The sequence below is a fragment of the Dendrobium catenatum genome, unplaced genomic scaffold (genome assembly GCF_001605985.2).
Source record: "Dendrobium catenatum unplaced genomic scaffold, ASM160598v2 fragScaff_scaffold_932, whole genome shotgun sequence".
In the NCBI taxonomy this organism is placed as follows: Eukaryota; Viridiplantae; Streptophyta; class Magnoliopsida; order Asparagales; family Orchidaceae; genus Dendrobium; species Dendrobium catenatum.
Window position 1 is genome coordinate 397349 of NW_021319394.1, and position 68789 is coordinate 466137.

A 68789-nucleotide genomic window follows, 5' to 3' on the forward strand; every position below is an offset into this window, starting at 1 on the left:
AACTAATCTTAATGAAGATTATATAATTTTAACGTTAATTCTGATATAAACTTTTATTAAAATATTTTGCTCTAATTTTTAATGATAAATTTTAAAATATACGATTTAAAATTTTAATCTAAAAATATAATTATATATTTTAATTAATGAGTCATGAGTATTTTTATATATTATATTATTATTATTATTATTAGGTATTTAATTGAGGAAAAAAAACTTTTCCAGGCATCAATTCTCAATATATTTAAACTATTACAAAATACAATTAAATTATTCTAATTTAATTAAATTATAATTATTTTTATTGAATATTTCTTCTAATAATTTAATTTTATAAAGAAGACGCATGTAGTAAAATTCGCCCTATGTCAAATATATGAGGAAATATTCTAAGATTTTTTTTTACATATAATTAATAAATTCTAAATTTTATCGAATATAATTAATATTATTTGGAATTTAATAAATTATTATTATTAAAATAATAAAAATGTACACCTTATTTAAAAGGTGTCAATCGCATAACCAGTCCAGGATTTCTTGTTGAAATCAGAATCAGTATAGTTGTCTTCCTATTCTACCACTACATTTGGCCGGCTTAAGCTTCTTAATTTTTATTATTGTTAAGAAAATAAGAATTAGTATTGTTGTGTCTTGGAGTATTCGCGGCGGTAGAGAAAATATATAGTTTAACGTCTTAGCATTATACGAAGATCCAACACACAATCAGATAAGAGAGAGGGTGTAACATTCATAAGAGACACCAGAGTTTTTACGTGGAAACCCTTGAAAAGGGAAAAAAAATCACGGGGCTTGACCCCGTTTGAATGAATCCACTAGTATTTGCAGTCGATTACAAATGAGGCCCTTCTTTGGGAGAAGGCTGATGGTACAAATGTACATCATATAAAGCGCATTACATAGTGGGAGTTACAATAATATACATGTTTGTTTAGTTGGAAAGGGCATATTTGGCACGAGACGGGGGTCCGAAGGACCGTAGTTGGTAGGAGATTGGTGTCAGGAAGACTATTGTCTGGCGATGTAGGTCGGAAGGACCGTAGTAGGCGACAGAGGTCGTGAGGACCGTATTCGGCAGGAGATCGGGGTCTGAAAGACCGTTGTCTGGTGATGGAGGTCGGAAGGACGGTAGTAGGCGACGGAGGTCGGGAGGACTGTAGTCGGCAGGAGATAGGAGTTTGGAAGACCTTAGTTGGCAGGAGACCGGGGCTGAAAGACCGTTGTCTGGTGATGGAGGTTGGAGTGACCATAGTAGGCGACGGAGGTTGGGAGGATCGTAGTCTGCAGGAGATAGGAGTCTGGAAGACCGTAGTTGGCAGGAGATCGGGGTCTGAAAGACCATTGTCTGGTGATGGAGGTCGGAGTGACCATAGTAGGCGATGGAGGTCGAGAGGACCGTAGTCGGCATGAGATAGGAGTCTGAAAGACTAGTAGAAAGATGGTACTTCGGTAGAACTCCGGGCGTTAGGTGATGGCTTGGGGGAGCTCGAGGCCTCAAGTGACAGTTCGGCGGAAGTCCGAGCTTCATGTAGTGGCCTGGTGGAGCATAGAGTCTCAAGTGGTGGTACGACGGAAGTCCGGGCCTCAGATAGTGGTCCAGTGAAAGTTCGGGCCTCAGATGGTGGTCCGGCAAAAGTCCGGGCCTCAGGTGGTGTCAAGCGGAGCAATGACGTCAGGCGATGGTCCGGCGGAGGTGAGGGCCTTAAGTGGTGGTCTGGCAGAGCAACGACATCAAATGGTGGTTCGGCAGAGGTGAGGGCCTCAAGTGGTGGTTCGGCTCCGGCGGAGGTGAGGGCCTTAAGTGGTGGTCCAACGGAACTCTGTCAGTGGTCGAGGAGGCAAGGAAGCAAGAGCGATCTCTGATCTCTCTCTTTTTTTCTTAGGCTTCGGGGTCCTTCTTAAGAGGAGAGGGAGCTCTATTTATAGATTTTTGGAGTGGCATGACCCGGAAATAGGTGAGAGATCAAGGGTAAATGGGGAGTGGTCGGATGAACGGTCGATGTTGAATCCCTTGATCATGCACCGTTCTTTAGACATTTGAAGACATTAATGATGTCAGAATTCGGCGATCTTGGGCTTGTTGGATTTGTCTCATCGAGCCGCTCGATTCGAGTATAAGCTTGTTATGTTTGGAAACCGTTTGGTAATCTAAATTATGGTTTGAATCTTCCAACAGCACTTCGGGTCCTTGATTTGGACGCATTTGGGTTCGGATTGAGTCAAATTTGGTGTCGTTGGGTTTGTATTTCAGAGACGCTCAGTTCGACTATAAGTTTGCTAAAATCGGAGTTCAGATGGTCTCCGAATTAATTTTTGAAGTTTCCAATTTAATTTTGCATCGAAATTCACGCCCGATTAAGATAATTTTTTGACGACGTTCAAGTATAAATTGGCACCAGAGGATAAAAAAATCTATGTGAAATTGCTTCTATCTACAATATGATATGCTAAAGTGTAGGAGAACAGAGTTTGATACATACAATCCACAATAATGATTTACATTGTTTTTTTTTTTTTAATGAATGTATGTTGTATTTCTTTAAGTTGTTATATTTCAATGTAAATTGATAAGGAATCCAAATCTGATAATTTGGAAAGAAAATTATTATATTTGATACGTCGTCAAAAATTGTTTTGATCGAACGGGAATCTTGATTCATATTTGAATTGGAACATTTCAAAATTAAAATTAGGATCATATAAACTTTTAATTTTAGCAAACTTATTACAGACCGAATATCTCAATGAGAGGAATCTAACGATGCCAAAAGTGATCTAATTCGGAGTCATAATGAGTCCAGATTGAATATTTAAAGTGTAATTGGAAAGTTCAATATATCAAGTGGATAACCAAATGATACCCAAATATTGCATGATTATAGTCGATTCAAGCGTCTCGATGATAATATTCCAACAAGCCCAAGATTATTTAATCTAACATCATTAAAAATGGTATATAATCGAGAGAATAAATATAGGCCATTCAATATAGTGTTTTAAATTTTGGTTATATTCACTTGACATGCCTTTATCTCTCTCTCATTGGTCCAGATTTAGTTGTGCTTTCTTTAATTTAGATTTTTGTATAGCTTGTATTGCCATTTGTGTGTAGCTTTGTGTAGCCATTGATGTTTATAAATAAGTATAATAGAATGTAATAGATAGGCAAGCCAATAAAAGAAATTTAGTTCCTTTTTCATTCCAACAATTGTGCTCTTCCCTCTCTCACTCACATTGAAGAAAAAATGCTTCTTCCTCATCCAAGATTCTATTAGTGGCATCAGAGCTTGGTGGAGGTGGAGGAGGACTCTTGTCCAAAGAAAGAAAGAAAGAAAGAAAGAGAACCAGGATGGACGGCTATGCAGGCTTGGGGGATCAGGCAGACAAAGTGTCTGGGTCAAATGCACGGGTCATAGGAGCACGCGGAAGGGACGTGTGCGAAGCTGATACTGGCCGCGTGAGGCAGAATGGAATGCACATGGGCAGGAATGTGTGGAGTGCTCGAGCAAGGAGTACGTGGGAGAGGGTTCAAGCGTGTAGTAGGAGGTGGTCAGGCCGACAAAGTACAATGTTCGGGCACGTCAGACCACATGATTTACACGAGCAAAAGGGGTGCGACTGGGTTCCAGAGCGCGAAGAATGCGTGGGTCTTGGATTGTAAGAAGGTTGTTACCCGCATGGAAGCGGGTAGGAATTTAGGCCTGGGGAAGGTGTTCGGTAGTGTCGCGCGAGCAGCGCGTAAGGCGCAAATGTTAGAGTTTTGGGAGAAGGGGTGAAGATGACGGGCGTTATTTCGAATCGCGAGTTGATTCGCATGAACAAAGGTAGGGTTGCAGTTTTGTAGCTCAGATAAGGTCCTTACAGTCAAATTTGGGCGGCACAAAATTTTTGCTATGAATGAAGATTGTACAAAAATCTCAGAAGATTAAAACCTCAAAATATTTTGAGAAAGCAAAATTAAAATATTTCAAATATTGACTCAAGGACATAAAAGACTAAATTTCTTCTGGGAGTTGGATTTTCTAAATCTAAATTACTCTAACATAAAGATAGAGAGTTCATAACTTTCAATAAATTGATTACAAATATCAATCAAGATTGTACAAGAAGAAATATACACTTCTTAATTAAGCCACATACAACACTACTATATTTACATGAAGCCAACATATAATAAATCTACAAACTCCTACACTGACTTCCATTGAGTACTCTTGTTTCTCTTAAAGTTTAATACAATAATGTAAATTTTATTTCATCTACAACACATCTCCAAAAGATTCAAATGACTTTAACAACAACACTGTTACTCTGTATCACCAATTTTAACCCTAAATGTAGAATTGTAGATATAAAGTTAAAAGTCAAGCTCCAAGAATTAGAGTTCTTTCATTAACAACCTTTTTGCAGCTTCAATGTTGTAAACAAACTTTAATAGTAATTGTCTTTTCATTTGAAGAGAATCTCAGCTTCAAAATGTAGGGGAAATTTTGTTAGATCATAATCTCCCACAATGACTTAGACAAATCTCCTTCAAGAGGAAGATCATAACTTAGATGTCACTCACAACTATGCCTATAGGGCATTTTTGTACCATTGACAGAGAGAATAGTAGAGCTTAGAAAATGAGAATAACTCACCTATATAAGACATCATCAAACTTCTTTAAAAATGTAAAACTAGAGATTATAAAAAAGAAATTGAAATATCTGAATTTTTCCAATAATTTCATAGGATAATTCATTGCTTTTGATGGAGAAACACTAGAGAATGTAAGGGGCATACACACTACCTCTCAAGAATAATATTTTATTGAAGCCTATAAAAAATAAATTACATGTGTGAGGGGGTTATACCTGAAGGGGTAGAGTGGAAGTTAGAAAAATCGTAAAATTTGAAAAAATAAAAAAATCTTTTTTAAAAATGCCAAAAATTATTAATTAATTTTTTTTTTTTGTCAATACTATCAGGCTAAAATAGATGACTTTATAAAAAGGCAACTATATTAGGAGCCGCTTGCAAAAAAAAGGTGTGAGGTGGTGCCAACATCGATAGTGGTTGGTCAGCCACATGATTATATATTGATTATTGCAATTATATATTTGATTATTGCAATTATTCCAAGCAACGTGATTGTTCTTCTTTTTTGATTTTTTACGTAAAATATTTTGTATCTTATAACTTCTATATGTTTGCTTAATCTTTATAAAAGCTAGGATATTAATTTCCTAGCATGTAATAATATAGATGTTAAAATTATGATGAAACTATAAAGAAAATGTAGATTGAATACTATCTTTTGATTTAATTGACAAAAACCCTCTTATATTAGTTTTTTATTTTTATTTTTATTTTTTTTAAGCCCTCTTATATTAGTTGCTTCAACCTCAAGGTCCTTTTTGTGCTTGAAACTTGACATTTTTAGAGCCGTTGGAATCATTTGTCTCGCGACTATTTTAAACTATTTTGAGCTTATTTAACTTTTAATTAATTTTTGGAGTCAAAATTAGATATAAATTCATTTATTTTTTAATATTATGTCTGATCCTCATTCATTCCTCTTCATAAATTTTTTATGCAAAGAAACCATCACTCAATTACAGTCAAACACTACGGTTAATGCCTTGAAAAAAATTGTTCAATTGAATTGTTAATGGAGCAGGAATCGATCCATAGAAGGCATCAGCGACGAGATTCTCCAGCGATCGTCGGAGCGGCACAATCGCAACAGGTCCGACTTCCACCTCGCCGGCGACTCCACTTCTCCCGCCGCCAGCCAACACGCCTCTCTCCCGTTTGGCCAACCCGACGCTGACTCCTATCCGATACGCCGCCTCCCACCAAAGCTTCCTCCGAACCCTAGATCCCGCTTCCTTGAAAAAAACCACGAAGTCCCCTCACGCCGCACCTTCCGCAGTTCCTCTCCTTCCCCTCGCTCTCCGTCGCCTCTTTCGCCGGAGAATGCTCTCCACCAGCCTCCGCCGCTTTCTCCGCCGCGAAACCTGCTCAAATCTTCCCACCGGAGGACGGTCTCCTCTTCCACTTGCTCTCTTGACAAGGACTCTACAATACGGAGATCTGTTTCAAGCAGCCGGAAGCTGGCGGTGGAGGGAAAGCGGGGGGAAGACGTGAAGATGATCAACGCGTTCCTGCGCCGGCAGAGGGCAACGATCGGTATGGCTTCGGACGGTGAAGTGTCCGTTAAGGCCAAGATCGTCCTGTCGTCGTACACGCCTGGTTGTGATGCTTTTCCCTTGAAGTTTTATTTTATGAAGCTCTTTTTCGCTGATCTTGACCGTTGGTATTACCTTGTCTTCTGATATAGACACCAGCTCAATGGTGGCGGCTATTTGCTACGCGTGGTTGCTGGAGAATACGAGGAAGAGGGAGAAGAGTAAGATTAAGGATGAGGTTGTGGTGCCGGTGATCAACATGAGGAGGGCAAGAATGTGGGAGCATAAGCAAGCAGCTTGGCTTTTTCATCACATTGGAATCGATGCTTCTGCTTTAATCTTCTCGGATGAGGTCCTACAATTTTATTTCAATTTCCTCAGTTTTAAAGTAATCTTGGCCAATCATTTATGTGTGTTGGGTGTAGGGGTGACACGACCCTGAAAATCGGACTCAAATCCGACCTGAAAATTCCAGGTTAGGGTCAACCCGGACCCGGCCCGTACCCGGACCCGAAACGGGCCGGGTTCGGGTTCAACAATTCAACCTGTTTAAAAAGTTCGGTTGGATCCAAGTTGACCATTTGACCCGAAATTGACCCAAAAACCCTAGATTGACCCATATTTGGCCCAAAAATTAGCAATTTTTTCACAGTCCCGGGTCATTCGGGTCGTGCCGGGTTGACCAGGACACGAAGCGGGTCGGGTTCGAGTCTGAAAAACCGACCCGTTTGCAAAAACGATTTCGGTTCTGGTTGACCCGAATAGTGTCGGGTGTGTTTCAGATTCGACCCGAACCCGACCCGTGTCCAGAAATTTACACCCCTAATTGGGTGTATAATCTGGGATGGCACTACTGTGCATTTTATATTATTTGCATCAGACATTAAACTTGTTGAATCTTCTATTTAATGCAACCAGCTAGATTTGGAGGGCCTGTTAATGGGCAAGCAGCTAAGTTTACTTATTGTGGGACAAGATGTTTTGCAGACAAATGGCGAGGTAATTATTAGTTCTTATTTTTTAAGAGAATTGACATGCTATATCTTTGTTCTTATTTAGTTATCATTCAATTGTTCCTTTCAGGTTGGATCTCTGTGTACAATTCTGACTGATAACTACTGTGAAGATGCGTATGATCTACTTCAGACTTCCAATTTAAGAAGACTTCTTGTATGTGATCTTAAAACTTTGTTATTTTGCATCTCGGTCATAGATCCCTGACTAATAGTTTTATTGCTTGTAGCTTGCTGGAATTTTATTAGATACTCAAAATCTGAGTAGTCTTGCCAAGTCATCAACAAATAGAGATGCTGAAGCTGTGCAATTGCTCTTGGTTGGTTCTTCTCCTGATTACAGAGATTTTTTCTTCAAGCAAGGTGCACCTTTTTCCTGACAAATTGATTGCACTTACAATCTTTCTCTTGCAAATTTTATAATATGATTTCTGCATTGCTATCAGTGATGAAAGAACATGGAGAAGAATATTTTCTTGAATCTATGAGGCAACATTATGGGAAACTTCCTGTTGAAGGTAAGAGTTATCAGAAGTAACTTGAGAAATGAAGTTAATCATTAGAATATTCTTTTTAGATTTCATTCTTCACTTCATTTAGCTGTATCGCATCAAAGGTTCAAATCTCTGCAAAAAACAAAAAACTTTCAGGATTCACAAAAATCTCTATGCTCAAATCTATATGTTAGTGAATGATTTTATATATGAGCCAACTAAGCTCCATTGGTTATAAATTCGCAATCCAAGCTTATCAAGATCTTGAGCTCAAGCTTTGGCCGCTCAAATTGCTCATTTATTATTCATGGTCAAAGCAATGCATGTCATAGCCCAATAACAGTTTTGAAAGCTGGCTTCTTTGAATATGCATGTTTCCCTATAAATTCCTTTTTTCAGAAGATTCCATAAACATCTGTTGTCTGTCTCCCTAATTTTCCGCCCTGACTTTATCCTCCATTTCCTTGTCTCTTACCTCTTCCATTACCGCTGCATCTAATTAATTCCATTTATATATGCATCTATTCATTTACCCATGTGATTCTGCATATGTATGCATAGAACTTGATACATCACCAAAAATCAATTTGATCGTGCATGAATCTCGATTCATATTCATGTTGAAAAATTCCAAAAATAATTTCAGGATCATTTGAACTCCAATTTCAGCAAAATTATAGTCAAACTGAATGTCTCGAAGAGACGAACCCAACAACACGAAAATGGATCCATCCAAGCCCAAATGGGTCCAAATCGGGGGCCTGAAGCTTTTTTGGAAGGTTCAAAGCCTAAATTAAATGACCAAATGATATACAAATATGACATGCTTATAGTTGAATCAAGCAGCTCGGCGAGACGAATCCAACGAGCCCAAGATCGCTGAATTCCAACATTATTAAGGCACTTAAACACTTGAAAAATGCTATATAATCAAGGGGATCAATATTGGTTGTCCAATAGAGCACTCAAAATCTGCTCCAGATCTTCTCTATATTTATGGGGCGTGTCACTCTCAAAAAATATATAAATAGACCTCCATTCTTTATATGAAAGAGGATATTTTTGGCTGGAGATTGGAGAGAGCTATGAGGTTTCAAGAGCTCCAACAGCACCGCGGTAAACCTCCGTTGACCGTCGCCAGACCACCGGCGACCGACACTGGACTTCCACTAGGCCACCGACCACCGCTAGACTTCCACTCGGTTGCTGACCACCGCCAGACTTCAACCATACCATCGTCGGACATTCGCCCGACCATCATCGGACCACCGCCCCGCCGCCGACCGTCGCCAGATTTCCCCTTAGCCTTGGACTGCATTCGGACTTCCCCCCAACCATCGTCGGACCCTCTCCCAACTGCTGACCGCCGACCGCCTCCATACTTCCCCTTGGCCGCAGACAGCCGCCGGACTTCCGCCCGACCATTATTGGACCACTGCTCAGCCACCGACCGCTGTTGGACTACCATTCAACTGTCAACTGCCACCAGACCATAGCCCAGTCGATGACCGCTGTCAGACCACAACCTCGTTGACAACCGCCGGCGGACCACCACCTGGTTGTTGATCAGCGTAGTACTACCGATGGTCCCTCCATCCACCGTCGGTGGCAGCCGACTACGGTCCCTCCGACCACTGTTGCCCGCCGACTACGGTCCCTCCGACCACCTTCGCTCGCCGACTTCCGCCACCTACCGACTACGACCCCTCGGACCTTCGAAATGTCGCCCATCGACTTCCGCCACCTACCGACTACAATCCCTTGGACTACTATTGCTCGCCGATTATGGTCTTTTAGACCACCATCGCCCGACGACTATGGTTCGTCCGACCGCCATCGACCATCTACTACAGTCCCTTCGACCACCGTCACTCACCGTCTATGGTCCCTCCGACCACCACCGCCCGTCGACTACGGTCCCTCCAATCTTCATCGTCCGCTGACCACGCTCCATCTAACCATCGTCACCCGCCGACTACAGTCCCTCTGATCTCCATTACCCAAATACAGTCCTACCAACCAAATGAATAGGCCAATGTTCTCTTGAGAATGATTCTCTTATCATTGGATTATTCCAATCCCACTATATGATGTGCTCTATATGATACTTTGAGACAATGCCTTCCCCTTACGGAAGGGCGCCATTTATAATTGACTGCGAACACTAATGAAATCATATTAACTGGATCAGTCCTTGTAGTTTTTCTCCTTTTTAGGATTTTCCACGTAAAAATCTTTGTGTCTCTTATGACTCTCATACACCTTCTCTCTTATCTGTCTGTGTGTGTTGGATCTTCGTATAATTCTATGATGCTAAACTCCATATTTCTCTACCGCCACGAATTTTTCAGGAAGCAACATATCAATGAATCAAAAACTAATCTAAACTGTATCTTATTTTGGCTCGAATCAAATTCATATCAAAGTTAAAAGGTCATTTTGCACTCATTAATTCAAAATCAGATCGAGCCAACATACTATAAGCTTGGCTTGAGACCGTCTAGAATGACTTTAAGATTGGATCAACTTGAGATCGAATCATTAATAGACACAATCTTCAATCACATATGACAATGAAAATAAGTCCCTCACTACTTGTTGAGATGTGTGATGCTGTGCCTAAACACATGATCTGCCTTTTCAGCTAACGGATTAGGGAATTTCCTGAGAGAAAACATAGCCTTTTTCCTCATATCATGGATCGTCTTTACTTTCCACCAACAAAATATTAACTTTATTTATTTATTTATTTATTTTTGAGAAACTTATGATTGTTCTTGAAATGAGAGATCATATAATATGAGACCGCCTATTATATTTGCTATGGCGGTGTTATCTAACCAAGCTGTGACATTTTTTTGAACATTGCCATCTTACAGTGAAGCAGAAGCCCTCAACAGCTCCAACTTCAGGACCAGCAGCAGTGCAACCAACTCCAGCTCTAGCTCCTGCTCCATCTAAGCCTACAGAAAAACCATCCTGCACTAAGAACAAATTCAGTGTAGGAAGATTCTTTAATTTTTTTTCATAATTTATCAAATTCCTTGTTCATAGAGCAAGCTATTTGTCATCTTTCCATTTCTGCCATTTTTCAGGCAATGCAGTGAGTATGACCGCTTGTATCCTGTTGCGCCGTGAAAAGAATAAATTTAGGCTTCATTTATGCCAGTTTTTTTACTGTTTTTTAAATCAATTTTTTAATATAAAAATTTCTTGAACTAGACGGATTTTTTTGTATTAAAAAAATGTTTTAGAAAGCAATAAAAAAACTGTTCCAAATGAAACCTTAGATGTCAAGATATCATGCGCTGGAAAATGAGACGAGGAAGTGTATTAATCTTATAAGAAGAGCATCACATGTTTTTTATTTTCTTTCAGTGTAATTTCCTTAGAGATAAACTAAAAGGGTTTTTTTTTTTTTCGGTTATGTAGATCATCTCTTATGCTAACAATTTTGATATACTAAAGATCTGAATTTCTGAGCCGGTTTTTTTTTTTTTTTTGGTTCAGCTGAAAATCTTTGCTTTCTTATGGGTCCTTAATTTGTTTAGGACGAGTGCTGTGTAAATGGAGAAATTTGGCTATGCTGGCTGATGAAGCCATCCGATTTAGCAATTTGAACCTAATTGATATTAATTAGTGTATAGCATAAGCCTAAATTTTGACAATTTTGATTTGTTTTATTCTGACTAAAGATCATTCATCTCTGTTTTTTTATAGTTGGGTGTGTGGAGCAGAATTATTTTTTTATTAAATAAGAAAAATACCATATTATCCTACTCAATCTCAAAGACAATGATTGTATGTTGCATAATTTTTAATGGTATTGTTGAATCTAAATTTATTTGTTAGCTATTAAAAGCTCATTAAGAAGATCATTAAATAGGGTTATAAACAAACCGAGCATTTGACTAGATGCTCGTGGCTTGGCTCAATAAAGCTCATTTAATCATTTATGTTCGTTTGATTAGATAAACGAATGAGCCCGAACACTTTTGATATGTGCTCGATATATTAATAAATGAATTTGAACATCATGTCATTCGGCTTGTTGTTAAATATTATTAGATTTTTTTAATTCTCAGTCATTTAAATTATTAAAAAAATCTCGCCCAAGAAGAAAAAATTTCCCATCAAAATCCCACACCGTGCGGGGATATTTCATTTTCTTCTATAGAACAAGAAAATTGAAGAGGGCGGCATTTGCCCTGTTGCTCGCTATTTAATTTAATGTATTTTATTTTGTTTTAACCAGTCAGTTAAAGAGGTGTTTAAAAGACTAAACAATTGAACATGGTTTATTTAAACAAGATTGAGCTCGAATAGAAGTTAAAAAATCTTGATTCTTGTTAAACCAAGCTCGAATAGGGTCCTGACAAATGAGCTTGAACTTAAACATGTTGAGGCTCAACTTGCAGCCCTATGTGTTAGGCTTGCTCCTCACCTTTTACTTATAGGTTCAAATTACGAGTTAATGTTGCAAAAGTTAATGATTGAATGCTAGTGAGTAGCTTTAAAGCCAATGCGAGTAGGTTTAACCGATCTTTTGGTCGAGCACGCTCTGAATTGAGTCCAAGATGGCAAGTTCATAATGGCTTTGGCAACTCAAATTCATAAGCAATGCGGTGAATTTATGTCAAATCTAACTAGTTCATGCCCTTGACGAGTTCATGCTCGAGCCAAATGAGTTTTTGATGTTCTTTCTACTGACTTATCAAGTCGCAGGGACCTGAATTAACTTAACTTAAACATTATATTTATGTAGTTGAATATACTCAACGTGTACCCATCGATACTTAGCTTGGTTGGTCGGCGAGTACGATTCGAAACCTCCAATCCCGTGCTCGATTCCCCTCAAGAGGCGGTGCCTCTTAAGTGGGGCTCAATCAAGTGCAGGCTAGGTGGTTTCTACGGTGAGTGCCTCTTATAGGTCAGCCAAGGATTAGTCATGCTGCCAAGCATCCTTTAGAGGTAGCAGCGGGGTATAAAAAAAAAAAAGCTCAATGGTGTAAATACAAAAAAATAATAATAAGAAGCATTTTAGATTAGGATTAAGATAATACAAGTCTTGCTTTAAAAATGAATGCGACCCATTGGTTTTAGTTCCCCGCATCATCTTTTCAACTTTTCTAGCCTGATTCACACTTACTCTCCGTAGGAAACGAGGCGTCACTTTAGCTTCTATATATTCCTTTGCCAGTTCCTCGCTTATGGTCCTTTAAGCTCTCCCAAAGAACGGCTCTGCCTCTCCCATGTTCTCAGTTTTGTCGATCAAGAAGGTATAAAATGGAAGGAGAAACAATCTCAGTAGGGCCATGGGGTTCAGAGGAAGGAGGAACTCCTTTCTGCCACAAGAGTGATGGCAAACTTCAAAAGGTTGCCTTGATCTACGAAGGGGGCTTCAAGTCCCTTTGTGTCAAGTATTCAACGTCAAGCACAACTGAATGCATGAATTCTAATCAACTTATAAAGGTAATATCTTCTTCTCTTAATTTTGCTTCTTGGAGGGAAGTGAGATTCAGGAAGCAGAGAAGTTTACTCATAACATGTCTGAATTTCCTGACAGAATGAACAGGAAATCGTTTTCGAAGGCCCAACAAATTCGAACATTATAAAGAACGCTGATTTCAGCCAAGGAATCGAATACTGGAGGAGGAACTGGGATCATTGTCAGGCTGAAGTTGTCTCTAGTACAGGAGAAGTTGGTTGTCATTATAACTATGCGATTGTAACCCGGCGTAGTGAGTTCTGGCATAGCATAGAACAGGATATCACTGGAGAAGTGTATGTAGGTGCCATTTATGATGTTTCTGCACATGTCTCAGTTAAGGGAGGTGATGGGAAAAAATTTCAGATGACTGCTACTGTTAGGATAGATAACTTTGACAGTACCACGTTTTTTCTGCATCTTGGAAGGTATTAGTTGTTCAACAATAATATCATCATGATCATTTGGTTCTATTTGTTTTCAAACTATGAATTTACATCTTCTATGTCATCTTTTCTTTACTGGTAAGTGTTGATATATTTAAATTGTCAACGTTTATTAATTATTTATAGTAGGAATATACACTGTTGATTATTGTAATATATTTTTATTATTGAGATATTAAGACAGAGTCTTTTTCATTCTATTTTTCTTAATTGTTATATTCCCTTGATTATCTAAGTTATTTGTTTGTACCTTTAACACCTAACGCTCCTTTTGCTTATCCTTTTTCAAAATTTTCTTTCATGAAGCTTTGTTGTTTTATTGTCAGTGTGTATGTAACACACTTGCGATGGGAGAAGCTGAAGTGCTCTTTCTCGTTGAATACAGTTGCTAAAAGAGTGTCCTTTTACTTAGAGGGGCCTTGTTCAAGTGTTGATTTGCTAATTCGTCATGTATCAATTTCTCCTGTGTCTAGGAAATTTGTGGTATGTTCTTGTAACTATGATTTGATTCAGATTTCCATTACCTGATACATTGCTACTGTTCAAATTATAAAAACAGTCAAATGATCATATTACTCTCTTCACCATTATTCAAATAACTTCTTCATCACCAAGAATTATTATCAAATGATTTATGCTTTTATAGCAACTAACAATAGATTCAATCTTAGATAAAGCTACAAAACCCGGATGAGTACTTTACAGGGATAACCGGCTACTCTAGAAAGTTGCAAGAAGGCTTGTCCGAAGTCATCTCCTGTCTTACTTTTATGAGCAACCTCCGCACCTATGGACCATACGGTACTGAACAAGGAACATTCTTCAGTTTCAAAACTACTGATGGCGAAATCAATGGATTCCATGGTACTTCTGAAAACTGTTACTTGAAGTCCATTGGCTTTCATGTAAAGCCATTTGGATCCACAAAGCCACTTGTCTTTGAAGATCGTTCCCTGCTTGTTTCCTCATCAAACAAAAGTCCATTCGACATGAAAAAGGTCAAAAAAATGCTGCTTTATTATTCACTTGCAGACTTTTTTTTTTGTTAAAATTGTTGTTTATCATACCAGGAACTCATGTTTCCTACTAGTGATTGGCATCTTGATCCTGGTCCATGGGGTGGCGTGACTGGAAAGCCATTTGATGATGGTTTCAATGACAGAATAACTCAAATATTATTGACCAAAACTGCTGATTTTCTTAGCTCAATAATGATTAAATATGACTGCCTTGGAGAGTTGATTTGGTCTTCTAGACGTGGATGCTTCGGGACAGACCATATCGTTCACAGGGTCAGTTTTATTAATGACTTTAGATAGCCTTTATATGATATTTTGCTCACCATTTTCCTCTTTGTTCTTGCACTGCAGATCAAATTTGATGACCCTGAAGAGTACCTGGAACAGATTTCAGGATATTGGTCTTCCATAGATGCAAACGAACATAATGTTGCTATAACCTCCATGACTTTGTTTACAAACAAACAGAAATATGGCCCAGTTGGTGACGAAGTTGGAACATTTTTCTCCTCACCCATAGCAGCAGGAAGGATTCGTGGATTTTTTGGTAGAAGTGGAAAGTATTTGACTGCAATTGGAGTTCATATGCAGTATCTCCATGCATTTCCCAAACCAGAGCTCTGAAACAATTATCAATACTGTTTTTGAGCAAAGAAGTATTTTTTATCTCTAACATGTGATAGAATTGGTGTTCTTCTACGCTTGTTCTGTTGTTTTCTAATTGCGGAAAATTAACGCATGGATTTATAATGATCTTTGTTGGATCTATACGTTACAACTAGTTGTAAACAGCTTTCCTATGTCTTTTCTGTCTTTAACTCTTTATCATAGATTAGTTCAAGGCTAGTAAAGGAGTTTCAATTAATTTACTCTTATTTATCATAATCCCAAACAAACAATGAATAGCTATTGGATTTTAGTGTATTCCTTTTACAGGCATCGGAACACCGAAGGAAAAAAAAAAAGATGAAATTTTTAAAACAAAACAACGTATGCATCATAAAGATACTAACTTTCATCTCTTTTATGGAAGACAAGGATATGTTTATATGAAGACAACAAGAAGAAATCTCTCATCAGTGAATCCTTTCAGGCAACGACTGCGGCAACAATACCGGAATATATGGCACCTGGGTCGAAGGGAGCCAGTCATTTCCCCACAGAAAACGCTCAACTGTAAACTTCTGCGCATGCGCATAGCTAATATTCTTCACCCCCTTCCACTTAACCCTCAGGCTCTTATCCGCCCCCGGTCCCCTGTTATCCACCTCTGTATAAAAGCACGTCCTCAGCCCAAAATCCCCGAGCCATGGCAGCCACCCATTAGGATGCACGAGCGTATCGAGAAAGGACTGGATGACAAACGTTCTTGAAAACTCCTTCCACGGCCGGCCGAGGTAGGTAGGGTTCTTGGCGTGGAAGGCGGGGGGGAAAGAGGGGTCGGCGGTGATGGTGCAGTTGTGGAGGATGATTGCGGTGGCGGATTGACGGGACTTGCGGCCTTGTGCGGTGACGATGTTTTGCTGGTTTTCGAGCGGTTTGCGAACGAAGATTTGGCAGTTTTGGAAGATGGCTTTGGCGTCGCCGAAGATGAAATCTATGGTGCCGGAGATGGTGCAGTCGCGGTAGAATTGGCGGAGGGTGTGGACGTAGAGGGTGTCTTGGTAAGCATCCATCTGGCAGCGGTAGAAGACTGAGCGGTCGGCCTGAACGAGGAGGGCGACGGCTTGGTGTTTGGCTGGACCAGCGGTGTTCTCGAAGCCCATGTCCCGTGCGATGAATCCCTCGCCCATTACCACTGCAATTTACATACATACATTTATAAATTTAAAATTTGAAATTTTATGTTCATAACATATAAAATTTTAAATCTGAATGTGTAATATATAAACGTTCTCTGATCCATATCTAAATGCATACCGAAACTGGCGGTCTTGAAAGTGCCGACCCCATCAATGAAGTTGAGGCTTCCCGTAACCCTAGTCTGCGTTGCGCCATCGCCTACAATGATTATGTTAGTCTGGTTCCTGTACACCGTCACCTTCTCCTTATACACTCCGGTCTTCACGTATATGACAAACGGCGTCAAACTCTTAATTGGCGCCACGCCCAGCGCTGAATTAATGCTCGAGAAATCACCACTCCCATCCAGCGCGACCACCACATCCGGCTTAATCCCAGACGGCGGAATCGAAAGCAATTTCCTCCGATCAGCACTAACCCAAGCCGGAAAATCCTTCTGCTTTACAGCCTCCACCTCCTCGTCCGACAGCAACCGCCGCCGGCCCAGCACGTCAGGTAGCTTCAACCCGTCGACGAACTTCGCGAGGTGGCCGACGATCGCTAGCGCGTTGTCGGTGAGCGCCATGGAAGAATTGAGGGCCTTCCGCATGCCGGCTGCGGCGTCTCCGGTTGTGTTCTCGAAGCCGTCGAGGCAGGTCTCTTGATACGTGGCGGCGGAGTCGAGCCAGAGCTTGAGCTCGTCGACGGCTTTCGCGGGTTCGGACGTGTTGAAGCCGCCGAGTTTTTTGAAGGAGGTCTTGATGTCTTCGATGGCGTATTCCATTAGCTCGCGGCAGGTGTTGAGGGCGTCCTTGGTGCGGGGATCCCGCGCTGCCGTTGAGAGGAGCTTCGAATGCTGGAAGGCTTGTCGAAGGTGGTCCGTGGCGACCTGAAAGCAGAATGCAATGGTAAATAGATTAAATAGTTTTTTGAATTAGCAGAATGCAACGGTACTTATGAAGAGTAAATTAAAATTTTAATTGTTCAATATGTATTTATATAAAAAATGTATGATATATGTAAATCTTTTAAATTATTATGAATAAATAATTTTTTCTAATCATAATTGTTTCACAATCGCCTCTGGTGCGGAAGCAAAATCTGTCATGATATCTAAGCTCGTGGCTTGATATTCCTCGGTACTGAGGCTCGGTATCGTTGACGTGGTTCATTTTGATTGGTATTCAGATGTAGAGCTTGCGTTCAGATTCGGCACAGAATAATCCCTCTACAATTGATCAATTAAGCCCTTACCTGGAAGGAGAGCTTGATGAGCTCCTTGGGGTCGGTGGTGTTTTTGGCTACTTTGGAAAGAGCCGACTCGCAAATATCAGGATAGTCTGTGGGCTCGCATATGGCTTGAACCGATCTTGAGGTGCTTTGAAGGTTGGTGCTACCTGTAGTCAATGACAGAGTCATAAATTTTAAATTTAACGATAAATAAATTAATTATTTTAAAATTTTCATAAATATTTTTAATAAGTATTTATGATTCTAAATCTTAAAATCTTAAAATTTAAGAAGGGGTAAGAAGGGTCCATTTTTTTTTTTTTGTAAAAATTATATTTACCTAAGATAAATCATATGATATAATAAAATATTTTTGAGGGAAAAGTTAGCATCCCGTTATAAATCCGAGAGGTTATTCTCTGAACCATCCGGATTTGCTACGCTTTTGTTGCCATTTTGTTGCGTTTTTTTGCAGAAGGACTAAATATTCAATTATGAATGCTTTTTACTACTCTTTTGTTGTCCTTTTGTAATAGCGCAACAAATATTTAATTATTTAGTAAATATTAAATATTTCTTGCCCTCTTATAAAAGCGTAGCAAAATGGCTACAAATTTGAACGGTTCTCTCCATTTGGTGTCCTCACAGAATAATTAATCCATAAATCCACCCTTACCTGAAGGTGCTGCAGATTTGGTTGCGAAGCGATTGTGGGTGACGACTACACTGACAGCGGCGACGATGGCAACAAGAAGGATCACAGAGCCTCCTATAAGAGCTCCCTTTTTGTTTACGGCCATATTGGCTAAGGCGAGTTTGATCGTTTAGAACTGCAAAGGAGGTGATGAAGATCTTCCCCTACCAAGCAAGGGGAGATTGCATGGAGGGGGTTGGGTGGATTTAGAACGAGGAGTTGAAACTCAGAGGTGTGGCGGGATTGGCAACTTTATAGCCAGAGAGGAAAATGATAAAATAAGAGGCTGTTAGAAATGAGAAGCGATGGCCACAGATAAAATAGCAGGTTGTTGAGTCGAAAGGGAGGGGAAAACTGGGGATAATATTGGCTGGTTGATGTTCGGCTTATTTCAACGGCTAAGAGAGAGCCTACGTGGAGATTGGCTCATGGTCGGACGTTATTTTGGGATCCTGTCTCTGCTTGTATTTTGTCATATTGTTAATAGGAGTGGAGGACATGGAATTATTTTTTTATATAAATTCATATGAAAATTAAAATTTGAATGAAATTATTTATACAATAGCAATATATTATAATCAATATTTATAATGTAGTGTTTTATCCAAGGTTTTCAAAATCGGACTGGACTGGACCGGTAGGCTCAACAGTGAACCGGTCCGGTTAGCTGAAGTAACCGGCTGTGTTGAAAATCGGGAATAAACCGGTCAAGAACTTGGTTGAACCGGGCGGTTCGTAAAATCACTAATCTAAGTTGTTTATCTGCAATCGAATGGCATATGGACATTGTGGATCGGTATTAGTCCCCCATCAGCCATAGCATACGTCATACGTGACACCTCTAGTCCTCCATTGGTCCATCCAGAAGGCCTCCTCCGACCTCCCAGCCACTGGCACATGCCATACGCGACTCCACGATGACGGTGCCAGTTAAGTTGGGGAAGAAGTCACCTTTGGCAGCCTACCCGACCCGTCGAGCTCAAAGTAGTTGGATCCCGACACACGTTCTTTAATTTTTGTATTTTTGAGTAATTATTTACACATTTATGCTTGCATTGCTCCTCCAATAAGCCTCCAAATCTTATTGATAGTTTCTTGCATTCCTTCTCCTAATTTATCTATTTTATTCTATGCTTGTTCTGTTTTGATTTCGTTTGGAATCACTACAGTCATAAAAATTAAAATTTGTAATCTAACATATTTTGATTTCGTTTGCAATCACTAGCCTATTTGAAAGAACTTCTCTCTTTACCATGGAAATGGAGAGCCAACATATATGCAGTATCCAAAGCAAGTGCTAGGCTAATAAACTTGATTATAAATTCATACTCTCTAACCATAATGTGTTATATATTATTTTAATTACTCAAACACTAACTAGTCTTTTTTTAGAGTGTATAACAGAAACTTTGCAAGAGACAAGAATCCTTGCTAATCCGGAAGTATATATTTTTGGCTTCTGGTACTCTTTTTTAAAAGAATGATATAATTTCTAAAGATGTTATTGATTTTTCAGTCATGATGTTTTCATCTCGCAAATGCACACAAAGTGAATTTGATGATGATTAGTTAGAAATCAAGTGACGTTGATTTCTGGAATGAGTTGCAAATGATAAAGGGAAGGAATGAGAGGCATGGGCAAGGAGAGGAAGGAGAAAAGGGTCACAAGTATTTGTTGAACAATTATTTTTATAGGATACCCAATTTTAGTGCATGTTAGAATTATAATTATAATTGCTAGTTAGCTGTTTGTTGACCTCATTTTTGTATGAGGTCACTAGGACCTATCCAGATTTCTATCTGGTAACCTAATGATTAGAAGGTGTCTACTTCTCCATTATATAAGTCACAATCAAAATCAAATCTAAATCTAATAGAATCTAGTTCCACCCTTCAGTCCAATCTCTAGTCCAGCCTTCCATCAACTTTCAATCAATTTTTAAATCATATACAATCAATCTCAATCATTCATTTTTTTTTCCATTGATGTGAATAATTCAAACTCAATCATTCAATTCCAAAATCCAGTCCAAATCCAACATTCCAAACCAAATCAAAGGGTTAAGGACTAGGTCCTGAAACCCTCTCTGGATGAATTTTCTGTCACCTGGAAACCCAATCAAATGGCCTCTAATTTAGGATCTATCAATTGCATATTATTTAGACATGTAACTAAGACCAACCCACCAAATTTGAACTCATTATGAGGTCCCTAGCTCCTTAAACTGAGTGAATTTCTAAATGCTGCAAAACCTTTAAATATTTACGACATATACTATTGGGCTTACCATTTAGTAGAATTTGGCCTTGGGACTCTTTCCAAACCTTGTAATCACATCCATGGCCCTTGCCATGACTTGTTGATCAGTAACCTACTCTTTGTTTTACCCAATTTAACCCAGGGTTGACTAAGGGTCAAAATGACAAAAATATCCATTAAATGGGGTTTTTAGTCTTTTTCCCCAAAATTCAACATGGCTTTCTCCTATCAATCTTCAAAACCTAACCCAATATGTCCTAAATATCATTAGGAACACATTGGACCCAAACTCACCCTTTGGTTTGACATAGTTGACCAAGTCAACTATGGTTAACCAAAGTGCCCCATAAGGGTTTAAATACCTATTTCCAACCGAATGAGCCCCTCTTGATTTGAAACCTTTTCCATTTAATTCATATGATCAATTTGAACTCAATGAATCAAGCCTTTGATCCTACGTCAACTTGGTTGACCAACTCAACCAAGTTTGACCAAACCTTCCATACATTTCCACCCTCTCAAACCTTTTGACCAAGACTTCTTCAAACCCATTCAAACTCATGGAATGATCCATTTGGTCCTTACGAGACCCCTTTTGAAGACCCAAGCAATGGGCTCACTTGTGTCCAAAGAGAGGTTCCCCTTTAGCCAAGTTAAAACCCTAGCTGTATTGGATCAAACCAATGGTGGCATTGGGCCCCCTTGACCCAACACACCTTCCCTAGTTGACCCAACACACCTTCCCTAGTTGACCCAACCCTTGGGTTAGCTTGGGTTAGGAAATAGGCTAACCCAATGTGGTCAAAACCACTATGGGTTGAGCCATTTCCCAACCTAGGCCTCACTAAATCAAATCAACACCTCTGTTAGGTGTCCATAGGTCCAAAACATCTTCCCTAACCAGACCAGCCCTTGGGTTGACTTGAGTCTATCCCTAGGCTAGCCCACAGTGGTCAAAATCACTTTGACCTGAGTTATTTCTCACCACAAACCATACTAGGTCCAATTGACACTTCCATTGGATGTTCCCTCACTCAACACACATTCCCAATTAATCCTATGACCTGACTTGACCCAGGTCGCACCCAAATTGACTCAAACCGTATAGGTTTGGGCCAACCCGAGCCTACTTCCCCAATTGGGCTTCCCAAACCCAATTGAACTCACCATTGAGCTCACCAAACCTCCATATGTCTTTCCATCTCAGCTCGACCCAGCCCATTGCCGGTGGTGGTCGTAATGAATGAGAAACCAGTTCCGGTGGTCCTCCAATCCCTGAGCTCCAACTAAAGTCTTCCAGACCCTAGTTTTGTTGGGTTCAAACTCAAGAGATTGTGGGGAGATGCCCCCTCCCAATTGGCAGCCATCCAACGACCGGCTAGATTACTTCCGCTCATCCAAGCTCGCGACAATGGCTTGAGTAGGTCACTTTGATCTATAGCACCTCATTCGCATCCAAGCTTTCAAAAAGTCTCTCCAGAGCTCTCCGAGCATTCCTCTTCATTCCCCTAGCGTTCCAACCTGTCCCAATTGTCATCCCGAGAGAATTTCATTCCAGCCTCCCCCATGCTTGCAGTTTTTTGTTGAGCCTGGACGCGCGGAGGCTCGTGATGGTATGCTAAACTATTTCTATTCAAATCCAAATAAAAAAAATTAAGATAACATAGAAACTCTAACAATATAAGTAGTAAGCTGTGAACCGCCGTGAGTTAGCATAAGTATATTATTTGCTTCTCTTCATTGTTAGGCATCTCCTCGCCTGCGGGTTTTGGCAGACCACCTAGCCTTTGATGGTGCATATTTATCAATGGGATGTTGTTTAATCTCTAGGAAAAAAATAATTTTCAAACATTTTCACCCCACATATGTCAAGGGACCAATTAGGATCCACTCTATACACCGGTTCAAAATATCAAAAACTTTAACAACGTCTCTACCACTCTTTTATAAAATAATCAGACTCATAGATTTTAAATTGACTAGGTGGTTAGCTAGCTCTCAATCTAGGTCGGGGTAAATCCATATTTTGCACTATATTAGCTAGATTCGGGTTTTTACGGTCTAGTGCTCAATTTAGATTTAGGATCCGAGATAGATTTTGAATCATAAGACCTCAACCTCCAGAAATGTAATCTCAATTTTCTAATAATAGGATCAAGAAATTTCAGCTGCCCAATTTAGATAAAGTCAAGATAGCATCCGCAAGAAATTTCAGCTTCAAGACTGTTGTCTTCTCTATATGTTGCAGATGTTCTTTATCCAAATATCAAGAAGACCGATGCGAGCCATCCAGAATCATTATTTTCTTTCCCGCTTGTGACTGCTTACACAAATATTTGGCCTGATTCTACCCCCCCTGTGTGAACGCCACATGCGGACCACTTTGCCAAACACGATTGCGCGTCTGGCCAAACTAACATATTCGTCTTATGCTATCCTGCACTCAACCCTCCATCCGCCAGATTCCACCTCTACAATAAGCGGCTCCTTCCTTTTCAACATCTGGATCCTTCCTCCATGGCAACAAACTTTTTATTGCTGATGTTCGTGCCATGCCAGCAACCCAAATCTCCAGCCAAAAGAACTTCCAGCCACTGGATTCTTACTGCTTTCTTCTCTAAGCGATTGCTTTCCAATAGCCAACTGCATCGGTTGTCCAGTCCAATCAGCCACTATCCGTCCACCTAGATTCTCTATTTTTTTCATCTTGATGTTTCAACACCTTATATCTTTCCTTGCCTCAAGAATACTTTTGTTCTTCTTCCAACTGATCCAACCACCAGACTCTCGCCTCTTGAAGACTACTTTCACATACATTAGTTGTAGTCCTCTTCTTTTCCATCAAGAAAGTTGTTATCACAATAACAATTGGAATGGTTTTTTACAGCTGCCACATCAGCATACGAACCTCTTTAATTAACCAAGAAGAGCCCGACAAGATGTCGCCTTGTAGGAATAATCAGCGACCAATTCTAGAAATAGTTATCAAATAGTGATCAAAGATCTACAGCGAGAAATGACTCAACTCTAACGAGGATTGACAATAGGGGTGTAAGTGAGTCAAGCCAACTTGAGCTTAGCTCATCAACGAGCATGCAAGTCGAGTTTATCAAGCCATGGGTTGGAGCTCGAGGTCGAGCATGACTCGGCTCCAAAGCATAATGAACAGCTTGATTAAATTAAAATATATAATAATTAATTTAAATTAATATTATATAATTTATTTTAATAATTTTAAATTTACTCAACATTTAAAAATTAAAATTCTTCAAAAAAAAAGAAAGAATTGTTTTATTTAAAATTAAAAAATTGAACTCAACAATTGAGTCAATCTTGAGCTTTCTAAACGAGCTCAAGCAAGTGAGTCCATCTCAATTTTATGAATTTTTTAACGAGTTGAGCTCGAGCTTAGTGAACGAGTTGAGCTCAATAACAACTAAATAAGCTTAGCTCAATTAGTTAGATGCTCGACTTGACTCGATTCGTTTACACCCATAAAATAGTTGTGAAATTCATTAAGTAAAAGAAGCTAAACTCTTAAACATCGATGCGCCTTTTGGTGTAATAGTTGAAATTTCATTAAAAAAAAAATCTACAGTTAAGCATGTACATCTCTGAGCAATTTTGGGATGGGTGACCTACTAGAAAGTTATACCAACATGACAAAACTTTGAGGCTCTTAGGCCAAAGCTAATAATATCTCAATAGTTAAGAGTTTGTGTTATTAGAAAATGATATCAAAACAAAACACCGGCCTAAAGATGGGAATTAAGTGTCATACAAGACAAAGTGCTTCGTCATGGGAGACAACTCTTGAATCCTATATGGGACAAAGTGTTATATGATGGGAGCCACCACTTGAACTTATATGGGTCATCTTTAGAGTCCTATTGGTGGATGATTCTTGGATAAAGATGTCGACGAGAATGTTAGTTACTTAATTAAGTGGGAAAGATTGTGAAACCCTTTTAGTAATAGAAGCTAAACTCTTAAATATCGAGGTGCCTTTTTGTGTAATGGTTGTAATTTCATTAAGAAACTCCGCAGTTAAGCATACTCATCTTGGAGCAATTTTGGGATGAATGACCTACTGGGAAGTTACACCAACAGGACAAAACCATGAGACTCTTAGGCCAAAGAGGATAATATCTCGATAGTTAAGAGTTTGAGCTCTTACAATGATAATACTCAAATAAAGGAAAGACTTCGGTCCCCTCGCACGGGACTTTGCTGACATCCGACCCTAGGGCAAGTCTGCCCCCAAGGTGGCTTCAAGATCCTTCGTTCTAGCCGAATTTATATGAAACTCTTATGTCGTCCCTTCCTAGAACAATCTAAGATTCAACTCATCTCGTCCTGAAGATTCCTTTCATGTTAGCAGTGGTGGTGATAGAGAGGGTATCTAAGTCGATCAAATCCCTTCTTCCTACAAAGATGTATTTAAATGGACAAACTGTATGTCTTTCTCCACAACTTCGATCAAGTCCAATTTCGATGATTTTAAAGACCCGTTGTCAAAATCGTCATCTTTTCTTGTCTATGATGAGTCTGTATATAATGTATATGATGATGACATTTTCTTTAGAGTTCTTAGTTTTGATAAGCCCCCAAGAGAAAACTAGATGCCCAGCCTGAGTTATTCATGCATATCATTCCTAATAAGGCAACAAATATGCTTTCCCTTATTGATATCAAAATTAATATGATCAAATATGATCTTATCGACAAACTTGGTACCATTATACGTTCCAGCACAAAGTAGTTCATGGAGGCGCCGATTATTGGCTCTAATGTTAGCATGGTTAGCCAGTTTGTTGTCAAGTTCGATTCTGTCCTTGAAGTGCGTTGTTTGAAAAAGCTAATTAAAAAAGTATTTTGAGCTTATCAGCTATCCCATTTTTTCTTTAGACTTAGAAGACAACTAAGAAGGAGATAATTGATGATGAGGATGAGAAACAAAATAAGAAGAACAAGATCCTTAAGTTCATTAACAAGTTTCATCGACTTTAGCTTATGCTGAAGTCATTCATAAATAGGGAGAATGGCACCTGGTGGACCTATTTAGACTTGTTCAGCCAACCATACCCACCTCCTCTCTTTTGTTAGATGATATTTCTTTCTTTTATTGTAAATTTCTTTTTTCTGTAATAAATCTCTCCAAAGATAGCCTCACTCTATAAATAAAGAGAGGGTTATCTTCTCTCTTGTATTCAATTTTTGAGATTTGAATGAGTTTAAAAAGAATAGCAAAGTTGTTCTGTTTTCTTCTGTATCCTGGACTTCTCCAGGTGGTGGTAACCTTCGCCTCCTCTGTCCGGCGTCAAGTAGTGGCAGGTGCTTCGTTGGGTTACAAATCACAATCATCATGTCCGTTTCTCTTAGTCAGAACAGCCAAATCCTATTCGATTCTACTTTGTGGATCAAAGAGTTACTCATTAATAACAATTCATTGTTGTAATTCAAACTCAACATCACCCATTGTAGCATAATCGCTTTGAAGCCGGTTGCGCGAGCACACTAAAATAGCAAAGGCATCGGTATGATTGCCGACATGCGTATTCACTCTACGGAACAAATGAAATTATAACATAAATCATCTAATCGATCGAGTGATGTATTCACTTGAGTTGCCCAAAAGGCTTCATGATTTCGATCGTCATCGACAACCTATCTTTTCTTCAGCATCGACCATCATCAACAACCCATCTTCTTTGGCTTTGATCGTCATCGATAGCCCATCTTCTTCTGCAGTCCTTTATTCTTTGCGACCTGCAGACTCTAATACCAACTGATATAGTGGATCGTTGGAGAAGTGGATGTGCAAACAAAACCAAAGAACAAATACTAAACTCAAAGCAATATTATATATTCTTTATATCCCCTTACACTTAACTTTAGTTATTTATAAAGCAAATAGAACATTCTAGAAATTAAAGATATACTGAATATAAGATTTATTATAACTACGATGTGATGTTCCACATCAATTATAATCTAAAATTTCATGGTCTCAAAATTCCTCTTAACAATATCCTCTAATGCTAGTCTTTCTATCCTTGCCAAATGATGCCCATCAACCTCGTCCATTTGCAAATTTTCATTCCATGATTTTCACCTCTGTTGCAAGTACCCCACACAATACAAGTTACATTCACAATAAATTTTACAATTTTCTATGCCCTTTAAAGTTGATGACTGAACTACTGTCTTGAACCCATCTTTGGTACAAAAAGTCATGTTGATCAACGAATAGAGTATGCATAAGCTTTAAAGCTCGTGAAATAAATTGTACAACACTAGTTTTAAAATGGCATGTTTCTTTGAAGAAGAAGAAACAACCTAGAGGACTTCAACTAAGGCTGGTAAAGAAGAAAAAGAAGAAACCTGCAGGATTAATGCTCATTTCGGATGGTTTTCTTATAGCTTTTTAAAACAGTTTTGTAGTACAAAAATTTCTAATTCTAAAAATTTTTGTACTAAAAAGTTACTTAAGAAAGCAGTGAGAAAGTTGTCTCAAATGAAGCCTAAGCAAGGAATGCAACGGAGGATTGCTTTTGTGTTAAATAAGTTTTGATATCATATAAATAAATAAAGAATTTTGATATTAAATACGCAAAAAGAAGTCCTCAGAGTGCTATATATGTATGTAAATTCACCCTTATTTTAATTGCTTAAGATATCATCATATTCATAATTTTTGTTGGAGTATTGATAGAATTTTCATCCCATAAAAAAAAAAAATCACTTATATATCATAATGATATGGTAATTAAGGTAGACTTAAGGTACTCTAAGCCTCATTAAGTTGAAAACTAGTTTGATAATTGTCAGTTTTTAGCATCTCTAGTCTCATCATCAACTCAACAACCTATTTTCATTTGCCCATTACCTGAAAGCAAGATAAGGAGCGAGAGACAATATTTGATGATACTATTAGACAATAATTGGTTTTCTGGAATTATATATTTGTGAAATATCCTAATTTTGTAGAAATGTGAATCATTTATAGTATTTAGAACAATCTAGTCATTCCAAATTGAACATTTCAAATCCCCATAAACATTGGGAGGCTAGTGGTTGTGATTTGATAGTGATCTCATGGTGTTTAACAATATCTTTGATTGATAAATGGAGGGTACCAATTCAAAACTCTAGATGTCACAAGTCCAATGAAATTGATCAATCAAAATTTCAACTGTTTGATTGTAATAATAATTTTTTTTTTAAAGGGGTGCAACACGAGGACTTCTCCGGAGGTCACCCATCCTAGTACTACTCTCGCCCAAACAAGCTTAACTGCGGAGTTCTGATGGGATCAGGTGCACTGGTGCTGGTTTGATCACACCCGATTGGAATGATTTTAAAATGTTTATGAATCACATTTAGGGTTATTAATAATCAACGGCAATAGACAAAATATAGGCCTATGAAGCCAACTTAATGTCTCAAATGACTTTTGAATTAAATCCTTATGAAAGCTACAATAATTCTACAAAATGTTGAGATCATAGTTTGGGGGAAAGCAAAAAAAGTAATAAAATTAAAAAAAATACCCATTCTTATCACCAAAACAAGCCACAAATAAACACAAATTTTTATTCAAAACCAAACACCTGTGGAGAAAATCGAAACATAGGGAAAACACAAGAGACAAATACTAGAAGAGAATCACTCTTTTGTTCTCTGAAGGAAAAAGAAGGAAGCTCACTCATATAACCCGTACAACAAGCCACAAATAAACCATCAGAAACAAGACTACTTGAGATCAACAACAACTATCATGTTTTTAGGCATAAGCTGCTGGATTTGCAATCAGATATGCTTCAACTGCCTTTGTCATCATAGACAAGCTTGCACTGATCTGTTCTTGCTCTTCTGCACTGAGAGGAGTATCATCCAAAGTTTCATAAAACACTGTGGTCTTCTGCAAGTTTTCACCATTGTTCCCAACATCAAGCTTCATTTCAAAGGAGTAAGACTTGAGCCTTAAGCCAATGAGCCCACCCTCAATGATGGACTGTTTTAATATGTACTTCTCATTGTTCAGTTCCTCAGTTTTGTCTACAATGAAGCGAAATTCCTTCACAGCTGCAAAGAATTGAGGAACTTGTTTACGTTTGCATAATATAGATTGACGATTATAGATTAATTTGGAAGGGTTTTTAGTTCTTCAATTTGGCCATGGAAACTTATTAAGCAGTGAAAGGAAATGAAAAACTTAAATCAATGGCTGCAATTCATAATCAACCAATAAAATATTACGATTTCATTTCATTTTCTCCGCTTTACTTCAATCCAAACAAAGCCTAAAAATCTGAATAATGTTCTATTCAATCCAAACAAAGCCTAAAAATCTGAATAATGTTCTATTCTTAATAGATTTGAATAAAGGATATCCAAGCACTACTATACTGGGCTCAAATATAGGTTTTGTTTGGGATGACTTTCTTACTAGAAAGCTTCTTTAAGAAGCAGTAAGAAAATCTTCTCAAATTAAGCCTAAATCTTAGATGTTTCAATCTCTTAATTAGTAATATCATGACCAATAATTCAATTAAAAACCAGCATTTAATACAGTTCCTATGAGTTTTGATTCATCATTGAACAAAATTTAAGAGCAGTGACTAGTTAACAACGGAAAATTTATTCTATGCGGATCCGGTTGGCATCTGGAGACCAACAAGAATGTATCACATCACTTTTTTGCTCGGTACCGGTGCTCAATACCGCTATGTACCAGGTGACGTGCCGCATTCTGGTTGGTCTCCAGGCCGCCCGCATAATAATTTCTCCTAACTCCTACAGAAGGTTGAAATAAGTTCTTATGTGATTGATTCCCATATCAAAAACAAAAATAAGATCTGTGCCTCTTACAAATTAGCTTAAACGTTTGAATTGATGATTCTTATTCACTACATAAGGTTCAATTTGGAACAACCCAGTGTTCCTCTTTCCAAATATATATCATCATATCTACTTTTTCCTACAAAATCACTGAAATTTGCACCATTTAAAAGGTATATAATGCTATGCCTGTTTATAATGCGATCTGAAAGATTTCTGGAGTAATTCAAACCTTCAGAAAAGTGAAACTTCTTGACAGTGCCAGCTCCACCATCACCTTCAAGCAGCTCAACCTTCGAAATGAAATCAGGCAAGAGCTTTGGAAGAAGATTGTGAGCATCAAGAATGCCTGCTTTCCATAATCTGTCGGGTCCAACGGTCGAAACTTCCTGAAAGGTGAAGGAACCTGAAACCATGATGCTGCAAATATTTCTGAAATAGCAAGTAGAGTAATTTAAAGCCTTGATGTGTGAATGACTGGCAAAACAAGAGTAGATTTATATTTGTGGAGCGAGGATCGAAGTAGGCGTTGGCTGTAATTTTTTAAGATTTTTTTTTTTTTATTTAATGTGTATAGTAGGTTTGGATTCGGATGAAGGTGAAGCAAAGTCAAGGAAATTGGAAATTGGGAGCCACAAGGCAGATTATTTTTTAGCTAATGTGTAGAAATTGGAGAGGAAGTAGGGGGACTGCTTCAGTAGTGCTGTTTTTAAAAGGAATGGTCGGTTTGGTTATGAATATATATATCGCACTCTTTTCAATTGCAAAGTAGAAGCTTATGCTGAGGTAGATTAGGGGTGTCAAACATGCCAAGTTATTACGTGCGGTTGTCCGAAAGTTAATCAGGACACACTATGTCACCAATTTGCTATGAATTATTAAGTGTACCACTGTGTATCGTGACGTGCTGTGTTCTGATTGACCTCCAACTGGTCTGATGACACATAATAATTTCTCGTCAAATATGATCCAACCCAAACTCAACCTGATCCAAAAAGAAAAAAAAAAAGATTCAAGTTGTCCTATTTAATAAACAGTCCTATTCAAGTCTGAAATTCCGACATAATTATTAAACGGATTAGTTCAACATGACCTGTGAATTTATTTTGACCCAAAAGTGACCTGTTTATTTATTTTTCCAAATTCTTTTACTTATTGGTATAATCTTCTTATTTTTTAATCAATTTATCTAAACTTTATGATAACAAGTTATAAGAAAAAATTAATCATAATGGGTTATGAGGTCATGTACGGATCATTCGAGTTGTCGGCAAGTCGAGTTTGGTTTCATCATTTTGACCAGTTTATTAAACGGGTTGGGTTTAGATAGAGTGAATTTGGGTTTGATCAATTTCGTGTTGGAGATGAACTTGACCTATTAATTCATTTTGACACCCCTAAGAGACATTTTCTGCGATATACAAATATATTTATAAATAAAAATAGTTACTTTGATTGTTTTCCTTAATGATATCAAAAAATATTTTGCATTTTTAGTTCCAACTCCTCAACCTAATTAGTTCAGGAAATTATTCCTGTAAAGACCTGGAAATTTTTCAATTTTCTTATTAATTGATGCTCACACTCAATTTTTAAATTGAATAAATGGATTAAATGCGACAAAAACAATACAAAATCCCCTCCTCGTTCACATTTCCACAGAAGGGTTGTTGGCCATAATAATCTATATCTTAATTAGTCAATGACTGGAAAACCACCTTAAAAAATTTGTTATTTGATCAAATGCATCGATCATGACCCCTCACTAATCAATTACTTCTCAATTCACTTAGGCTTCGTTTAACGGCCTTCTTAAATTTTTTACTAAAAAGCTGCTTTAAGAAGCAATAAGATTTTTTTACAGAAAAGCTGCATTAAGAAACAGTAAAAAAGTAGTCCCAAATGAAATCTTAGGTATCGTTTGGGACAGCTTTCTTACTATGATTTTTTAATATAAAAAATTTTATTCATAAAATTTTTGTATTAAAAATTACTTTAAAAAGCAATAAATAATATGTCCGGCCCAAACTAAGCCTTAAGATGCATAGGATTTCTTCTGCTTTGTCAAAATCCTTTAAATTAAGGAAAAATAAACTACTAATATTTTTCATGAGAAAATATATTTTTTACTTCATAGGTAGGAAGATATGCTTGTAAAGTTTATTTGAAATAGTTTAATTTTATTATTTATAATTTGAAAATTGTTGATGTGATAGTGAATGAAGGGGATATTTTATTGCTTTTGTATTATTTACTTTGGTCTCATTAGAAAATTTGTTACACCAAATCATATTATATGACAAATATAATTGGTTTAGAGGTTGTTAAGTTTGTTGGAAAAAAATAGTAAATAGAATAAAGTATAAATTAAATGTAATGTACTCTAAGAATAAAATATAAATTAAATATTTTTTTTAATGCTTGGTTGAGTGTTTACAAAGGAAAGTAAAAATAGTATATTATAAAAATTTAAGGGTTGTTTGGTTGTTTATAAAATAAATGTAAGAGGATTATTATTATTTTGATTAGTTTGATGTATAATGTGGAGTCTAATAGAGTATTGGTGAAGTGAAGTAATGTGACTATTCTATATCTCGGAGCACATTAAATTGAAAAATCAAACATATATAACAAATGATTATTTTCACCATTTTAATCATAAAAATAAATAATTGTATCTAGAATAAAATTAATAGTTATTTAATGATATAAACAAAATGATCATCACTACTTCATGAGTTCAAAATACATGTGATGACATGAGTTCAAAATATTGATACATTCATCATAAATACATCCCAAAATCTAGTTAGATGTGAATAAATGATAAGAGAGTGTATTTATGATGATAATACTTGATGAATCATAACATGTAACACATAAATCAGAACATGTTTTACATTTATATAGCATATTTTCCCAATGCCTTTTTATACCTCCACTTCCATTTTACACCTATGCTAGGTCATATTAATTCAAATTTCTTATAGCTCCACTTTCATTTATGCTTCCACTCGATCATCTTATATCTATTCAAGCATAGTATCTGCACTGATAAAGGAATTACATGTGTGCACATGCTTTTGTAAATCAGCTTGTATTGAACATAATATAAAATAGTCGCCACTAAAAACACATCATTTTTCCTTTCTACTATAAAACCTATAAAATTAGTGTATTGTTTAACACATTATGACCATACCAGATTCAAGGTAATCAATTAATTTTTTGCTTTTAAACTTTTATGGATGTGTTTGAGAATATTATGTGTGGATGTGAGAGTATGCATATGTTCTTAAATGGGTCTCGAGGGTTTGTTTGTAAGATTGCACAAGTCTAAATTTTTCTCTTCGGGCACTATGAAGTTGGGGTTAGCGGCGCTCAAGTGCCTATGCTCTCAAGATATTTGGAAAATAAATCAGCGCAGCGACACTAAGGCAGAGTTGCGGTGTTGTGGGCTATTTAAGGGAGTGTCGTGGTGGGCTCTACATGCTACTGCGGCGCTAACTAAATTTTAATAATAAAAAATAAATTTACATTAAAATGCCATTCATTTTATTCTTCGAAGGTAGTTTTTGTCTGGAGAGAGTGGGAGAGAATCCAAGTGAAAGAAAGTCATATTTGGGCTACTTTGGGTCATTTTCAACTGACGACCTAGTTCTGAATGTTACTTGGATCGAGACATGTGATATCTTTCCTATGTGAGACTTCATTTGAGACGGCTTTCTTACTCTTTCTTAAAGCAGCTTTATAGTATAAAATTTTTAATTTTTAAACTAGAAAGTTGTTTTAAGAAGCAATAAAAAAACAATCTCATATGAAGCTTTAGTCTTTAAAAATATGAAGATTTCTAGAATTCTCTAATTTCATTTATAATTCCATTAGCAAAAAGTATGGATAACTTGTTATCTACAAAACTTTTGCCACTTAACTTTTAGTATGTTATAAAGACAATGATCCTAGACATTTAGATTTTTTTTTTGTTGAAATTTTTACACCGAAAATTTTGAGAATTACACACACTATTTTAATTGACTAAAAATAATTATGACGCTAATAAATAAGATTGTACTACAATTAAAGCTTTAAGATAATATTTTGAACAATATGTAGTAATTTGATTATGTTCTAAAACAACGCATTTCTACTCAGTTATATATTTAGCTGCTCACTGTTATAGCTTTTTGTGAAATTATAGAATGGGTTTAATTACCGCAATGCAATAAATTAGATGCTTAATTGGTTGATATGTATGATTCTGAAGAGACCTGATGTGGGTGTAACGAGATATGTTCTAGTGCTTGCACGCATGTTCTGATATTATATTACATATATTATATTTTGGTGTTGACATTAGGAAGCATAAGGGCACAAGAAAGTTGTTACTTTCTGTTCTAATATATAAAGTGCTTGTTCATTTATATTTTTACAATGCTAGATAAGTTTTTTTATAGCTACAAGTACAATTCTATTCAATATAGTGATTTAATATATAATATTTTAAACTTAACTACACACTTTATAAATATTTTTTTTTGAAATTTAGATTGGTAAAATACGACCTACTGAGTTATGTTAGCTCACATTTATTTCATATTCTTTTTTTTTAGGTCCGAGAAAAGGAAAGGGTTAGTTGAGTAGCAATATCATGATCAAATATGAGTCTCTAGAGGTATTTCTTTTATTTCATTTATTTATAATCATGGCTAGTTATTATTTTACACTATTTTGTATTCGAGTATATAGCCATGTATTGTAGTTATACATACATTTTGATGATAAATAATAAGTGAATTTTATTGATGAGTTTATTTTTAGTATACTAGATATTATTAGTAGCTCTTTGATTAATTTTTTTTACTTTAAAGTTAAAATTTGAACGAAAATTCTTAAAAGTTTCCATAACTTGGATCTTAGGAATCGCTTGTTGCAAACCAACATGATATGCCAGATTGATGGATTTTATGGCAAATTGATGGATTTGTTTAATTTTCTTATTGAATTATTTTTCTAGTGTAGATCATATTGGTTTTACTTATGATTATTGTTCATGCAAAGATGTATTAATGTGCATTTACTATTTATATTGATGGCATAATAATTGATATGGGATTAGACTGATCATGCATGTTGATCCTTTGGTCTTGCATTTAATGCAATGGTAATATTTTGTTACTTGTTATACATTGTGAGCTCATTATGTGATTTTATTGATTTCAGGTCATGGAAAGGGTTGGGATCCTTCTGAGTCAGGCAGATCCATATTATAAAGTTTCTTTTATTTTGTTATTCTTTATTTATTTTTTTTGTAGTAAGGAGTTTGAAATAGATTATTGATTGTATGTAATCTCCTGACTATTATAAATGAGATTTTGATGAATGAATATAGTGAAAGCTTTTGATATATACGATTTTAGTTGCTTCTATTAGAAATAATTTATATCGAATGGTTTCTAAAGAAGCTTTAGTAGATGAAACAAAAGAAAAAAAATATATTTCCTCCAATTTAGAACTTGGGGTGTTACAAAGAAAGTTAAATTTAGGCCGCTTCGGGTCATTTTTAGCTGATAGCCCAGTTTTGAGATTTGCTCAAATCAAGGTAATATTTTGCATATCTCAGTTTTAGAAAATATGAAGATTTTTAGAACTTTTTTTATTTAATTTATAATTTCATTAGTGAAAACGGGAATAAATTATTATCTATAAAATTTTTAGTACGTAACTTTATGTATGTTTTAGAAATAATTATCCTAGATATTTAGGTATTTTTGTTTAGAAAATTTTCACTAGGAATTTTGAGAATTTAACTATTTTAATTGATTAAAAAATAATTATGGTACTAAAAACTATGGTTTTAGTACAATTCAATTTTCATGATAATATTCTGAACAATCTATGATAATTTGGATATGCTCTTAAATAGTTCATTTCTACTTAGTAGTACATTTAGCTATCTATCGTTATAGCCTTTGTAAAATTATATAATGAGTTTATTTATATTTTAATTGTTGCAATGTAATGAATTATGTACTTAATTGATTGAAATGTGTGATTCATAGGAAATATGATGTGGATGAAAGGATGTATGTTCTAGTGCTTGCAGGCATGTTCAGATGTTATATGCGCATTTTATTCTCGTGATAACATTGGGTGACATAAGAGCTTGAGGAGAAGTTGTTACTTTATGTTCTGATATACAAAGTACTTGTTTATTTACTTTTCTACAATGTTATATAAGTTTTCTGATGTCTGCAAGTACAAATTTGTTGAATATAGTGATTTAATATACATTGTTTTAAACTTGCCTGCACACTTGATAAAATAATTATTTAAAAATTTAGATTGGTAAAATGTGGCATACTGAAATGTGCTAGCTCACAATTATTTCATCTTTTATTTTCAGGCTCTGAGAGAGGAAAAAAGGCAAGTTGAATAGCAATGTCTGGATTTGATTTGAGTCTGCATAGGTATTTTTTTCCTTTTGATTTATGTACAATTATGGCTAGTTATTATTCAACTCTGTTTTGCATTTGGGTCTATAGCCTTGAACTATAGTTGTATATACATTTTGATGAAAAATGAAAACAAAAAAAAATTGTGGTTGAGTTTATTTTTAGTACATTGGATGTTGTTAATAGCTATGTAATTATTTTTTATTTAACGTTAAAATTTGGAAAAAAAAATTCTGAAAAGTTTTCAAAACTTAAACCGTCAAATTCGCCTGCTGCAAACCAATATGATATGACATGCCCGGTATGAGGGTCTTATCGAGTTAGGTTGTGAAACATTCCCCACATTTTCATCACATAAACATGAAAAATATCAACATATAAAACATGTAAAAGCATTTTTTAACATGAAACAGAAATATATAATCTTTCAAATATATGACAGAGTTAGTTGTGTGCCGGGGTGAAACTTGTTGGTAAAACTTGTATAGACATTTGGCAGTAACAATTTAGAAAATCATTTATAACATCATTTTGTATGAGGGTGTTATCGAGTTAGGTTGTGAAACATTCCCCACATTTTCATCACATAAACATGAAAAATATCAACATATAAAACATGTAAAAGCATTATTTAACATGAAACATAAATATACAATCTTTCAAATATACGACAAAGTTAGTTGTGTGCACCGGGTGAAACTTGTTGGTAAAACTTGTATAGACATTTAGCAGTAACAATTTAGAAAATCATTTATAGCATCATTTTAAAGCAGTTATTATTATGTAGTAATTTTTATAATTATTAACATACTCACAAAAATACTTAAAATCGTGTGCAAATGAAAATGCATGTTGGAAATTTACATTTTTCCACTTAATGTGATCATAATGTTCCATTCTACCACTTATCAAAAGTTGCACAATGAAATTTTTTAAAATCTCCATAAATTTCTGTTTATATAAACCTAATCAATTAAAATGCAAAGGATAACCACACATGTATTAAAATTAAAATCAAATATAGGGCAACAATAACTTATCTCGAGTAGATAACTTTTCAACAAGCATATTAGACAAAATTGGCACTAAGACTTCCAAATACAACTTTCTCTCTCTAAAAGTTCTCTCATTTCCCCCCTAAGTAGCATCCTCAAATTTAAAAAATGAATTTTCATAAATAAATTATGATATCTATAAACCCATCGTCTTAATGCCACCATTCCCAATTTCGCAATGCTCCTAATACAAAATTATAGACACTTAAATAGAGACCCTGATGCCGTAACTCCCTTTTTTCAACCTTCGCAACTACATCACTTTCAAACAGTGCCAACCTTTATGCACTACATCACTTTCAAGCACTTATCAATTTATAGTGAGGGCAATGTTATAGCACTGCAACATTCCTAATGAGAATTTTTCTACTTGATACAATTATTTTTCCAACTCAATTGCAATCCTCTTTTTGATAGAAGTTCATCTTAAAAAATTCTAAAATTTCATAGTCAGTGCTACATGAGCGATCGTTACAATTATATTGATGAATGATGGGAGAAAGTATCATATAACATAAATTTAATACAATTTCCTTATGTAACATTTCTAACTCACTTGGACTGATCACCTTTGCACACATTGGTTTTATAAATCATGAAATGCCGACCATGATTCTCACCACTTTGTTTGACGGATGGACTTAGGGCACCTAGCAAAATATCATCAATTAGAAGATGACAATCATGACATTTTAGGTTTGTTATTTTTCACTTTTAATATTTTTGCACCTTAAAATATTTGATGAATACCCTTTAGGTAATTTCATATTTTTAAAACTTCACAAAACATGAATATGTCCTTCTTTGACATTATAAAAGGGGTTGTTGGTAAGACATGACTACAATCCTCAATAATATGAGAATGTTATTCGGACTTAACACCAATTTGAATAAAATATTATTTGCTTACAATTTGTCTTTAAATTCATCAAGATCTAGCAAAGTTGTCATAAAATTATCACAAACATTTTTCTATATGAATAACAACAAAATTATGAGGTATTATGTTATATTTCCAATAAGATTAATAAAAAAAATTGATTTCTTCTTTCATTTGGTGGTCGTACTTGGATATTTAGATGTGATAACTTCATATCCTCTCTTCAAGGTTATTAACCTTTCCTTATTGGTTTTACCAAGTGTAATATGATAGTTTTACGTTCTATCATAATTTTACTACCATAAATCCTATTTGGTGCATACTTAAGTTTATCCATGCTATCAAAGTAATGCTTCTATGTACGAAATATGTGAGATGTTGTAAGCCAACGTCGATGCCAAAAGAAAGCATCTTTTTACTCTTATACAACCATAAAGATTAAGTATTTTGTGCACAAAAATGGGCAAGCAAATATCCCATTAGTTCTCCACCCATAAAACAACTATACACAGGAAAGTCCTTAATAGTCCACAATAATGATGCCCACATAATCATAAATTGTTCATTAATTTCATCGTAGCATTGAACAACTTCTCATAATTATTTTAGTTCTTGAATTAGATGTTTGAGATAACTGTTAATGTCACACCAAATATTATCATTAAAATAATAAAAGACGAATATTTCATTCCAATCCACAGAGACATATTATAAGAGACTAAGATCACCTACTAAATCCTATATAGTACTTATATTATTAAAGATTAAAGCGATCATTGGCTAAATCAAGACGAACATTATGTTGATCCAAAGTAAAATCAACATACCATGAATCAAATGATTTGCATGCTTCACCATCAGCTGAGTGTGGCAACATACCATATATGTTTCTATCCGTAGCATGCCAAGTCATCTCACATGCAAACTTTTTCTAAATAATCCTTGAATTCAATGAATTAAAGAAAATATCAAACAATTTTATCTATCTTCATTTGAAGTTTCTTTCTTTGTGTGCAATATTACTTTTCTAAGTTCTAATTGAGGCCCATCTTGACGCTCCACAAGTACGACATGCACCTGATCAAATTTATCTCCCCAGAAAAACATGCAATTGTTAAAGCATGGATAAATTTCTATATAACAAAGATCTAGTGTTCTTTTTTTTTGTATGAGATTAAACATGAAAATTGATTTTCTTAATTAATCATGTTTAAAAAAAGATGAAAATTTGATTTCTATGTTTGAAAATAACAAATATGCATTTTAATTTTGAAAAATCATACTAATGCACATGATCACTCTAAATGATGTGTTTGAGTAACCTCAAAAATTTCAAAGTCATTTAAGATATTTTTCTTGCTTATTTATTGAAATATTTACTTAATTTTTAAAATTATGAAATTGGCCTAAATAAATTAGTTAATATACAAAATAGTGGACACACTATGAAATGTATATCATAATCATATGCATACACCAAAGATAATTTTTGTAAATTTTTATTTTTATTTTAAGGATAATACTAAATTTCCTATCAAACAACAATAAAAATTTCTAAATAATTATGGAATGCTACTTTCACTATGGTAAATATCCCCATATTTAATTAAAATAATTTGAGACATTTTAACATTTTTATTATTAAAGAATAGATGTTTTCAATTACTAAAAATATAAAGAAACCACAAAAAAAATCCAAAATAACTTAGAGAGTTGCAAACATATGCCAAAATTATTCCATGATTGTTTTAAAGTCATTTTAGTTAGGCATATTTAATTATAATTTTTTAAATAGTTAAATATATTATTGTAAAATCACAACTCACAATGCAATTCTCTTTAGACCACCCTAGGAAAATTATGGCATGCTTATATTAATGTAATTAATGTACCATAAGAGTTTTAAAATAAAAAAAAATCATTTGGTGCTTAGTTAATTTTAAATAGCGAATAATTGAATTTTAAAAAATAGAAATGCCATGCACATTGCTCAAAAGATTTTAATGGAATCTGCATAATTCAATGTATTTGCAATAGAAAATTTCAAGCTATTTCATTCAATATTCAATCCACAATAATATCCAAAGAAAACCATAAATAAATAAGCTTGTATTAATTGGAATCATATGATCATTTGTAAAAAAATGGTAAGCACTAATTTATTCTCTCTCATACAAATTGTAGTTTGTGAACAATCAAAACCTCTAAGTGTTGCACGTCCAATTCATCCCCTCTCTGATGAGGCCTCAACTAATAATATATAAGGTTACAATACAATAGTGATAATGCTCATCCTTTTTTAAATGATATATTAGTCTAAATAAGTCATTATTGCAAATGGCTTAGGAAATGAAGGCATGCCAAAATTTCAACATATCTAGGAAGGTAAATATTGTTCAAATAATTTATAAAGTTTAAAGTATGTGCTGACATACCTCTTACACCGTGGAGAGGTTGGGTGAATTATTCTATAAGTACGCCGAACGCCGTCTGAAGATCAATTAGAATGCAACACGTCACCCCTTGCTCGGTACCCAATTAGGTACTGCTTGGTACAGAGCTTGATACCACTGACGTGACACATTTTGATTGATCTCCGGATGGTGAATTGCGTTCGGCGTTAGCACAGAATAATCTCTTGAGAGGTTGAGGGGCAATCTAGGCCACTCACATTGCTAGTGTTATTGGTGTCAGATATGTTTAACCATAATTCAACACTAAAGAGTCAACATTTTGTCCATACTATTTGAGTAGGTAGAAATTTTCCTTGGTGTATATGATAATTTTAATATTTATATGATTCATCACAATTTTTACCTAGCTCTAAATAAGTAGTATTTTTTTATTATTTTGAGTTTGCTCAATTTTTTATTAATTTTGCAGAATGAAGAAAGCACCTATGACTTTATATTATGATAAAATAGTTTTGTATTATATGAGATTTATAAGACCCCTACAATAATCTAATTGAATCACGTTTGTAGAACCTAAAATTATAACTTGAAAAAGAATTAAAAGAAAGCCATTCTTTTCTAATGCATGCTAGGTATCGATCACATTAAACTCTTCCCTCTTCTCTCTACTCGCGCTCTCACCTCCCTCGTTTCTCCTCACGCTCTCACCTCCCTCTGCCCATGCTCATCAGGTGCTCGCGCGATCACTAAAGCCTTCAACCCCTAAAACCCTAACACTGATTTCAACCTCAAAATTACTCAACAACAGTACAAATAAGGAGGAGGAAGACGAATCAACAGCCTAGGGCTCCCTCCCCACGCGTCAATGGAGGACCCGGAAGGGACCCTTAGCTTCGACTTCGAGGGCGGTCTTGATGCTGTCGCTCCTCTCGGCGTTGTAGCGGGATCTGCGTCTTTCTTGCCCTCCGAAACTACCCCTGCTCCGAGCACCGCGACCGCCGGCAATATTGGGTCTGCAGCCTCTGACGCAGCGGCCACCGGAGGGAACATTGCTGGTCGGAGGAGCTTTCGGCAGACGGTGTGTCGGCACTGGCTCCGCAGCCTTTGCATGAAGGGGGACGCCTGTGGCTTTCTCCATCAGTACGATAAGGCTCGGATGCCGGTCTGCCGGTTCTTCCGCCTCTACGGGGAGTGCCGGGAGCAGGATTGCGTGTATAAGCACACCAACGAGGACATAAAGGAGTGCAACATGTATGCTTCTCTGTTTCATTTACCTTTGATTCGTGTGAAATCTAGTGTGTTTTTGCGTTTCTTATGTTTTAGTATGGTTGGTTTGTTGAAGAGGTTGTTTGCTTTCTGGTCCTTGGTTTTTATGATGTCGATCTATTTATGCTTCCCTTGTTGTTTTTTTGTTGAATTACTGATGATTCGATGTTTTTGAACTTTTTTACTTCAAAACAATTGCAATAGTTTGAAAAAAACTGTGCATTTCTAGTCCCAACATGCTTGGGTACCAAAATTTTCCACCCTTGATGTTATGCTTTATTGAAGGTTGGGATTACTCTGCAAAAATTGGTAGCCCTTACACTGCATGGTTTGGGGTAGCTTTTAGGAGTTGGTGAGGGATCTTTTTTGTTGTTGGTTAATAAAATCACATTTTGCTGACTTAAGTGCTGAAGTGTCCCATTTCTTGATATGTAGGACGGCATATGAGCTGCTTTTCAACAAATCTATTGATTCACTAGTATTTTAGAATCATCTAGAAGTTAATTGCTACTACATTGTGTTGTCCATAACTAAATTCATATGATTAGCTCATTGGTGAAGATTACCAGAAAGAATATAATGTGTTTGTTAAGGCACACCAGGAGGGGATAAGTAAATTGGGCGTGCTATTTTTCACGCTCTAGAATTTTCTTTTAAACTTCTTTACAACTCAAATCACAAAAAATTCAAAGTGGAAGCTATAATAATATAAATGCATAAGGTAATTGGTGTGTTACTCAACTTTAATTACATGCACTTGTGGTCAACTAAGTTGATCTTATAAATGTTACAATAATATTAATTGATGATGTTGAATGATTGATTAAGCTAGTACTTAGTGATTTATCTATAGGTGCAATTATATTAGATGAATAAATTATGCTAGCTTATATGTTTAAATTTATAGAAATTCAAGATCCACAAAACAAAGGTATGAGGTGATGTAATAAAGCTATGATTAATATATAGAAATTGATTTGTTAAGTGTAATGATTAAGTTTACGTACTACTTTAACATTAATTAAGTAGATCACCGTATTAATATAAGACCATGAATTTGCAATGCAAATAAATTTTGACTATATAGCGAAATGAATGCATACAATACGAAATTTATGTGGTCTAGCCCACCAAGTGGCCTACATTCATTCCTAAGCACCTCGACTACTTATGCAAATGTCTTATTCACAACTTGCAAGCAAATAAACCCTTACAATCTATTCCTTCAAGGGGAAGCAACCCTCACACTCTTTTCTTTTATGGGGAAGCGAAACTGAATATTTTTTTATGGGCAAGTGTGCCACCTATAAGCCAATCCCTAGTTAATCTATAGAAAATGCATTCTTTTAAAGAGATTTAACACTTCGGTGGTGACTAATGCTATCACCAACTATTACAAGGATTATGCAAGCTTGATATGAATTGACTGCAATAAAATTGCAATGAAATTATAATTATAAAACTACAAGATTGAGAAAAGTTTGTTGCTTTAAGCTTGATCTCAAGAGATTAGAAGGATGAACAATTGTAGCTTTTCTTCTCGTAACTTTTTCTTCTTGAATGAATTTGTTTATTATTCAACTAGGTCATATAACATATTAAATCACTTCTAAAAAATCCAAGGAATCCAACTAAATAAAAATTAAACCCGAATTATGATATAATTACATGAACTTTTAAATATATCATATAAGCTAAAAAAAATTATAATTCTTACGTAGGAATAGAAATATGTTAATGATGTGAAACTAACATGCGTAGGAGCTCATTAAGAAAATTAAAAGTGATTGACAATGGAATTACAATTAAGAGCTTATTGAAATAACAAGTAAATTCATTAAAGAACCTTAGTCTTTGACTTGCTTAGGCGAAGGAGTACAAATAGATTAACCAAAACTCATAGGTAACCAAAGATAGTAGCAATACCAAAAGCTATTAATCAACAATCCGCAAATTAATAATGAGAGTTTTCACCTTGGGGATTAATCACTCAACTATACTAGGCTTAGCGGGAGATGATCTTCAACACACTTAACGATGCCATGAGGAGGGCCGCAACACCGATGGTCTTGAGCCACGGAAAGGTTGGCGGTGGTGGAGGAATCACGGACGGATAGCCGAGGACGGTCCACGAATAGTCTTCGAATTGCTCGTCGATGACGTCGATGAGCGTGGGAAGAATGCGATTTAAGTAGTCTTCAACCGTGTCGTCGGATCCGAACCCGACGTCAAAGAAAGGAGATCGGGTGATATGGATGTCACCGTAGATATCAAACACCAATCCACTATCGATCTCCGAATCCGCCATGCATGCTTGGCGTTGTTGAGAGAACACCAAAGAGAGGAGGGGAGGTGGCGGGATCTCCAAGGGGAGAGGGTGAGGCCGGCGGGTGCAAGGGAGGAAGGGCTTCCAAGGGGCGGCGGCAACTAGGGTTGGGAAGAGATTTTCTTGTGGTGGAGGAGAAGGACGATGGAGGTGAATACGAAGGAGAAGATAAAAAACCTAACCACGAGCCGCGGACTCTTCCAACGACTGGTGGGCCTTGCGATTTGCTCCCCTTGAGCTCTCTCCCTTCTCAAGCCCTCATGCAAGAAGAAGAAGTAGAAACACAAATTTTTTTCATTCAAATCTTCATTAGCTATTACAAGAGACAAGACCCATATATATATGTCTCAAGTATACATGAAGAAATAAAGACTAAATTGCCCTCAGGGCCCCAACATGACTCAACTCATCATAAGGGTACAAAAGGAATACATAAAATAAAATGCAAAATAACTAAAAATATAAGCTCTGAATCGTGGCCGTCGATCTGCGATGCTTCCGGCGATACACCTGTTTGAACCTTGGATCGATGTCCTCATCAGTTAATAACATATTATAAAAGTTTTATACATCAATAAACAACAAAACATCATGCCTTTATACCTACGTGGGGTCGGCTACATGAATCATTTTTCTCCATTGTGTCTTGTTAATAGTCAAATTCTCATTTAAATCCAATTAAAAAAGGTCATTTCTAATATTTTCTAACCAAGTCTTTTTTATGTCTATCTCTATCTTTCTTAATATTGGCTGTGGACCTCCGAAAGAGCACCGTGCTAATGGGTCAATTGGAATGGAAGATTGGATCGTGCATACGACTAACCATTGGGGATAGAGGCTCTCGTCAACATACCCCGATGGGTAATAATATACACGACCTAATCACGGGTTTCCCTCACCCGATACAACAGTTCGAATGGGGTTTAGTAGATGTGAGGCCAAGTTTCTCACGGGTGTAAGCCCCCGTGGTTAATTACATCCCAGGCCGGAGCCCGAAAAAACTCTCGATTAAGGATCATACATTATCCCTTCCCAAAGTGGAATTGACACAGGGGTATAAACTAAGAAGTCCTACTCAAAAAGAAGAAAATGTTCCAAAAATCTCAGTCAACATGCGTGGCTCATACCAGCATTCGGAGGCTCTAGAGTACTATAGAAGAAACTGGAGAAAGTAAAATCAATCATTCAATCACATGCGTGAGAGAAGAGATAGAAGTGGCGTCATCCTGTGACGCAGATAAGTAGGATTTATAGTCCCTGAAAGGAAGGAATCTACCTACTATTTAAGGCATACTACGAGACCGAATGTAATAGCCTTGAATCCTAAATCTAGATTGGGTTTAGTGTTCTACATAACACTAAGACCCGTGTCCTAGCTAATGCAGTGCAAAATCTGGATTTACCCCGACCTGGATTGGGGAGCCAGCTAACCACCTAATCGCTTTAAAACCATGTTATTAAGTCAGTTATGAAAGATGGGTAGGTGGTGCAGTTATTTGGAAATAAGACCGACATCTAGAGAGTTTTCTAATTTGTCCTGAACTTATGTGGGGTGAGTGCCCCTAACTAATGCAATTAAATTTTAATTAATTGGTTACTAATGCAATGCATGCTAGTTGAAAGGTCTCAAATCATGAATGCTATAGATTTTAAAAACAGGCTTATAGAAAATAAATTTTTAGAAAAGACTGGGTCTCCCTTAGTCCGGCATTTCATCCTCATAGGCCAGATTATCCGGACTCTACCCGCAGGTAGGGAGATGTCTTATAACATGGAAAGAAAGATGCAGTAATATGCATGCGACCTCGGAAGGTTCCGGCAATTCCCTAGGTTCGTTAAGTTTTTAGATTATTTAAAGCTTAAACATTAAATTTTGGTTATGAGTAGAAAAATGTTTATAGTCCTTAGAGAGCCTAACGAAAGTACAGGCGAAAATAAAATCGGCATACAAGAAAGAAACCTAGAAAAACAGGTAATTTCTACTGCGCAATCAGGTAAACACATCAATATAAATCCAACAAATCAAATAAATGTCCATAGGCAAACTGCCCTAATTACAACCCAGATATGCGGAAAGTAAAGTGGCCGGGCACATCTATCAACAACCCAGATTTCTAAGCCTATGACAGACGCAAATGACTTTGAGTGGGATATTGGTCTTCAGGTCTTCTTTGGATCACTTCTCCTTGGACTCCTTGGATCTCCCTCCTTGGACTCCTTGGATTTCTCCTCATTGGACTCCTTCGATCCGTCGTGGCTTGAATATCCAAACGAAGAGACAATTCCCTCTGGTAGGGGGTATTGCCTTTTCTCTTTGGATACCTAAAGCCATCCAGCTCGATCTTCCAAATAGAAGAAAACTCTCCCCTATGAGGATGCCTTATTCTTTTGGAACTCGAGTTGGATAATGATATCCCAACTCAAAGACCATTTTCACAACTCTTTATAAATATTACATCAATTGGAAATAGAAAATTCTAGACTCCCTACATGATTATCCTAATAAAATCCCAAGCAGTTATATATAAAAAAAGATAAAATACATCCCATTGAAGCTGTGCAAAATCATGCTCTTAATTATGAGGGCTAAGTAGTCCACCTGTAGCACTTGTAGCACCTGTAGCATATATAATTATTTTTTTTATTTAGCCCTCATTTATTTAGGGGGCTGAGCAAGCACCTATATGAGACAATATTAGAAATCATAACAGTGCCCCCCTTTTATTAGCTTGAGCATGACCACCTGCACGGAAGAATAGTATATATATATATATATATGACGCTCCTAACCTAGGGGTAGATTTAGCGCTCATCACATCATTCGCAGTGCAGTAAAAATAAGCAAACACAACAATTCAATTTCATACAGCATGCAGTGAAAACTACGGAAAGCTTCGCACACAGCAAAAAAGGAAATAAATACCGGCCTAGCCTAAGTCTAGAAGTGGTGCCATAGCAAACAATTCTGTGTGTGTATGGCTGGTGTGGCTTGGATAGATCATAATTTGGGTAGTTAGTTAAAATTGCCTACAGTTCAGGTTTGTTATAGGTCAGAAAAGGAAATTTTAATTAAAGTTTAAATATTAATGAATTAGGATCTATTTTAGTTAATTTAGTTTGTTGATCAATTTTATAATCTTAAGGTAGTGATATTTGAAGTTCAAGTTATACTAGTCAATTTTGGAAAGTCCCGGGTCCTCCTAGGAACTAGGTTGAGGGGGTCCAAAAGGTCACTATGGGAAATAGGCTAGGTCTGTTTCTCCTAATATTTTAGGAAAATACTAGACCCTAAGATAGCCAAGTAGTATACTAAAATTTGAGTTTTTTAGGCAAATATATGAATTTTCTAAGTTTCGGGCCCTAGACTATATGTTGGGGTTGACAAAAAAATTGACTTTCTAATTTAGGCTAGTTTTTGGAATTCTAATATTTTTAATGAATACTAGACCCTAATAGAAGTCTAATGCAAGTGAGTTTACCTAATTTGAATTTTTTTACAATTAATTATGAATTTTCTAAGTTCAGGGTATTTATGGAATTATCTAAAATATCTAATTAGGGGCTGATTTGATAGTTTTGATCCAAATCAGCTCCAAACAGATTGGAATCACTCCCAAATGTCAGGGATGACCTGAGCAAGTGATCCTAAGTGTTTGAGAAAAATTTGGAATTTTTAATAATTTTTAATAATTTATTAGTGCCAAAAAGATAATTTCCACCTAAAGTCAAATTAAGGGTCAACCTAAAGTCAAACTAGGGAGCCTTATTTATCTAAGGTTGGGGATCAGATTCTGGTCAGTTCAATCTATTATGGGTAATTTTCTGACCTAAAATGAATTTATTATAATTTTTATAAGGTCTCCGGGCCCTATTTAACATGTTAATTAGGGTTGGTTAATTAAGCGGTCTAACAAGCCCTAAAAATTCCTAGAAAATTCTGGGATGTTTAAGATGTCTCTAAGTTTAAATGTTGAGGTTTTCAAGTCAATTAGTGATCTACCCTAGCTCCTAGAAAATTTCTAAGTTCGCTAGACGGGTCCTTAATTTTTGTTGTTAAGGTATCACTACGTTGTAGGAGTTTAAAGTGAAGTTTTGTCTAACCCTCAAGGTAATAATGCATAAGAAACATACGAAAACAGTAAACACACCATGTCCTTAGATATAAGAGAGCCTAAGCTAAGTGCTCGTGGTGCAACCTACACATGCAATCTACGACAAAAGAAAAATAAGTACGACTAATAAAGGGATTAGTGAATGATTGGTGCTAAACCATCTCCTAATCCACTCCCCCTTGATTGCTCTTCACATATAGAATCCATGTCTAAAATTTCATGCAAGTGAATCTCCCGAAATTATGATTTAAAGTATATGTAGTTTTAAATTAATTCAAAATACTTATAGCTAAATAGATTTTAGGAAAATAGATAATTAAAAATAAATCAATTTATAATAAATAGATATATGGGAGACCCATTGACCACTCAATCGAGGCTTCAAAACGATTTGAAAATAATTTGTAATTTCAAAATAATTATTCTAATAATTTTATAAACAATATTAAAATACCCAAATAATCAAATACAAACAGAAATCTGCCAGGACAGTCAAAACCAGCTTTTGAAAGTAATTTTAAAATAAAATTCACATTTTTCTGAAAAGAACAAGAGGTCGCACGCCGAAATCCGATTTAAAATGAAAAAGATATGATTTTTCGAAGTTTAAATACAATGAAAGGCTATTTTTTAAATAGTTTGAAAGATAATTATTTAAATAATTATTAAATAATATTAACTTAAAAATAATTACAATAATATTTAATTATAAAAAAAATACTTTTTTATATTTAAGTAAATATAATAATAATAATAATAGTAATAATATACAAATAATGAAAACAGTAACAAAAGTATTAAAATAATAATTACTATTAGTATTATAATTAAAGAAATAATAATATAATAAAACATAATAAAAATAATATTTTTAAAATAGTGTTTTGCTGTTTTTAAAATAATTATAAATATAATTATTATTTTTGAATAAAAATAATTTTAAATTAAAGATGATAAAAATCCGAGCAATTTGATATATTATATGTATTTTTTGGATAAAAAATGATTTTTTAGGATAAAAAAATGATTTTTTTATGATTTTTTAAAGTTTTTTGATTTAAAATACACTTAAAAAACTAATTAAAATCAAATCGGTGACTGTCAGAAGACGTGGCAGCCTCAGATTGGTAGTTTCAAACCGCGGCCAATCATTGGCAATGATTGCGCCGCCGCGCAATCGTTGCTAATGATTGTGGCGGCGTGGGACCCACGCGCATCTCACTTAAATGAGTCAGCAAAACCCTTAACTGTTGGATCTTCCGCCAATCTGAATGGACGACCATGATTCAGCCGGACAGGAAACCATCTATCTGGGAGGAATTCTGCAGCAGGACAGATCGCTGAATGACAGGATCAGAGCCCTCGATCTGCAGATCAACGACCAAGATTTCACCTAGTTCAAATAGACTAAACCGAAACTATATAATAGTATTTCGCTTCGTTCTCTTAAATGACTCAACGAAATTTCACGAAATTTTAAACATAAGCTCTACACATGTGCAGAAATCTTGGGGTAGTGTTTGTTTGACTTAAAAACAGCTTTTCAGAAAGCTATTTTACCCTATGTATAGTGACATATTCTAAGGATTTTTGAGAGATCTAACTCGTAGGCTTCCCACGAACAATTCTCCTCTTGAAACCACGATCGAACGAGCTCCTGATTAGACGGATCGAAGCTTTGAACGTCCTAGGCCTCGGGTTCGCCGGGATCTCGCCGCCGCCGGCTTGACCTCGTCGGGTTTGAGTAGGGGAAGGTGGGGAAACTCTCTAAGGATGCTCACACGAAGTCTCAGAGCGTTCTGAGGCTTGGTGCAAGAGAATTTGGAAAAAGATCCCTCAAACGATCTAATTTTTGCTATTTAAACGGCATAATCCTTAGATCTGCGGCTAGGATTGAATCTCCAGTGATTTAGGAGGGAAATCCCTCAGATTAGGCCGTGGTTTCAATTTTAAATTGATTAGAGGATTTAAATGCAATTGATGGGGTGTTAATGGGCCTTAATAAGTCATAATTTAACTTATTAATGGCTTGGTTTGACCAAGTCAATGTTTGACCTGGTCAGACCAGTCACTTAAGCCAAAGAGGAGGTGGGTTGGGCCCATGAGGCTTTGAAATGGACTCAAAATTAAATTAGGCCCATTGAGTCAACCTGGGTTGACCTGGTCAACCAGGTTGACCCAAGGCCTGAGCCCGGGCTCAACAGACTCAGATCGACCCATTGAACTGAGTGGGAGAGGTCTTAGGTCCTGGCTTGGTCAATTTGACAAAGTCAACCCCTCGGTCCAAGAGATTTGGCCAAAATCGAGGTCAACATTGGCCAAATCTAATACATCTACTCTCCTAACTGGGTCATCGGAAGGCCGCCGTTTTACATGACTAAAACATCTAGGGTGACTCTCCCTAATATTATTTATCATTGGAGCTACTCCAACATTTTCACGCATATGCTCGTTTCGTATACTATCTCTAAGAGTAAATCCACTCATCCACCTGAGCATCCTCATCTCAACAACACTTAACTTAATATTATGCTTCTCTTTTAATGGTCAATATTCTGCGCCATAAAGCATTGCAGGTCTCACCATCATCTTATAAAATTTTCCCTTAAGTTTCAGTGGTACTTTTCTGTCACACAACAAACCCGAAGCATTCCTCCACTTCAACCATCCAACTTGAATTCTACTAATAATATCTCATATATTTCACCATCACTTTGAAAAATAGACCCAAGATATTTAAAATGAGTACACTTATTAATGACTTTTTGCTCAAAGTCACAAACCCCCCACTAGATTTATTACTACAAAAACTACACTCAATGTATTCGGTTTTAGATCTACTTAAACGAAAACCTTTAGACTCTAAGGTTGACCTTCATAATTTAAGTTTAACTCAACTCCCTCTCAAGTCTTATCAACAAGAAGAATATCATCAACAAAAAGCATACACCAGTATACATCCTCTTGCAAATGTTTAGTAAGAACATCCATAACTAAAGCAAAAAGATGAGGGCTTAAGGCTAATCCTTGATGTAATCCAACTGAAATAGGAAAATTGTTGAATACACTTATTATAAAAGTTTTATGTCAAAACAAATTCTAAATCTATTTAAAAATTAATAAGATAATAGCTAACTATTTCAAATAGTAAAGTAAATGTAGTGTAGACTAGTTTAGTTCATTTTTGAGGTAAACTAAAGTTGCATAGTTTTGAGCGAGAACTGTTTACATTGCAAGCAAGCTAGCTTGACCGTCGCCACCTACCGCTGGCCACCACCGCCTCCACCCATTGGCCACCACCGCCACCACCCGTCAACCACCACCTTCCGCCGCCGCAGCCACGCATAGTTGCCACCCATCGCAGTCCACCACCATTACTGCATTTGCTATTGGTCGCCACTAGTCACCATCGGCCGCCACCGTTACTCGCCACTGACCTCTACCATCTTTGAACTTTACACTACATTTGATTAATTTTCAATAGTTAACTCTAGGACCAAATTGAACGCTTATTAATAGTCTAGGGACCATTTTGAGCATTTTCTCTATTATGAAAGTATAGACATAGGGAGAATTCATTAATTACCACTCTCACATTTGTGTGCAGTGTGATTGAAGCTGTGTTAGAATTAAAAAAAAAATACTTTTTTGACCGAATACAACTTCATCATGCAGCACAAGTAAAAATAATAATAATAAATAATGCAGCTCAAGTAGCAGTAAATTATTACCCATCTGAATCTATAGTGTAAGCTTCATTTTTATGGTCGTAACAGTATGGAATCTGACGGATAATAGGGCTTACTAATGGGCCACATGATTAAGTTAAATTTTGAATTTCTTCTTTGTTAAGGGTCATTTTAAGCTTTCAATTATGTGGAAGGCTTTTTTTTTGGTTTGCAATATGTTTACTCGCAACTTCACCGATCCTCTGGTTCATATGGTGCAGGTATAAATTTGGATTCTGCCCAAATGGCCCAGATTGTCGTTATAGACATGCGAAACTACCTGGTCCTCCTCCTCCTGTTGAAGAAGTTTTTCAGAAGATTCAGCAGCTATTCAATTATGGTTCGTCGAGCAGATTTTTTCAGCACCGAAATAGTGGGTATAATCAACAGATGGAGAAGTCTCAACTTCTTCAAGGCTCTGCTGTAACTAACCAATCTGCAGAACCCAAAGCTCCTGGTTCAGTCGAACCACTTGTTTCACAGCAACAACCCCAAGATCAACAATCTCAACAACAACAAGAACCCCCACAACAACAGCGGCATCCACATCAATTACAACAACAAAACTATAGTGAAAATCAGGTGCAGAGCATCACCAATGGCTTGCCTAACCAATCTAATAGAACGGCATCACCCCTTCCTCCAGGACAGTCTAGGTGTGTTTGGAATTTCTAGAGTATCCCAGGTTTTGTAAAAGCTTATTACGACATTTGTTTTGGCGACCTATATCTTCAAGGATCGACTTGTACTTGGGGAAGATTTGTTATTCTTATAAGAAATTTTTCTTGCCATTGCATATACATTTTTTAAGTGTAGATCTATTCTGTCAATCTAACTCGCATGTTTACTTTTCATCTGTGCTTTTAATTATAGTGTATGTAGGTTTGAGTGTTCTGTTCTTTGCCAAACCGATAATGCCACTGACATCAATCTATTCCAGAAATATTTGTACCAGTTCAGGATTGATTTTTTCTTTTGGGATGGGTCTGTATTTAAGTGAATTTGGCTTAATTTTATTTCTATATGACCTAAACTAATTTTTGGTGGTAGTTGTTAATTTGGTATAAAGCCTTGTATTATGCTTTCTTTGGTAGATGTCTTGTAACTTTTATGTATCCATCTATATTACTTGAGTATAAGATTTAAGCTTAACTTTTGATACTGTTTTTGGATCAGTTTGAGTGAACCAAACCCCAGAGCTGACCCCAGAGCTGAGAACTAGCCTGAATAACTTGTTCCAATAAACTTGGAATAGGAGCCTACGTAATGCTGTTATAGAATCTGATTAATTAACCAGATCAGTTCAGGTTCCACAGGTTTTTCCTTTCTTGCAGAAAAAATTATACCCCTCTCTCCATTGTAATAGTACATGGAGGATTTGTAAGGCCATTGGTTGAGAATCTCATGGCCATAGGATCCTTAGGCATTCTAAGACACGAGTTAACGAATAATGTTTACATTTATTTTGTTTGCGTTTTGGGCTGGCGCTTGCATCAGAGGCCTTGATGGAATCCAGCTTTATTTTTTCTCGGTTTCTCATGATGTAGGCCATTGGCATCTTTTAACTTAACTAACTTGTTGGTTCTCTTAGTGGCATTTTTTGAGTGCTTCATACAACCTTCAATTAAGAGTTATTTCAAGCAAAATTTTTTTTCTTCCTGTTTTGGAAGTTCATTTCGATGGATTTTTGGGGCGTTGCAATGTGTTTCTAAGAAACCCTTTTCGTTTTCAAATGTGGAAAACTAGGTACTTTATTGTTAAAAGTTGCAATCGTGAAAACTTGGAAATTTCTGTTCAGCAAGGTGTTTGGGCAACCCAAAGGAGTAATGAAGCTAAACTTAATGAAGCATTTGAGTCCACAGAGAACGTTATTTTGATATTCTCAATCAACCGGACTCGGCATTTCCAGGTAGGCATGGTGATGGGATACTGTACCTTAAACACCCCACATATCATTGGGTTCATTAATGAATTTGGAATCAAGTGCAAAAGATTTGATATTTTATTGGACATTCAAATGTCAGAGCAATTCTTAGGTTCAACGTTTAATTCATGTTTTTTGATTTAAAAGGGTTGTGCAAAGATGACTTCTAAAATTGGTGGATTTATTGGTGGAGGCAATTGGAAATATGCACATGGAACAGCTCACTATGGTCGGAACTTCTCGGTCAAATGGCTGAAGGTATAATATCCAATCTACCTTAATTTTGAATCTTTGGAATTGCATCTCTTTCTTCTAAAATATTATGCAACATTTTCTTCAATATATTAATTGGAAGTCTATGAGGTTTGGAGTTCTTTGCCGATAGGTCCATGGGTTTATTGTTTTCATTTTTCTCCTAGGGGTCTCAAGCTCATGTTCGATCTTTAAATCTAGGTCCTTGAGTTTAATTTCCAGCATCAGTTGAGTTCTGAATGGGTCACTGTACTACCGTATTACTGATTTCTTCAGTCATATATTACCTCACCTGACTGCCACACTAACATTGTAATATTTTTCTAACAAAAAAACCTAGGACACAGTCAGTCTTGCTCAATTGATTATAAATCTTAATGATCTTGTGATGCTGCTGTCATAGATGAAGGCAATCATCCATTGAAATAAATAAGTGATATCCAAATCTCCATAGTATCCATTTTTGACCTCCATATATATTCCACAGTTGATTCGAGTGAGTGTGATGATAATGACGATTGATTGATGTGATGTCGTGTGTAGCGAGATTTAAATGCCTGAATGGCAGTTAAAATTATTCAAACATTGTTTGTTCACGAAATAGACTAACCTGATGAGTTTGAAATATCAAAATTACCAAGAAAGATGTTGCGTAAATGATAGACTACGATGGACTACGCACGCGATGTTGCATAAATTCACTCCAACGTTGTTCGTTCATAAAACATATTGCATTGACATAGCATCAAAAATGTGTGCGCATATACACAAGAAACATATTGCGTAGAAATGCAGACATAATGCATGGGTTATTGTGTGAGCCTAAGCACATTATTTGGCCTAGGGGTGTCAAAATTTGTCCTGACTTGAAACTCGAGCCGAACCCGACCCAGAAAATTTCGATTCGGGTCAATCCGTTTGCCATACGAGTCGGGTTCAAGTTTGAGATTCTTACCCATTTTTAAAATTGGGCCAGGTTCGGGTTGACCTGGAAACGTGAAGGTGACCCAAATCAACCCTTGCTCTCCCGCATATGAGCCTGTACACCCGGACCCACACCTGAGGCAAATCGTTTCACATTGCTCTCTCGCGCTTGCTAACGCTCGTAGGCCACGCTCGCTTCGCCCTCAAGCGCCTGATACTGTGCACCCGGACTTGTGCCCATGCCGCATTCGCCTGCACCGCACTCACCCTCCTGCTCCTGCACTGCTCTCATGCTGAGCTCGTCCTCGTTGCATTGACCCTCCCGTGCTTGCGTTCGCACCCCATACACCGCTTTTGCTCCCTTCACAGACTACTGTGTATTTTGGGTTAGCGGGTCGGGTTGGGTCAACTCAGTAACCCGTGTGGGTCGGGTCTGGGTCAGACATTTTGACCTGTTTACAAAATTGGGTCGGGTTTGAGTCAACCAATTTGGACCCGGGTTAATTCCGGGTTCGACCCGAACTTGACCCAAATACCCATTTTGACACCCCTAATTTGCCTGTTTGCGAGGTGACAACACACGAATCAAGATACACAAGGAATGGTGAATTGTACGAATGGTTGATTCACATCTATTTTGTCTCTTTGGGTTTTATTTCATTAAAAAGATGTATATTAATCAATGTGTGTGTGTGTATATATATATCTGCCTTTCTCTCTGCACCCTCTCTCCTCTTTCTCTCTAGAAAGAGAAAAAAAACAAGAAAGAAGAAAAAAGTTATAAAAATGAAGGAAACCCAAAATAAAGGGAGAAAAATTTATAGAAAATGAGAGAAATTATGTTCTCACCCTTGTCATCCCGTCGTCGGCACCTTGCACACAAAGTTATGAACTCACAAACTCAAAAAAAAAAAAAACCTAAAAACCATTGGCAATCCGCGCGGTGTTATGAGTGGAACCCATACACACTTTTTTAACTTGATTGGGAAAACTCGTACACGACACTTATGATGCTTGTGATGCAACAAGTAGGCGCTTTACACACTTTTATTAGCACGGGGGAGAAATTTTAAGTGCCTGTGTGCGTTTTTCTTGAAGCGGCTAGGAAATATTGCGAGTTACATGAAGACCCATATATATGATTTTTTTGGCATGATGGGATAGAAGACTCTGTCCTTGGTGTCTCACGACAACACCCATATACATACTTTTCTTGGCATGATGGGTCGGTCTAACACTCTCGATAATGTCCTCCTACATGCGGAAGATGCATGAAGGTTGCCAAAATTTGTATATACAGAGGATTGAGTAGGTACGCAAGGACCCATGTCTTTTTTGACTTGATGAGATAGAATACCTTGGCTTCGGTATCTCACGACATCGTTTATACACGGCTTTTTTGCATGGTGGGACTATCTAGCACTCCTGATGATGCTTGTCAGACATTGGGAGACTGTCGAAATTTGTATTGACATGGGACGAAGCAAGTATACAAAGACCCGCACATAAGAGTGTAAACGAGTCAAGTCGAGTATCTGCCTAATCAAGCTAAGCTTATTTAGTTGTTATTGAGCTCGAGCTCGTTTACCAAGCTCGAGGTCAACTCGTTAAAAATTCGTAGACTCGAGCTCTACTCGATTGCTCGAGCTCGTTTATAAAGCTTAAGTTCAACTCAATTGTTAAGATCTATTGACTGTAGTGACCTTAGCACCCTAAATGAAAATAAAGATTTCTGTTTTTATCGGCGTATTAGTTAACCGAAGTTAAAGAGGCTTTAAAGAAAATAAAGGGTGAAAAAGCTGTTGGACCTGATGATATTTCCAATAGAGGTGTAAAAATGCTTAGGAGAAGAAGGAATTTCTTGGCTTACTAAACTTTTTAATACTGTTTTGAAGACTAAAAAGATGCCAGATGAGTGAAGAATGGGTGTGTTAATTCATATCTTTAAGAATAAAGGTGATGCACAAAATTGTGCAAATTATAGAGGAATTAAGTTAATGTGTCATACTTTAAAACTATGAGAGCGAGTTATGGAGCATCGGTTGCGGCATGATACTAATGTTTCTCAAAATCAATTTGGATTCATGCCGGGTAGGTCGATTATGGAAGCCATACATTTATTAAGCAGTTTGATGGAGAAATTTAAAGAAAATAAAGAGGATCTACATATGATATTTATTGATTTAGAATAAGCATATGATAAAGTTCAAAGAGAAGTGCTATGTAGAGTTCTTGAAATGAAAGGAGTTAATACCACTTATATTCAAATAATTAAAGATATGTATACAGGAGCTATTACTTGTGTTCAAACACAAGGTGGTTTGACCAAGTATTTCCCTATTTTGGTTGGGTTACATCAAGGATCATCCTTAAGCTCATATCTTTTTGCTTTAGTCATGGATGTTCTCACTAGACTTTTGTAAGAGGATGTACCTTGGTATATGTTTTTTGCTGATGATATTCTTATTCTTGATAAGACTAGAGAGGAAGTTAAGGTAAAAATTGAATTATGGAGGTCAACCTTAGAGTCTAAAGGTTTTCGCTTGAGTAGATCTAAAACGGAATAGATGGAGTGTAATTTTAGTAGTAATAGACCTAGTGAGGGGATTGTGATTTTGGGATATTAAGTCATTAATAAGAGTACACATTTTATATAGATTTGATCTATTGTTCAGAGTGATGGTGAAATAGATGGAGATATTATCAGCAGAATTCAAGTTGGATGGTTGAAGTGGAGGAATGCATCAGGCTTATTGTGGGATAAAAAAGTACCCCTCAAACTTAAGGGAAAATTCTATAAGATAGTGTTGAGGCCTGCAATGCTTTTTGGTGCTGAATGTTGGCCATTAAAAGAGAAGCATAATAGTAAGTTAAGTGTGGTAGAGATGAGGATGCTCATGTGAATGAGTGGTTTTACCCTTAGAGATATGATACGAAATGACCATATACGTGAAAATGTTGGAGTAGCTCCAGTAGAAGATAAGATTAGAGAGAGTCTGATGAGGACAGTCAGAGATTTCGAAATGTGTATTGTCGACGTCGTCGTGGATCGACGACTACGATTCATAGCCTGTATTTTTTATGTATTTTATGTTGTATGTTTTATTTTGCATTTGAGTTTTTCCATTTTACTCCTATGGGAGTTGAATCTATGTTGTAGCCCGAGGGCGCTTTAGTCTTTTCTGTTTTCTTTCATTTGGGCCTATTTATAAGCCTCTTGCATTGTATTTGATGATGATTATCGAATGAAATTTCATGTTCTTTGTTTAATCTCTAAGTGAGTTCATGAGAGAGACCCGAGGCGGGTTGAGAGCAAGACCCGTCAACCGTCGGAGGATTCCAAGGTTCGCGGCCCCGATCTTTTCTTCTTCCCTTACATACACTTCATCTCCTAACCAATCACCCGCCGGCCATCCCTAACCAAATCCCCTTTCCTTCATCCCAAAACCCGAGCCCCACCCCATCCTGCCAGCCTTCTTGGCCGCCCAACCCGTCGACCAACAGACTAGCCGCCGGCCTCCCCTCCTCCACCATCCCTTTCCCAAATTCAATCGCCGGCCCCCTCCCCATTATTTTAAAAATTTGAAATTCAAATTGAGTTTCAAAAAGTTTCCAAATGTGCCAAAAGTCAAATTAGGAAAGTTTCAAATGAGATTCAATTTAATTTTAAATTAAATTGGATTTGAATTCCTCATCCCTAATTTGCTAAGATAAATTAGGAAACCCTTAACTCCCTCCCCAACCTCCTCTCCCTCTTTTTATGTCGCCGACCCTAGAGGGGGCTCTACTTTTGGTTTTTCCTCTTAATCCCCCAACCCAATTTGGAGTTTGAATTCAAATTCAAATTCTTTCCCTCCGATTTCACTTAATCTGAAATTAATTTCAGATTTCTCATAATTACTCATAACCCTAACCTAGACCTAGCCGCCCCCTCCCTCCCTTCTCCACTTACTCTTACCCGAGATCCCACCCGCCTTCCTCCTACTCCTCTTGGCCACCTCTCCTAGGTGGCGGCTCCACCTCTACTCCCCCATTACACACCAAGTCCATTCATGATCATGAATGGCGGATCCGGATGTTGATCACGGGCTTATTCTCAATTCTCAAGGGGAGATTTACGTCATCCGGTCACCATTCTTTGATCTCGGATTCGGATCCGAGAGCACCGTCAAGGAATACATTGATCGTATCCTCCCCCACTTGGCGGACGTCTTCGACGAACAAAGACTTATTGAAGAGTGGAAGATCACCCGTTCCTCCAACTCCGGCTCCTTCCTCGGCGACTAGCCCCCTTGGCATCATGTGTCTATTAGTGGCATCCCTAAGCTTGCTTGCCACCTTCTTCTACTAAGCCGATCATTATCAAGAGTGTAAGTGAGGGATCCCAAGGGGAATGATCTAAATTTTAAACTGTGAATTTTGTTACGTGCCATTTGCTCTACTCATTTATTTGATGATGTAATTTTGCGAGTTTTCTATTAATCTCTATTGTAATAACTTGTCATTACTTAGTCATTCCGTGGAATTTCCTAAGATCTAACTTGAATACGCATCCGTTTATGTTTAGCCGAGCAACATTCACATTTTATTAATTTCGTATAAGCAATTCTTGTTTCATCTTCATTATATTACATCAGAGTCGCCTTAGATGGTTTGGTCACATAAAACGATGGCCTTCGAATGACCCAATTAGGATAGTAGAGGTATTAGATTTGACTTATGTTAAGAGAGGTAGAGGCAGACCTAAAAAGACTTGGTTAGAAAATATTAAAAATAATATTTCTTTATTAGATTTAAACAAGAATTTGACTTTTAATAGGTCATAATGAAGAAAAAGGATTCATGTAGACGACCTCACGTAGTGGGATAAAGGCTTGATGTTGTTGTTGTTGTAGAATTAATTTTAAATTATTAAAATATATTATATAATGCTAATTTAAAATAATTATTAAATACATTTTAATTTAATTGTGTGGCTCAAAGAGCTTTCGAGCCGAGTTAAGCTTGAGCTCGAGCTCGAGCTCGTTCAAGTATAGGCTCAAGCTCGTTGCTTGATAAGCTTAATCAGGGGCAGACCCAACCTTAATCTTCAGGGGGGCAAACTTATAAGTAACTGTTGGTGTTGCCTCAAATTTGGCTCGACCCTTTGCTACAAAAAATGGGTCAATAGCGACAAAAAAAAGAGACAAAAAGAAAATGGTCGCTAAAGATGATTAATTATTCAATTTCTACAAATTGTATGTTGAAGTTGCCTTGAATTTTGCTCGACCCCTATTTGTTCATGTCCTTGATCGTCGCATGCTTCGCAGATATGTCACGGGTTCAAGGGGGCAGTGCCTCTTGGTGGGGTTCGACCTAAAAAATTTTGGTTGTAAGGATATTTTTGGAATTCAAATTAATAAATAAAATGATTAATTCTCTTTACTATTTCTCTTTGTATTTGGTTCATCATTTCCTAACAATAACACATCTACACAATGTATTTAATTATGCTATGGGGCAATTGCCTAAAAGACCATAATATTTTAAAACTTTTAGGAAGGCAATTGCCTAAAAACCCTTTGTAATAATGACTAAAAAATAGATGAAGAGGGACAAATTACCAAAAAAATCATATAGTAACAATTTTTTTAATTTTTTTAGGGAGAGAAATTGCCCCACCCTCCCCCCGCGCGGGCTTAAGGGGTATCCACCCATGATCTCAATGCTCGTATAAATGATCAAAATTTGAACATTTAAAATATTGCACGCATTTAATGATAAATACCCATTAAGTGATAAAATAAGAATATATTTATATATATTTTAAATCTCGTACACGTTAAAAATGCAATTTTTAAGATTTAGTCATGATGTCTTAAGAAGTGTATAGCCACCTCGAGAAGTGTATAGTCACCTCGACAAGTATGTTATACTTGTCGCCTTGAGAAGCATGCCACACACTTCAAGAAGCGTGTCACTGACTTAAGGAGCATGTTACTGCTTTGAAAAGTGTGCTATCGACTCGAGAAGCATGTCTCCACATGAGTAAGGGTGTTATCATTTTGAGGAGTGTGTATCCATTTCAAGAAGCATGTCATTAGATTGAGAAGTACGTAGCTGCCTCAAAGAGCATGCAATTTTTTCAAAAAGCATGCTATTATTCAAAAAATATGAAAATTCAAGAAATAATGTATATTGAAAGGCATGCAAACGCACTATGCATATGCACCGAAATGCATGCAATTGCATGTGTAGTCATATGAATGAGTGCACAAGTATATTGAAGAGTGTGAGAATGCACCGTGCAAATTCGCGGATGAGCACTTGCATACTCCCTCATCATCATGTGGTATAAAATTTGGCTATCATGCGAGGTAGATTTTTTGAAATTCTTATAGTGGTTAGAATGGTATAGAATACGAAGTGTATAAAATTCCACTACTTGTGGTATCAACTAGGCATCGTAGGAAATTGATTTTGTGATTTTCAGTCGCCAACTCTAGTCCTGGAATTCCATGCACCTTGATATTCATTCCTTAGCTGATGGCTAAATCCATGACTATCAAGGGCCTTGTGTTTGCTTTGGAGTTTACACAGATTGAGACTTAACTTCGAACACTTAGTAGGATAATTACATCAAGCTCCTCCTTTCTATCCATTAGGGCTAAATTAGTTATCCTTGAGCTGATCAGAATATTATGCCTTTTCCAGCCCCAACAACAACAGCAAAGAAAAAAAAAAAAGCGCTATACTTCTTGGGCGAATGGTTTATCGCCTTGAACTTCACTCAAGAAGTGCTTGCTATATTGTTGTTATGTATGACTTTGAAAGACTGTTAATTATACAACTCCCTAAGCTTAAATTGAACTGAGTTTAGATTATGTGCACTTGGAAATCTAAGGTACGTTTGAGAAAGAGAGCACGTGCTTCAAAACACGACTTAACAGCTTGTACTTCAGAGCTCGATTTATGGCTTGACACGTCATCTTGTCTCATTTTGTAGTGCACCAGATTAAGTTATTCTCTACTCTGGTTGACGAAGAGTTGAGGAGATAAATATTAATTAATGTCCAATTTTTTGACTTTTTTATCCCTATTTGCTGCAAGTTGAATTTGATTAATTACGTTTAATGCCCTTTTTTTTGGCATTGTGAGTTTTTTCAATGGTATTTAACATCAGGTTTTCAGTTTTTGAAAATGACCTCCTGGCCCTTTTTTCAGCTGTGTGAATTGTCTTTCAATAAGACCCATCATTTGAGGAATCCCTACAATGAAAACCTACCAGTGAAGGTATGATGCTCTAGATGACTTCATTATTATAATGGGAGCTTTGTTGATGCAGTTGCTTGGTTTCTTCTTTTAACTTTTCAGTAGAAGGTTCTAGAAACGCAGCATTGTAAAATTGGATATAAATATCCATCATGAGATTGTTTTTCGAAATTTAACATTTTATAAATCCTTGGATGCTTTGAGTTTAAATCCATCTTCAGGCGTTTATGTATGTTGTCACTGCCCATTTGAGTTCATTCCTCATTCATCTCGCGGTTTACTTTACAATCTGCATATGTACAGTTAATACAGGCAGGAAGATAACATATATATTTATTATAGACTTTATAGTTGGTTTTTGTTATCCACATAACTAGAAATTAAATTTTCATCAGTTAGTTTTTTTTTTTTTTTTTTTTTTTTTTTTTTGCTATAAGGAATTGTTAAAAGATCAAGGAATATGTTTGAGTAATAATTGTTGTTAACATCATCATTAGCTTTTTCCCAACTATTTGGGAATGGCTTTATGATTCTTCATTCTACAGTGTTAATTCAGTTGTACATATATTGACAGATAATTAGTGCAGTGGGCATTTGTGATCATTTTTCTATTTGTATAATGTGACATTTGGGTGTGCCAGTAGTCACCAATTAAACAAAGCTTAAGGACAATATAAATTCCACCATAATTTATAGAAGGCAGTAACAAATTCTGAAATTACCTTCACATGCTAAAGAACACCACCCTCAATTTTATCACATATTTCCAATAATTTCTCAGTTAAAGCAGATTGTGCATTGTTTGTCTGATGTCTGCCATTGCTTTTATGCCCTATTGGCATGCATGTCCAACTTGAAAGCAGTGCGCAAAACAATTAACCCCACTTTTTTAGAGATTCACAACAAGCTTGATACAGATACAATAATATTGTGTTGACATACTCTCTCATCATCATGATCATTATTATTAGTAGTCTTATCCCAACTCTTTAGGTTTGGCTTTATGAATACTCTTTTTTTTTGGGTTCAACATAATGTGGCCCATGATGTTAACTAATCTTTGTAAATCATTTTGAACATGGTATGGTCGACCCTTTCTCCTCCTTAATGTCCCTGCATTGATTTTATCTATCTATATATTGGGCGAATTTCACTATCATTTATTATGCACGTTGAAACCATCTAATTTTATTTTCAACTACTTTTATCTTCAATAGATATTTATTTAACCCTTCCTCTAACATAATCATTTCTTAATTTATCTTTTTTAATTTTTCCATACATTCATCTTAATATTCTCATTTCTTGTTGCGGTCAACTTAGCTATCAATGATTTTCTTACTAGCCATTATTCAAATTCATGTAATATTGCTAAACTAATTGCAGTTTTTTAAAATTTACCTTAACTCTCCATAATCTCATCTTATTAATAATATGGTCAAGCACATATCCATTTTGACCATATAGTATGAACTCAATAAGTTTTATTTCATTTATATCTAAAACTCTTTTGCATAAGAAATCCAATATACTTATATCTATCACACCTATATATCACTTTATCTTTTAATGTTATTAATTTACAATTGTTAATATATCCTCTAACATTGAAATAGTCATGTTTTTTTTATTAATTCTTAATATTATCTTCTAAACATTTTTTTTCCATTTTTTAAGTTCTTACTTATTTCAACAGATATCTTACCGATTACTACTATGCCTTTCACAAAAGCATATACCAAAGCACTTTTGAATATTTTTTTGTTAGCATCTCCAAAATCAAAGTAAAAGATGTGGACTCATTTTACTTGTTGTAAACTTGTCATAATTGAAAATTCTTTGTTCTCCCTAAAGCTACTTTTAATGCTAATTTGTACTCCATTATATCTATTTAATAACTTCAATATATCTTTGCCTTGCACCTTTTTTTTAAAGCTTCCCAAATTAATTCTCATGGTACATGATTGTTGACCAATGACCCCTCCTCACGCATGATTTGCTCCCAAGCAACACAACCATTCACTCTCCAAACGGACACAACCTTTCGTTTCTTATATATGCATGCAAGAACCATTTTCTTTCCCTCTCGTTTTCTCAATATCGCACGCCGAAACATTAACTATACATGCAATTCTTTGTGTGGTGGTTTTATCCAATGTCCTTGTAGATACCCCCAATGTGTGGGCGACGTAGGGGGGTTGTCGGAATGCTGATTGATTTAACTTAATAAATAAGCACTATAGGGAACTTAAAACTAAGCAAAATGCTACCAATATGCAATAAATGTGTAAAATTAAATACCTAATATGCAATATGGTGATAAGAGAATAAAATGTGAACATTGAACGAAAATACAGGGTTCATAGGGAGTATATAATGAATTTGGTTGCTTGCCACCAAATATGCAATATCCACATGCAAGTGAACAGAAGGCAGGCTTTAATCTAAAAATTGGAATAATGCATATTGTTAAATGACACATTTTACACAAAAAATAAAAATTTAGGTATTTTAAATCTTGCATGCTCTAAAATGGAGTTTCCAAATTCGAGCACGCAACCTTAGGATGTTAGTTATCGTATAGAAAAGTGTGACCATACATCAAGACCTATGATGCACCGACACTTCTCCTCAAAGAGGCGTGCAGTGTACGACACCGTACCCCACACGACACTCATCCGACACGTGTCGGACACGCCGAAAACGTGTCCGATTAAAAAATATTAAATTAAAATTGACACGCGTGTATTTTATGAATTTTTTTTTAAATATAATTTCTTGTATTTGACAGTATTTAAACTAAATTTCTTATTTCATATCCACAACACCAAATCAACGTCTGCACTTAATACCCAATCATCGAATATTCTCATGTTCAGTGTCCGACACTGTATCCAACGCGACACTCGTCCGGCACTCCTCCGACACGTGTCGGACACGTCGAAAACATGTCCGATTAAAAAATATTAAATAAAAATTGGACACGCGTATCTTAAATATTTTATAAAGTTTTTTAAATATAATTTCTTGTATTTGGCGGCATTTAAACTAAATTTCTTATTTCATATCTACAACACCAAATCAACATCCGTACTTAATATCCAATCATCGAATATTCTCATGTTCATTTATTTTTGGCAATGAAGGTATTTTCATCTCCTCTCTCGGTGACTGATAAACGGCATCGACGCCTAACTCTTGACATCCTAATACTAATCATTTTAAGCACATATTTTAGTTAAATGACTTATTATTTTCAAATTATTTTTAAAATTATACTTATTTAATTTTTATACACTATTTTTTTCAATATAAAAGCTATAATACCATATCCGACCCGTGTCAGTGTCCTATATTTTCAATAATTGACGTGTCCCGTGTCCGTGTCGTGTCGTATCCGTGTCGTTGTGTTCGTGTCTGTGCATTTTAGATCAAGACGCTTGCAATAGCTTCTAGAAATGTGATATTACCTTAAGAAGCATGTTGTTTTCTCGTCAAGCATGCAATAATTTCAAGCAGCATATTACTGTATCAAAGCATGTCATTGCTCTGAGAAGCATGCAAGTATGTTGAAAGAGTGCAGATATGTTATGTAAATGCACTAGAAATATATGTAAGATCCTTATGCAAATTTATTGAAATACTTACAAGTGCATTATGCAAAATGCACTGAAATAAGTACAAGGGCACTGTGAAAATACACTAAAATAAGTGTAAGGATATTATGCAAATGCACTAAAATATATGCAATTACATCATGAAAGGCACTAAAAAGAAAATACGTGTATCTTGTAAACTCACTAAAAAGCATGCACACCATTCAAAAAAGAATTATAAATACCACATGTGCTATGGCAAGTGTGTTAAATGCTTGATATAACATTCCAGAATGCTATGCGGGGTTAAAAGCAAGTCAAATTAATCCTTTTTTTTAAATGAAATACATTCGCATTGCCTTTGATCTATACATCAAACTCCTAAATTTAAAATCTGAGAATGCTGTGTGAATTAAAATAAATAATTCATTTCGAGCCCGATCCTCTATTAGTATATAAATAAAGTTGACAAGTTTAATGATAAGATAAAAAGGCTCAAACACTTCGATGATAGTTGTGTTGACATAAAATATCAAGCAAAGGGGATTACTTAATTTTCAAAAATGCTCTCCAATTATGATGTTACTTATTCATGGCCTACATTTTGATAAAAGCTACAAACCTGATATTTATCAAAATTTAAAGATTTAAATTGAATTTAATCAATAGCAAGCTTAAAGAAAAATCCATATCCTTTGCTCAAGGAGGATAAATTTAGAAATAACTTCAACTCACAAAGAGCAAATATTTTGTTTAACGTATCGCTAATATTCATTTTCAAACGATCTTCTGTTAGCAAAGATGAGACATGTATCCTCTAACTGGTGGTTTTGTCGCTAAACAACACCACAGATAAATAGTTATGAATGATGCTCTTTGACTAAATGGTTTTGCCATGAAATGGTACCTCTAAATTACAATCTTGTCCATAGCTCAAATGTTTCCCAATAGCTCCAAACCTTCGAGTAATGAATCATAGAGTATACTTGATAGGGTAGAAAGTTCTCTGTTAGCTAAGGTTAATTATAATTTCTCCCCTTAGATAAACGTCCACTTCAGGTCTAATTGAACGAAGCAATCCATAGTTGTCGACAAGGATCCTGTGGTCAAGTTGGGTTGATTATGTCTTCTCAGTAAATAGAGTAGGGATCATGACAGTCGAGGACGATGGAGCCATGCGGCCTTGATCAAGCTCGTTATCGTTCCTCTCACCATCCGTTTTAAGTGTAAGGTTGTAAATTTTACACACTAAAAATTTTAATCCAAATCCTAAAATTGTTGTTAATATCGGCCTGCTTGAGTGCAACGTTCAATGATGACTTTAATTTTGAGTTTTAAAAGATTGCCTTTTGTTTGCTTTCCTGTTAATATTACGGATCTGATAACGATTTTTGTCTATAAGATTCTTTTTTGTGTTTTGATTTTTTTTTTTTTGTTTTATATGTATGTATTTTACTCTAGATGAGCCCCGCAAGGAATCTTTCTCTTCCAATAAATAAGGGGTTGTTCAATTTAGTTTTTCATTTAAGTTTATTCAATCCACTGTGTGTTATGAGATTTATGAGTTTTATGATTGTTTTGTAGACAATGATGAGGTTTTGTTCATTGCTTGGGAGCAGCTTTCAAATTTCTTGTAACTTTTATGTTTATATTTGGTTCATTTATTTTTACTTTTGTGTTGCGTTGGTATCTTGAGTCATCTTCAACTTGTTCTTTTTAAGTCTCATTCATTGTAAATATCAGCAGCCTCATGACATTTACCTTGCATAAAGCATATTTACAAGGAGTGATATGCTTTTCCCCCTTAAAAATGTTGCATGGGCTACGCATACTTGTATAAAAGAGGTGCATGATGGAGCCTCCTTACCGTGTCGAGATGACGCACCAGTCTTTAAACCATCACGCTTAAAAAGAGTGCACAAGTCTTCAATACTTGCATGAGACATATATATGAATTCCTTATAGCGTTGAAGCAATGTGAACGAGTACTTATATACAAATTTTCTCGCCGCATTGGAATAATGTGCATGTGTGCTTATATTGTGGAACAACGAGCTTTCCTTTTATATTTTTATCTTTGTACGTGCAAATAGGCATTCATGAATTTTACGGCAAGCCTAATCCACAATTACTTTCTTGCTTTAGAGAGAATGATGAGAAACACGGCATCCATGTTGTTGGTTTGGGAAGATTTTAGGAGATTGGATTTTGGATGATGATGGCTTAAGTTCATAAGAAGTAAATTACGATAATATGTTATGAGCGTATGATTTGATATATTAGCATTGATGGTCATTACAAGAGGGCTATAGTTAACATGCTTTACGACTATTTGATTTTCATTACCAAAGTCAATACCTTAATTAGAAATAGAGCCTATAATTTTGGCCTTTATCAAATTTATAGCATGCAAGGTGAGTTCCAAAATACGAGGTATTCTTTGCTGCTTGATGAAATAATCTCTAGCGCCAGGAAAATAAAATGTGAGCTTAGTTGTAGTGGTCAAAGAGGTAGGTTGGAGAAGGTGATTGTTAGGTGGAGTTCCTGGATATTTCGGGAGGCAGTTGTGTGAAGTACTCTTTAAATTTATTACAAAGAAACTATTACAGGAAAATTAATAGAATTAATAGATATTATGATTCATAGGAAGTTAAATATTTTGTGCATTCAGGAAACTAAGTGGGTTGTTGAGAAGACTAAGAAAATTGATAGTTTAGGATTTAAACTTTGGTATTCGGGCAGGAGTCGTACTAGAAATGGGATAAGTGTTATTATAAATAAGAGTTTAAAGGATAATGTTATAAAAATTAATAGGATTGGAGATAGAATTATAGCTTTAAAGATTGTTGTTGATGATAAGATTGTTAATATTATAAGTGCTTATGCTCCTCAAGTAGGCTTGAATATGAGTTCTAAATTAAATTTTTGGAATGTCTTAGAAGAATTAATATAAAAGATACCTCTTGAAAAAAGAGTTTTTATTGGAGGATATTTAAATGGACATGTTGGTAGAGAGGTAGATGATTTTAAAAGCATTCATGACTTATAAAAATGGATATAGTACAATCCAGATTGACTATTTTCTTATTAGAAAATTAAATCGTTTAGATTGCAAAGATTGTAAAGTTATTCCGAGTGAAAATTT

The 68789-nt window shown here is 36.1% G+C and overlaps 4 protein-coding genes and 1 non-coding gene across 6 annotated transcripts in view; 2 read left to right on the forward strand and 3 right to left on the reverse strand.

Moving 5' to 3' along the window:
- Window positions 1-5554: 5554 nt before the first annotated feature.
- LOC110102545 (exopolyphosphatase PRUNE1) lies at window positions 5555-10866 on the forward strand. Of its 2 annotated transcripts, XM_020830914.2 has the most exons (8): window positions 5555-6258; window positions 6347-6546; window positions 7113-7193; window positions 7278-7364; window positions 7438-7570; window positions 7654-7725; window positions 10581-10702; window positions 10797-10866. In XM_020830914.2, exons 1-8 carry the CDS (start codon window positions 6156-6158, stop codon window positions 10806-10808), a joined length of 810 nt encoding a protein of 269 aa, XP_020686573.1. In that variant the 5' UTR covers window positions 5555-6155; the 3' UTR covers window positions 10809-10866. The 2 variants fall into 2 exon arrangements, with proteins under 2 accessions (XP_020686573.1, XP_020686572.1); XM_020830913.2 differs by having other exon boundaries at window positions 10581-10843.
- Window positions 10867-15597: 4731 nt separating this feature from the next.
- On the reverse strand, window positions 15598-18552 carry LOC110102519 (pectinesterase). The gene is made up of 4 exons (XM_020830878.2): window positions 18343-18552; window positions 17691-17833; window positions 16575-17325; window positions 15598-16452 (listed from the first exon to the last, which is right to left on the reverse strand). The coding sequence occupies exons 1-4, from the start codon at window positions 18464-18466 to the stop codon at window positions 15731-15733; spliced, it is 1740 nt and encodes a 579-aa protein (XP_020686537.1). The 5' UTR covers window positions 18467-18552; the 3' UTR covers window positions 15598-15730.
- A 9296-nt stretch (window positions 18553-27848) lies between these two features.
- LOC114580304 lies at window positions 27849-27967 on the reverse strand. The gene has a single exon (XR_003701665.1). It is a non-coding gene; the product is annotated as a 5S ribosomal RNA (ribosomal RNA).
- Window positions 27968-28193: 226 nt separating this feature from the next.
- On the reverse strand, window positions 28194-29906 carry LOC110102547 (pathogenesis-related protein 1-like). Its single transcript, XM_020830916.2, has 2 exons — window positions 29697-29906; window positions 28194-28708 (listed from the first exon to the last, which is right to left on the reverse strand). The coding sequence occupies exons 1-2, from the start codon at window positions 29878-29880 to the stop codon at window positions 28407-28409; spliced, it is 486 nt and encodes a 161-aa protein (XP_020686575.1). The 5' UTR covers window positions 29881-29906; the 3' UTR covers window positions 28194-28406.
- Window positions 29907-40878: 10972 nt separating this feature from the next.
- LOC110102526 (zinc finger CCCH domain-containing protein 45) overlaps window positions 40879-68789 on the forward strand; it is a 49076-nt gene continuing 21165 nt past the window's right edge. Inside the window, exons 1-5 of the mRNA XM_020830892.2 lie at window positions 40879-41516; window positions 51919-52353; window positions 53444-53606; window positions 53769-53879; window positions 62001-62069. Coding sequence (XP_020686551.1) covers window positions 41131-41516; window positions 51919-52353; window positions 53444-53606; window positions 53769-53879; window positions 62001-62069 — 1164 coding nt within the window. The 5' untranslated portion in view covers window positions 40879-41130. The remainder of the gene's footprint in view (window positions 41517-51918; window positions 52354-53443; window positions 53607-53768; window positions 53880-62000; window positions 62070-68789) is intronic.

Coding starts and splice junctions, on each gene's coding strand:
- LOC110102547 (XM_020830916.2), bottom strand. CDS start 29,880: ATGGTTTCAGGTTCCTTCACCTTTCAGGAAGTTTCGACCGTTGGACCC. Junction 28,709..29,696: donor GAAGTTTCACTTTTCTGAAG/GTTTGAATTACT, acceptor AATTCTTTGCAG/CTGTGAAGGAATTTCGCTTC.
- LOC110102519 (XM_020830878.2), bottom strand. CDS start 18,466: ATGGCCGTAAACAAAAAGGGAGCTCTTATAGGAGGCTCTGTGATCCTT. Junction 17,834..18,342: donor CAAATCTGCAGCACCTTCAG/GTAAGGGTGGAT, acceptor CATTGACTACAG/GTAGCACCAACCTTCAAAGC. Junction 16,453..16,574: donor TTTCAAGACCGCCAGTTTCG/GTATGCATTTAG, acceptor TGTAAATTGCAG/TGGTAATGGGCGAGGGATTC.
- LOC110102545 (XM_020830913.2), top strand. CDS start 6,156: ATGATCAACGCGTTCCTGCGCCGGCAGAGGGCAACGATCGGTATGGCT. Junction 6,547..7,112: donor CTTTAATCTTCTCGGATGAG/GTCCTACAATTT, acceptor TAATGCAACCAG/CTAGATTTGGAGGGCCTGTT. Junction 7,194..7,277: donor TTTTGCAGACAAATGGCGAG/GTAATTATTAGT, acceptor TGTTCCTTTCAG/GTTGGATCTCTGTGTACAAT.